Source organism: Procambarus clarkii, unplaced genomic scaffold (assembly GCF_040958095.1).
Source record: "Procambarus clarkii isolate CNS0578487 unplaced genomic scaffold, FALCON_Pclarkii_2.0 HiC_scaffold_140, whole genome shotgun sequence".
In the NCBI taxonomy this organism is placed as follows: Eukaryota; Metazoa; Arthropoda; class Malacostraca; order Decapoda; family Cambaridae; genus Procambarus; species Procambarus clarkii.
The window spans coordinates 20,486-92,574 of record NW_027189173.1 but is presented as its reverse complement, the minus strand read 5'-3'; the positions used below and the strand labels follow the sequence as shown (position 1 = coordinate 92,574).

The window sequence follows — 72,089 nt, the reverse complement described above, 5'->3', positions numbered from 1 at the left end:
ACGAACAAGCCACTGATTACTCCTCTTTCAAGTCTGGCAAAAAGATATCCAGAGACATTGCAGTAGCCATACACAGACTCAGACTTGGTTACAAGTGCTGCTGGGAGGTAATGAACCCAAAAATTAAAGTGTGTCACATCTGCGAAACTGAAGCAGAGGCGCCACTATTACACTACTTATTGGAATGTGAAGCTACTGAACCCCTGCGCATGGATTACTTACCTCACCAGTGATGAGGTCAAAAGGTGTCTGTTGGAGCTGAATGTGACAAAGGCTGTGGGGCCTGAAAGACTCTCACCATGGATACTAAAGGAAGGTGCAGAAGCACTAATTGTGCCACTCTCTATGGTCACTGGAAACAGGAGACCTACCAGAAAGTTGGTAGATAGCTAACATAGTCCCAATATAAAAGAAGGGTGACAGGTAAGAGGCACTGAACTACAGGCCAGTTTCCCTAACTTGTATACCATGCAAAGTGAAGGAGAAGATCGTGAGGAAAAGGCTCGTAGAGCATCTGGAGGGAAATAGCTTTGGAATGTGTAGAGTAATGAAATTAGGCGAAGGGAGCAGGAGGCTGATCACACGGTACCATCTGGGAGCTGAAATCCCGCAAGAATCAAATAGAGAGAAAGATCTGGGGATTAATATACACCGAACCTGTCCCTAGAGTATCACATCAAAAGAGTATCATCAGCGGCATATGCTAGGTTCGCCAACATAAGAACTGCCCTTAGAAACTTGAGTAAGGAATCGCTCATGACCCTGTATACGACTTATGTCAGACCAATCCTGGAGAATGCAGCTCCAGCCTGGAATCCATACCTAGTTAAACACAAGACAAAGTTAGAGAAGATTTAGCAGTATGAAACCTGGCTCGTCCCGGAACTGAGAGGAATGAGCTACGAGGAATGGCTAAAGGAATTGAACCTCACGTCCCTGGAAATCAGAAGAGTAAGGGGAGACATGATAACCACCTACAAAATTCTCAGGGGAATTGACAGGGTGGACAAAGACACACTCTTCAGCACGGCTGGAACACGAACACTGGGACACAGGTGGAAACTTAGTACCCAGATGAGCCACAGAGACGTTAGATTTTTTTTCAGTGTCAGAGTAGTTAATAAATGAAATGCACTAGGAAGTGATGTGGTGGAAGCTGACTCCATACACAGTTTCAAATATAGGTATAATAGAGCCCAGAAAGCTCAGGAATCTGTACACCAGTTGATTCACGGTTGAGATGCGGGACCAAAGAAACAAAACTCAACCCCCCACAAGCACACACACCGTTTCACAGTTTCAAATGTAGATATGACAGAGCCCAGAAGGTTCAGGAATCTGTACACAAGTTGACTGACAGTTAAGAGGCAGGACCAAAGAGCCAGACCTAAACCGCAAGCACAACTAGGTGAGTACACACACAAACACACACACACACACAGGAAGCTGCCCGTAATAGCTGTCTAACTCAAAGGTACCTATTTACTGCTAGGTAACAGGAGCATCAAAGTGAAAGAAACTCTGCCAATTGTTTCTCTCCGGCGCCCGGGATCGAACCCGGGACCACAGGATCACAAGTACAGTGTGCTGTCTGCTCGGCCGACCGGCTCCCTGCACGTCACGTGAATCCCCTGCATAGCAGTGGTGACTGCCTTTTCCCTTCACCTTCAATGCCTCTGCACTGGAAGTCTACATCTACACCAGCCCAGATGAGTCACCAGTCCTGCCACCTCTCCATACCCCCCCCCGGGCCTGGCACGGCCTGGTACGACTCAGGCAAGCCCGGCGCCTCTGCTAACCGGTAGTTTGTCCCCACAAACAAGCAGTTAGCCGCCTTCAAGTGACAGTGGTGCAGCTCAACACAAAGGCACCACCAGCCACAAGGAGCAGTGTGCTAGTTGACCAGAGGTCCACCTCGCGTTGACACTGGATGAGTCATCACTGCAGGACTATATAAAGGGCGCTGCCTCCCTGGAGAGCCAGTCTCTCCCCTAGTGCTCTAGGATCACCTTTGTGTCTCTCACCCGTCGTCCGCCTTCAGCCAACGTCGTGTGATTGATGCCATTGTGGTATGGTAGCTGTCTTATGGTGTATGGTAGTACACCAGTATATCTTTATGCTTTTCTTCATTGCTTATACTGTAGTTTATTTTTACATTTAAGATCATACTAACTTGTTCACTTTTGCATTACATGATAGCCAAGTATTTTCAGGGGCATTTATGTTCATTAATATTTCAGTAAATTGTTTAATTATTTATTTGATGATTTTTATTTGTTTCCACCTGCGACTTACACACTGCGGGCCAGAAGCAGCATTTTTTTATTATGTGCGGGAGAGCCATACCATCTTGGTTCAGTATAGCTGCGGTACCACAACCCGTCACAAACACATACCGTCACAAGGGAAAGTTTCCTTGTAACGGTATGCACACAAGGGAACTTTCCTTTCCCATCACAAGGGACAGTTCTAGTGATAATACTGTATTTTTTTCCTGTGCGGTTATACACTTTGTAATACCCTAGATCTGTGATCTTTCCCTGTAGCCTTAATAAGGCCAAGAATATTGACGATTATCGTGGAGCCGACCCTCCCTCGACGGCTGACTCCCCGTGTGTGTGTCTCCCTCTGGAAGAAACTGTGTTTGTGTGTGTGTGTGCTCACCAAGTTGTGCTTGCGGGGGTTGAACTCTGGCTCTTTGGTCCCGCCTCTCAACTGGCGGTGTGTGTGAGAGAAGGTGAGTAGGAGGCTGGTGGTGTGCGTGTGCGCGTCCTTCACCACAGAGCAAGGATGGAAAGCAACATGAAAGGGAGCTGGTTGACATTGTGAACGATGCTACGAATGAGAAATTTGCGGTTCCCTGTGCACCCGCCTTTGAGGAATTTGGACCAGTTTCCGACCACATTACGAGTCGTTCCTACAATTTCGTTGAGTGTGTATGTGTGTACTCACCTAATTGTGCTAGCGGGGTTGAGCTCTGGCTCTTTGGTCCCGCCTCTCAACCGTCAATCAACAGGTGTACAGGTTCCTGAGCCTCTTGGGCTGTATCATATCTACACATGAAACTGTGTATGGAGTCAGCCTACACCACTTCACTTCCTAATGCATTCCATTAGTCAACCACTCTGACACGAAAAAAGTTCTCTCTAATATCCCTGTGGCTCAATTGGGCACTCAGTTTCCACCTGTGTCCCCTAGTGCGTGTGCCCCTTGTGTTAAAAAGCCTGTCTTTATCTACCCTATGAATTCCCTTCAGAATCTTGAATGTGGTGATCATGTCCCACCTAACTCTTCTGTCTTCCAGCGAAATGAGGTTTAATTCCCGTAGTCTCTCCTCGTAGCTCATACCTCTCAGCTCAGATACTACCAAAGGTGGCAAACCTTTGAACCTTTTCCAGTTTAGTCTTATCCTTGACTAGATATGGACTGCATGCTGGGGCTGCATACTCCAGGATTGGCCTGACATATGTGGTATACAAAGTTCTAAATGATTCCTTACACAAGTTTCTGAATGCCGTTCTTATGTTGGCCAGCCTGGCATATGCCGTTGATGTTATCCTCTTGATATGGGCTGCAGGGGACAGGTCTGGCGTAATATCAACCCCAAGTCTTTTTCTTTCTCTGACTCTTGAACATTTCATCGTTCAGATGATACCTTGTATCTGGCCTCCTGCTCCCTACACCTATCTTCATTATATTACATTTGCTTGGGTTAAGCTCTAACAACCATTTGTTTGACCATTCCTTCAGCTTGTCTAGGTCTTCTTGAAGCCTCAAGCAGTCCTCCTCTGTCTTAATACTTCTTGTGCGTGTGTGTATGTGTGTGTGTGTGTGTACTCACCTAATTGTGCTTGCGGGGGTTGAGCTCTGGCTCTTTGGTCCCGCCTCTCAACCGTCAATCAACTGGTGTACAGATTCCTGAGCCTATTGGGCTCTATCATATCTACATTTGAAATTGTGTATGGAGTCAGCCTCCACCACATCACTTCCTAATGCATTCCATTTACTAACTACTCTGACACTGAAAAAGTTCTTTCTAACGTCTCTGTGTGTGTGTGTGTGTGTGTGTGTGTGTGTGTGTGTGTGTGTGTGTGTGTGTGTGTGTGTGTGTGTGTTGTGTGTGTGTGTGTGTGTGTGTGTGTGTGTGTGTGTGTGTGTGTGTGTGTGTGTGTGTGTGTGTGTGTGTGTGTGTGTGTGTGTGTGCGCGTGTGTGTGGGTCACTCGTCGTGTTTTTGGTTCTTACTCGTCGTGTGTGTATGATTGTCACCTCTCGTGTGTGGGCGCGAGTAGTCGCTTTCCTCTGGCGACAGTCTGGACAACAATCCACGACTCGTTTCCTCTCCCTACAAATCGTTTAAAGTACGACTGTGTGTATCCACCAGACTGGTTACCACCCATCGTTCTGTCGTCAATACCATGTGGTGGACGACGTGGGCCCCACACACACACACACACATGGCGTTAATGCCTCAACCATTCCGTTTCTACTGTACCCCGCTGATGGATGGCGGGAATGTGTTCTTTGTGAGCGCATCTGCTCGCCCTCACTGCTGTTTCTGCTGCCATCTCTCGTAATATCGAGATATGAGAAAACCTTGTCACGTTCTGTTTTGATAATATCGGTATCTATAGCTGTCTATATACACCCGTTGACTTTCGCGTCTATGTCACAAGAGGAAGTGGCTGGGTAAGGCTATGGATCCATAGCTAGGGAAGTGACAAGGGAATCATAGCTTGGCAACCATAATATAAATCAAGGGAAACCCCAAGTGACATTACGGGCCGCTGCCGTGATTACCTAACACCATAGTGGTCTCTTGGGGCTTACTAAATACATGCAGTTCCTGGCTGCGCCTGTCTCTTGCATCTGAATTTATACACTCTCTCTTATGGCGTTTTGACAGTGAATGTATTCACGGTTGGACCAGTTCTGTATTTATAGACGGTCCGAGATTCAATTGTGTTATATCTTAGAATGTATTACGATTTTACCGTATATTGTAAGATTCTAGTGCCACAGTTAAGGGCCTTACTAAATATTGTCAACTCCAGATTACGATATAATGTATACAAAAAAAACACCGGCGTACATTCCGGCTTTATATATATATACTTAACTCTCGTGTTTAGGAGAGTTGTGCCTTAAGCATAGACACTGTGTCTTCCCATATTAACAGGGACTTGATGAAATTAACGTCTAAATGACCCCTCACTTGCTCTAGTGCTCTTGGGAGGTGGTGATCTTTGGTGTATTTAAATACTCCGAAATTACCATCTCTTTTAAGGGTCTGAGCTGGTGGAGCGGGTTAAGGCGTACCTGTTATGCCAGTTGCTGGAAAGCTTCTGTGCTGGCTAGGGTTCGAGTCTCCTGGTGGGAAAGTGTTCTAAAGTTATATATATATATATATATATATATATATATATATATATATATATATATATATATATATATATATATATATATATATATATATATATATATATATATATATATATATATATATACCCATAGTTTCGTGTTCTGCCTTGTGTTGAAAGTTTGTTTTCACCTCATCCAAAACTATTGTATCACCTCACCCAAATGCAGGTATAAAAAATCGAAGATGTTTAAGCTCTATTCAGATATATATATATATATATATATATATATATATATATATATATATATATATATATATACATACATACATATATATATATACATACATACATACATATATATATATATATATATATATATATATATATATATATATATATATATATATATATATATATATATATATATATATATATATATATATATATATATATATATATATATATATATTTATATATATATATATATATATATATATATATATATATATATATATATATATATATTTATATATATATATATCGTACCTAATAGCCAGAACGCACTTCTCAGCCTACTATTCAAGGCCCGATTTGCCTAATAAGCCAAGTTTTCATGAATTAATGTTTTTTCGTCTACCTAACCTACCTAACCTAACCTAACCTAGCTTTTTTTGGCTACCTAACCTAACCTTACCTATAAATATAGGTTAGGTTAGGTTAGGTAGGGTTGGTTAGGTTCGGTCATATATCTACGTTAATTTTAACTCCAATAAAAAAAAATTGACCTCATACATAGAGAAAAGGGTTGCTTTATCATTTCATAAGAAAAAAATTATAGTAAATATATTAATTCAGGAAAATTTGGCTTATTAGGCAAATCGGGCCTTGAATAGTAGGCTGAGAAGTGAGTTCTGGCTACTAGGTACGACATATATATATATATATTTATATATATATATATATATATATATATATATGTCGTACCTAATAGCCAGAACGCACTTCTCAGCCTACTATTCAAGGCCCGATTTGCCTAATAAGCCAAGTTTTCATGAATTAATGTTTTTTCGTTTACCTAACCTACCTAACCTAACCTAACCTAGCTTTTTTTGGCTACCTAACCTAACCTTACCTATAAATATAGGTTAGGTTAGGTTAGGTAGGGTTGGTTAGGTTCGGTCATATATCTACGTTAATTTTAACTCCAATAAAAAAAAATTGACCTCATTCATAGAGAAAAGGGTTGCTTTATCATTTCATAAGAAAAAAATTATAGTAAATATATTAATTCAGGAAAACTTGGCTTATTAGGCAAATCGGGCCTTGAATAGTAGGCTGAGAAGTGAGTTCTGGCTACTAGGTACGACATATATATATATATATATATATATATATATATATATATATATATATATATATATATATATATATATATATATATATGTATGTATGTATATATATATATGTATGTATGTATGTATATATATATATATATATATATATATATATATATATATATATATATATATAAATATATATATAAATATATATATATGTATGTATGTATGTATATATATATATATATATATATATATATATATATATATATATGTATGTATGTATATATATATATGTATGTATGTATGTATATATATATATATATCTGAATAGAGCTTCAACATCTTCGATTTTTTATACCTGCATTTGGGTGAGGTGATACAATAGTTTTGGATGAGGTGAAAACAAACTTTCAACACAAGGCAGAACACGAAACTATGGGTATTGAAGGTAAGAATGGAAGTAATTGCAGAGGGCCTAGTGGCCCATATTTCTTGATGCTTCTATATTGGAGGGAGTCTAGAAGTGGGTAGAATATAGTTGAGCATTAATTGGCTGTTGATTGCTGGTATTGACTTCTTGATGTGTAGTGCCTCGCAGATGTCAAGCCGCCTGCTATCGCTGTATCTATCGATGATTTCTGTGTTTGCTAAGATTTCTCTGGTGATGGTTTGGTTGTGGGAAGAGATTATATGTTCCTTAATGGAGCCCTGTTGCTTATGCATCCTTAAACGCCTGGAAAGAGATGTTGTTGTCTTGCCTATATACTGAGTTTTTTTAGGCTTACAGTCCCCAAGAGGGCATTTGAAGGCATAGACGACGTTGGTCTCTTTTAAAGCGTTCTGTTTTGTGTCTGGAGAGTTTCTCATAAGTAGGCTGGCCGTTTTTTGGGTTTTATAGTAAATCGTCAGTTGTATCTTCTGATTTTTGTCTGTAGGGATAACGTTTCTATTAACAATATCTTTCAGGACCCATTCCTCCGTTTTATGAGCTGTGTAAAAGAAGTTCCTGTAAAATAGTCTAATAAGAACATAAGAACAAAGGCAACTGCAGAAGGCCTATTGGCCCATACGAGGCAGCTCCTATTTATAACCCCCCAATCCCACTCATATACATGTCCAACCCATGCTTGAAACAATCGAGGGACCCTACCTCCACAATGTTACGCGGCAATTGGTTCCACAAGTCAACAACCCTGTTACTGAACCAGTATTTATCCAAGTCTTTCCTAAATCTAAACTTATCCAATTTATACCCATTGTTTCGTGTTGTCTTGTGTTGATGCTTTTAATACCCTATTAATATCCCCTTTGTTATGTCCATTCACCCACTTGTAAACCTCTATCATGTCACCCCTAACTCTTTGCCTTTCCAGTGAATGCAACTTAAGCTTTGGTAATCTTTCTTCATATGAAAGATTTCTAATTTGGGGAATTAACTTAGTCATCCTACGCTGGACACGTTCAAGTGAATTTATATCCATTCTATAATATGGCGACCAAAACTGAACTGCATAATCTAAATGGGGCCTAACTAGAGCAATATATAGATTGAGAACCACACCAGGTGTCTTGTTACTAACGCTGCGATTATTAAATCCAAGTGTCCGATTTGCCTTATTACGAACATTTATGCATTGATCCTTTTGTTTTAAATTCTTACTAATCATAATTCCCAGATCCCTTTCGCAATCCGACTTCGCAATCTCAACACCATCTAGCTCGTATCTTGTAACCCTATCATCATTATCTAACCTCAGAACTTTACATTTATCAGCATTAAACTGCATCTGCCAATCCTTCGACCATTTCAAAACCCTATCTAGATCAACTTGAAGTGATAGTGAGTCCTCCTCCGAATTAATTTCCCTTCCGATTTTCGTATCATCGGCAAATTTGCAAATGTTGCTACTCAAACCTGAATCTAAATCATTTATATATATTATAAACAACAGAGGTGTCAGGAGACATATTTTCCCTGCTCTCTCGTGCACTGAATTGAGTACGAAATTGCACAGTGCACCAGTGATGTGCACCGTGATTCAACTTTCTGTATATAACTTTTCCACAGTCGTGTTGGGTGTCGTTGGACAGCCCGGGACATTTGCTAGCCATTGCTGTCATTCTGATCGCTGTATCAGGTCTGTGAAGGAAATTACAGGAGGGAGTTGATTTCAGGAAATTTTTGTACAAGTCAAGTGTCGAGAGGGAGGTATGGGGGGTTAACGGCCGTAGACCACCCCCCCCCCTATCACGTGTCCACCTCGTGTGTGAGTAGGGGTAGCGTCACGGGGCAGGTGCGCGATTGGTTGAGGGTCTGGGGCCTCAGAAATGCTGAACCGTGATTGGCCAAGACGCTGAGGGGTACTGCATGGTACCTCCAGGCATAGTATTGGCGGGAAACGACATTCTTACCTTGGACGTTGCACCCTGAGGACAGGACGTATTTCCCGTGCTAGGCCAAGCATCGGGAAATATCCGCCTGCAACGTTGCTGAAAGTCACGCCAACATCTTGCTATCTTTTCCGTGTGCTGTGCGTAAGAATCCGGTAGAGCGGAAAGGGGCCTGTATCGAGCCGTGTGAACTTGTCATCTAGCCGCGTAATTGTGGGACGCCATCTTAGAGGAGCTGGACTGAGTGAGGCGTTAATTATCGGGCTACAAAAGTGACATCCGCCGTCGATCGTATCTGTGCTTGAAGATACTGCTGGGAGACGTGCTAGAAAGGGTTTCAGTGTTATGAGAGAAACCTTAAATGTTATAATTCTGAGGAACAGTGAAGGACTCCATCTTGTGTACCGTGTAACACCGTGTACCGTCGTATCCTGGGTTACCGTGTCAAGTGGAAGGGCGTGGTACCGCATCCCTGTTGTTGTGCGCTCACCCTGGCCTGCCTGAGCCGGTGTCGCGCCACCCTGGTCTCTGTGTGTGTAGCTAACCCCGTGATCTAGGACCCTGTGCTCCACCTGACCACGTGTAGGAAGTGAGGACGCCTGCGTCATCATCCAGCAGCAGCAGTGGGAGTGTGATTGACGTGTATGTGTGAGTGAAAGAGGGGCCCCCACATCAATAATGTAAGTACACTGTTTCCGTTTGGGTAATAAAACTCTGAAGCTGGGTTCGCCCCCAGTGTTCCGTCTGTCCTCTGTCCCTGGGACCACCTGGGGAGGTGAATGGGAATTGGAGACGTGTGAGTCTACCCTGTTTGTCATCAAGTTGAGGATTGGGCCCAACTGTGATTTTTGACGTGTGTGAAGACACCTAGTGACACATTCAGAGGTAAAGTGAGTTATTTACTTCTATGTTTTTTTTTCTATGTGTCGTGTATGTATTCCCTGTAATTTGATTCCCTTTTTCAGCAGTGAAAAGTGGTAACAGGGAGATTTCCCTTGGTTATAAATTTTACTGTTGTGTTGAGGTAAAGTGTGGATTATTGGTGGATCATTTACTGGGGGAAAGTCATATACAAGTTTTGCCGTGAGTGGCAAGGATGTACTGTGTTGTACTGTGATGTACTGTGTTGTACCGTGTGTAAACCGTAGACAGGTTTGGCCTTGGTGGAAGGCGTTGTGTACTGTGAAGGATTTCGTGAGAATTAAAGTCAGTTAACGTCACCGGGGGTCACGATTTACTTAACGAGGTCACTTGTTCGTTGAACATTGTTGTGGTTAACGTAGGGACGTGTAAACGCAACAGTCACAGTGAAGTTCACGCAGTGGAGGAATTGTCAAGTGAAGACTAACGTAGTGTTAACGATTTAACGAGCTGTCGTTAATTGAGTAATTAACGTAAGGGATTGACGGTCTGCTATGATCGGAGTCAATTGTGCTGTAATTAAGCTGTTGTAATTCGTTGGACTGATCAGATCTGTCTGCGGACAGAGTGATTAAGCACTCGTAGCTAATTAAAGGTAATTAGTAACCGCCACTTAGTGAATTCACCAGGTGTTGATGTTGTTGTTTACACGGAGTGTTGTAACCTTGTGTGTGGTACAGTAGTCTACCCTCGTTAAGGTAATCTTGTCGTAAGACCGGAAGTGAACTGTCAGTTGAGAGACAGTAGGCTTTATCAATACTCGTTTGTATTAATAGGCTGTTGTATTCAGTAATTAATTGGGAATTACTCACCGAATGCTTGACTTTCAAGTTGATGTAATTAATTGATTTACGAGTTATTGATGCCATTTAAGTGTCGTTGAGACACGTGTTTGTTAACGTAATTGTTGAAATTCAATTAGAGTAACTTTTGTTTTGATTGTCCTGAGAGACAAGTGTTAACGTAAGATTTTTTTTATAAGGGGTTATCATTCTTGGATTAACCGCCTTGTTACTTGGTACCTCGTTGAGGGCAGCGAGCGCCAGTCAAGTTTTTGTGAATATAGTATTGGTCACCGTGAAGCCGTGACAATATTGATTGCGAGCTTGCGTCACCAGTAGGCACCACTTTGTTCAGTTAGTGTCATAAGTCAGTCAGCGACGACGGGATAAGGAGACCGTGGGTCCATCAGGCTGTTGATTAGCTGTACTTTAATGTGCCACTGGAGTGACAGTAAAGTAACGTAAAGTCACTGTGTAGTAGTTTTAGTTCTTGTTTTGTGAATAAATTGTTTTGTTATAGAAAACGGTCGTTTACGTCAAACCTTCCAAATATTGCTGCCCCACATTTTATGTTCTGCAACGCTTTGCCTGCTTATGTTCATATTAAGTCTGTATCTAAAGCTCGAGTCCATTGCACAGCACCACACTTCTATAAATAAGAAGTGAGAATCCGTCGGCTACCCTTTATTAGTTGTTAACTAGGAGGAGCCAGCGACCTAAGTGACAGGTGTTACCCGAGTGGTTTCGCCTGGCGGTTTGCTCCCGCGGTCCTATGATCTTAGGCTTTAAGATTAAATATCTGCCACTGGCAGCTCTTGCTGCTTAAGGTCTGCCTCTCTTGCGAGGTAGTTGCGATTAACGTAACATCCATAGGACTCAATTTCTTTGATAACCTGTCAAGAAAATAAAATTCTCACAAGAGGTCCCAGGACAGAGCCCTGACGCACCCCACTTACAACATTTTCCCACACTGACTTGACTCCATTTATACTAACTCTCTGTTTCCTTTGGTATAACCATGCCCTAATCCAGCTTAATATAGCACCCCCAATACCATGAGACTCTATCTTTTAATCAGTCTTTCATGTGGCACTGTATCAAAAGCTTTGCTAAAGTCAAGGTATACAACATCGCAATCCTTACCACTATCAACTGCCTCAACAATGCTAGAATAAAAAGATAACAAATTTGTTAAACATGAACGGCCATTTATAAAACCATGTTGCGACTCAATTATAAATTTATGTTTTTCAAGATGAAGACGAATTTTATTTGCTATTATAGATTCGAGTAACTTTCCCACAATAGACGTTAGGCTAATTGGTCGATAGTTAGACGCAAGTGATCTATCTCCTTTCTTAAAAACTGGTATCACATTAGCAACTTTCCAAAACTCTGGCACTCTGCCTGACTCTATTGATTTATTAAATATGGTTGACAGTGGGTCACAAAGCTCCTCTTTGCATTCTTTAAGCACCCTAGCAAACACTTCATCCGGCCCTGGGGATTTGTTTGGTTTGAGTTTTACTATTTGTTTAAGAACATCCTCCCTGGTAACTGTTAAACTCGTCAACCTGTCCTCGTCCCCACCCACATAGACTTGTTCAGCTGAAGGCATATTGTTAAGTTCCTCTTTAGTAAATACAGATACGAAATATTTATTAAAAATACTACTCATCTCTTCATCACTATCTGTATTTGACCTGTCTCAGTTTTTAATGGACCTATCCTTTCCCTAGTCTTAGTACGATATAACTGAAAAAAAACCTTTAGGATTTGTCTTTGCTTGCCCTGCTATGCGAACTTCATAGTTTCTTTTTGCTTTCCTTATCTCTTTTTTAACATTTCTAACCAGTTGTACGAATTCCTGTTCTAAAGTGACCTCCCCATTTTTAATCCTTTTGTACCAAGCTCTCTTTTTACCTATAAAGTTCTTCAAATTCTTTGTTATCCACTTTGCGTCATTAGTATTCGATCTATTCAATTTGTATGGTATACTACGTTCCTGTGCTTTGTTTAGAATATTCTTAAATAAGTTATATATTGAATCCACATCGAAATCCCCATTTACGTCACCTATCGCTGGGTTCATGTCTCGCACCAAGACCGGCCCTTACCCCATACCCAAGACTTCCTAATCAATTTGACCCAAAAAATTTCTTAGGCTATTAAAATCAGCTTTTCGAAAATCTGGCACTTTAACAGAATTTTCTCCTACAGGTCTATTCCATTCTATGCTAAATCTGATTTCTTTGTGATCACTGTTCCCTAGCTCACTCCCTATTTCGATGTCATTAATTTGTGTTTCCCTGTTAGTTAAAACTAAATCTAAAATATTATTTTCCCGTGTTGGTTCCTTAATGTGTTGCGTAAGAAAGCAATCGTCAATTAATTCTAGAAAATCTTCTGCTTCACTATTTCCTGTTTTGTTCAACTAGTTTATTCCACTAAAATTAAAGTCACCCATGACATAAATACTGTTAGATCTAGATGCCCTAGATATTTCATCCCATAGATGCTTTGCTTCCATTCTGTCTAAATTTGGTGGCCTATATATAACTCATATTATAATATTATTTGCTTTTTCGTATAATTCTATCCAAATAGTTTCTGTGTGTGGCTCAGTTTTGATTCCCTATTTGAGACTACATTTCAAATTGTCCCTATCATATATGGCTACTCCCCCTCCTCGTCTAATATATCTATCTGTGTGAAATAGTTTAAATCCATTTATTTGATATTCAGCTAATAGTTCTCTATTTTCTACATTCATCCACGTTTCGGTAAGTGCAATAATATCTATTTTTTCTGTGCAGACAAGAGCATTTAATTCGTTAATTTTATTTCTTAGACTTCTACTGTTAGTGTAATATACCCTAAGTGAATTGTTATTTTGAGGCCCTTCTCTTTCCCTGATCATTTTGCCAATTCTTTTCTCCCACAAACACATACTTTTATTATCTCCTTCCTCCAAATCAATTCCCATACCTCTATCTACTAACAGTTTAAACCCAAACAAACACCTTTAACCACTTCTTCCAACGAGTTCGCAACAGCAACAACCCCAGCTCTCGATAGATGCACCCCATCACGAGCATACATTTCATTTCTTCCATAGAAGTGTTATGTACACAACACCTATACCCCCTTCACGCCAATCTGAGGTCTCACCCCTAACCGTAACTCTGCTTCCTATTGCTTTGGTACTCCCCTTATCCACTGGAGCACCTTACCAGCTACACCTGCCTGTCTCTCCAGTTTATGTACCTGCCTCTTATGCGGTACTGTGTCAAAGGTTTTCCGGCAATCGAAGAAAATACAGTCCGCCCAGCCTTCTCTTTCTTGCTTAATCTTTATCACCTGGTCGTAGAATTCTCTGAAGCTAGTCAGGCAAGATTTACCCTCCCTAAATCTATGTTGGCGATTTGTCACGAAGTCCCTTCTCTCCAGATGTGTTACTAGGTTTTTCTCACGATCTTCTCCATCACCTTGCATGGTATACAAGTCAAGGACACTGGCCTGTAGTTCAGTGCCTCTTGCCTGTCGCTCTTTTTGTATATTGGGACCACATTCGCCGGCTTCCATATTTCTGGTAGGTCTCCCGTCTCCAGTGACCTACTATACACTATGGAGAGTAGTAAGCAAAGTGCCGCTGCACACTCTTTCAGTACCTATGGTGAGATCCCGTCTGAACCAACAGCCTTTCTAACATCCAGATCCAGCAGGTGTCTCTTGACCTCTTCACTTGTAATTTTGAACCCTTCCAAGGCCTCCTGGTTTACTTCCCATTCTCCTAGCACAGTGACCTCATCTTGTTCTGTTGTGAAGACCTCCTGGAACCTCTTGTTGAGTTCTTCACACACCTCTTTGTCATTCTCTGTGTACCTGTCCTCGCCTGTTCTAAGTTTCATTACCTGTTCTTTCACTGTTGTTTTCCTCCTGATGTGACTGTGTAGTAGCTTTGGTTCGGTCTTGGCTTTATTTGCTATATCATTTTCTTTCTATTTTTCTCTGCTTCTCTTCTCACTCTAACATACTCATTTCTGGTTCTCTGGTATCTCTCTCTGCTTACTGGTGTTCTGTTATTTCGGAAGTTCCTCCATGCCATTTTGTTCAGTCCCTTTGTTTCCATACATGCCCTATTATACCATGGGTTCTTCTTTTGCTTCTCGGATTTTTCTCGTTGGGCCAGGATGAACCTGTTTACTGCCTCCTGACACTTTTGGGTGACATAGTCATCATATCTTGTACAGACTTAGCTCTGAGGTCTGTGTTCCAAGGTATTTCCCTTAGGAAACTTCTCATCTCATAATTCCCCTTTCGATATACCAGCCATTTGTTTCCTAGTTCTTTTTTGGGGGGAGATAATTCTTAGCTCTAGCAGGTACTCAAAGTTCAATACACTCTGATCACTCATTCCCAAGGGTTCTTCCATTTTAACTTCCCTTATATCCCATTCATTTAGGGTAAATATCAGATCGAGCATTGCTGGTTCATCTTCCCTTCTCATTCTTGTAGGTTGCTTGATTTGCTGGCTTAGAAAGTGTCTTGTTGCCACGTCCAGCAGCTTAGTTCTCCTTTTTTTGTTCTCCCAGTCTATTTTCCTGTGGTTGAAGTCTCTCATGATTAGTAGCATTCCTGCTGGCAACAGAAGCTGCTCTGTCTATTATGTTAATGGTGGCCATGTTGTTTCTGTCATATTCCTGTCTGGATCTTCTGTCATTTGGTGGTGGATTATATATGACTACGACTATAATATTTTGTCCTCCAGTTGTTATGGTACCTGCTATGTAGTCACTGAAACCTTCACAGCCGTGAATAACCATCTCCTCAAAGTCCCAGTTCCTTCTTACCAGCAGAGCAACACCACCACCGCCTCTTCCTTCTCTCTCTTTCCTCATAACATGTTATTCCTGTGGGAACACTGCATTTGTTATGGTTTTCGTTGGCTTTGTTTCTGTGAGTGCTATTATGTCTGGGTTTTCCTCTAGTACCCATTCTCCAAGCTCATTTGCTTTATTTGTAAGTCCATCTATGCTAGTGTACATTGCCCTGAGGCTCACTTTTTTCTGTCACTTCTCAAATCGCCTCCTTGGTGAGTGTTCTGCTGGTGGGAGAAGCTGTTCCATGGGTGTGAGGATTTGTGAGGTGGATAACAGGGTCTCAGAGGACACTGAGGTGAGGGATGGGGGGTCAAGTGAAGGGGGGGACTGGAAGGAAAAGGGGGTAGGGGGGACATGGTGGGAGGAGGGGAGGGGTATCAGGGTGGGAATGGGTTGTGAGGGGGAGGGAGATTTGGCTGAGCATTTGAGTGGGGGTATGAGGGTTTTCTATGCAGAGGAGGGTGGTGTGGTTGCCCTCTCCTCTGGTGTTACTGGGTAGCTGGTTGTGGGTTCCCCCCCTCACCTCTGGGGATGATGTGTTGGGAGCTGTGAGTTCCTGGTTTATCCCTCTCGCCCTGCGCTTCTTCCTTGCTTCTGCCAGCATGGCTCTCTCCTCCTTTGTCATATCCCTCTGGAGGAATACTTTTTTTAATTCTCCCACATGCTACAGGTGGCTTTTCCTTGTTAGAATCATCTCCTTTGTGTTATCGTTTGCAAACACTATCTTTAGCACACGGTCTCGGTCTTTGTTGTACCAGCCTAGCCTGAAAACCATCTCAATTCTATGCTCGGCCCCTTCCATCTCTAGTACCTTCAGTATTTCATTCACTGCTGCATTGTCCTTTTCATTCCACTCTGTCCTGTTGGAGCCTTCCTGCTCTTTAATACCCACAGCTACCACTGATCTTTTTCTTTCCAGCAGCTGGCTAGTGGAGCGTGCCACTTCCTGTGAGGTGGCTGCTTTCATGGCCACCTCCATCGTTGTTGACATTACTTCAGTGTTATTTTTTTAGCATTTCTGCAAATGTTGCTTTTATAGTGGCATTATTTTCCAGTATACTCCTGGATGATTATCTGAGTCTCAGCATCAACATTGTTCTCCTTGAGGATTCTAATCTCCTCATTTGCTGCTGTCAGCTCTCTTTTCAGGTTACTTATTTCATTCTTCATTTCCTGCATCTCACTCTTGATATCCTCCAAAAACTGGGTGAACATTTCCTTCATTTCATCACCTTGACTTTTCCCTGTTTCCCTGGTTCCTCTGGCCATCATGCTTACCCCTGATCCTGTTATGCTGTGATAGGATTTGTCAGGAGGAGGGCAAGTGGAGTGAGAGAGAGAGAGAGAGAGAGAGAGAGAGAGAGAGAGAGAGAGAGAGAGAGAGAGAGAGAGAGAGAGAGAGAGAGAGAGAGAGAGAGAGAGAGAGAGAGTGGGTGGGAGAGAGGGGTGAGAGAGAGGGGTGGGAGAGTAGGGTGAGAGAGAGGGGTGAGAGAGAGGGGTGGGAGAGTAGGGTGAGAGAGAGGGGTGGGAGAGTAGGGTGAGAGAGAGGGGTGAGAGTGGTGAAGAGGGTCACTTCAGGTCAGGTGGTGGTAGACGGTGAGGGAGAAGGAGGGGGTCCCACTGTGAGGGAGGGTTTTGGGGGTAGGGGGGGGAATATCTGGTATGCTACTGAGGAAGTGAGGAGGGGGGGGGGAATAATGCCTCGGGAGTGTGTGTGTACTTGCGTGCGTGTAGTTGCTGGTGGGTGCCCAGTGAGCCCACACTGGTGGGTGGGGTGAGGTGTTGTCTTCAGATTACACCGGGGGGGGGGGGAGGGGCTGGGATTAGCGGCTTATCTGGGTTCCCAGTGAGCTCACAGTAGTTGTCCATGTTACCTGACTACGACTTACGATTGTATTATTGAATGGAATTCATTAGTGTTTATGATATGATATTATATAAACCTTGCACACTGTTGAAGACTTACAGAGAGACACTTACTAGCCAGCCCCCCGCAAGCACTCTAGGTGAATACACGGCGTGTCGTCGGTTATCCTGTGTGGTCTTCAGGTCTCCACGTGGGTCCCGGCTGGTGCAACTGATGCTGCCTCAAGGAATCGATCTTCACTTGCTATCTTCTCTAAATTCACTTAGATAATTCACCACGAGATTTGATCAATGTGTTGCATTACAATGCTACTGTTCGATTTATAGTCCCGATTCCCACTGCACAGTACACCCGCTCACTTGACCCTATTGAGCCCTCTGTATACGCGGACCGTTGCCTCTATATGTCTGCTCCCTATCAAGGCAGACCCAAGACTGTGTGTGTGTGTGTGTGTGAGGGTACCACCTTAGGTGCAATTGTAGGGACCCATAGCCTTGGAGAAGAAAATATAGAGTATTCGGAGAAGACCTTGAGGATTCTCACTGAGTACTCAAATATTTTCTTCTTCTACCACCCCTATACCTTATATATATATTCATGACCTTTTATTACAGTTTCTCTATATGTCAACAGGCAACAAAACATGAGCTCTAGCGATGATAATTTATAAGCAGGACAAGCATCAGCAGCTAAACAAAAGATCAAGGGTGTTGCGACCAGGTTAAGAGCCACGTTTAAGGGGAAAGGCAACACTGTGCCAGGGGCATAAAGATCCCGGAGACAAAGGTTAACATAAGCTACGCTGCTACACCGTCGAGATTATGTATTATAAATAATGTAAGCTGGAATAGCAGGCAGACAGGCTGGCACAAGGCACCAGGATGTGGAATTATTAGACACGTATGAAATGGAGTAAGAAGCACTAGTGGATGAAGTGGAGGAGTAGAAGTAGTAGTAGTAGGAGGGGAGGAGGAGAATGTAGTGGCGAAAGCGGTGGAAGAGGGATAAGAATGGGAAGGGGTAATGCCCGAAGTGGGAGAGGATGAAAAAGAGGAGGAGGAGGAGGGTGGGGGAAGATGTAGTACCAGATGAGGAAGAGAAACAAAAGGAGGAGGAGCAAGAGTAAGAGGAGGACGAAGATGAGGAAGGGAAAATGTAAGACGAAGAGGAGGAGGAGGACTATAAGAACTAGTTTAAGGGAAGAGTACAAGAAAAATGAAGGTGGACTCACCCATCCAGGTGCTGTTGGTGATGATCTGGAGGATGCTGGCGGGATCCATGATGAACAGTTGATGCTCCCAACTATATCTCACTCTCCTCAGCATTCATTAACCATCGTTTCAGGTGCAAAGGTCTAGTTGCATCACTAAGAACCTCCCGAGCTCACTATGCCTCAGCATGCTGGAGTTTGTTTACAAATCTCAATGTACAATGGATAAATCTGAGAGAATTCTATATAAATTATGTTTTCAAATCCAAGACTATTTTCTAATACTTGCTAAAATGTCGATCGCAAGAGTGTATGTATGGCTCATCTCCCTGTTGGATTAATTCAGATCTAACACTCCACCACTTACGATTTTTGAAAATGAATATAATGTTTTTTGTTCATCTTATTCAGTATTTTTTCCGTCTAATACACTATACACAAGTTATCTTCCAGTTGTTTTCTGCCTCAATCAATGTGTCGCGCGTAGAAATAATTTGCATTATGGTTTTCTGCTGAATAGTGAATGTCATTATGTTCATAAAACTTTAAGGATAAATTATATATATCTTCTTATATATTGAACACAGTTATATATCATCACTATTGCCCGTTATAACAAGTAAAATACAAAATATTTACACAGCTGTATCCGTGCAGGTTTTCTAATACAGTTTTGTTATTATTTGATAGTGCATAAATATATCATAATAACTTCTTGAAGGTGATCTAGCCAATGTCAGACCAGCACTGGGATATGAAACACCAGTGAGGAGTCCGCACCTTGTGAAGCACAAAATAAACACTGGAGAGTAGAGAGGTTAGCGACAAGAAGAGTGCCAGAGCTAAGAGAATTAAGCTACCAAGACAGTTTAATTGAACAAAATACCTCAACTATGGAGGAGAGACAGATCACAACATACAAGATAAGAGAATTAAGCTACCAAGATAGTTTAGGGGAACAAAATACCTCAACTATGGAGGAGCGACACAGATCACAACATACAAGATACCTAGAGTTAGGGACAAAGTAAACAAGAATAGGCTCTTTGAACTGAAATAAAAAAGTACGAGCGGGTAAAGGTGGACGCTGGAAACGCAAATTAGACGGAGATTTGCCCAGTGCGATGGCCAACATTTTGAAGGCACTAAAAGAAGAAGTTTTAGAAGTCACCTCCATTCATAACATTAAGACCAGATTCGACGAAGAATTTAACGGCAGGGAAGAATGCATTATAATGGGAAACGTTCACCAAGGTTTGTTCACCAAGCTATATAGAGTTTGACCTCACTTCTCTTAATCACTGTTAGGTAAGTAACAGTACAGATACACACACACACACACACACACACACACACACACACACACACACACACACACACACACACGATGGAAGTGATGTGGTGGAGGCTGACTCCATACACAGTTTCAAGTGTAGATATGACAGAGCCCGATAGGCTCAGGAATCTGTACACCTGTTGATTGACGGTTGAGAGGCGGGACCAAAGAGCCAGAGCTCAACCCCCGCAAACACAACTAGGTGAGTACAACTAGGTGAGTACACACACACACACACACACACACACACACACACACACACACACACATACACACACACACACACACACACACACACACACACACACACACACACACACACACACACACACACACACACACACACACACACACACCAATGGGAGGACCAAGAATAGTAGTAGCAGTAATATACAACCCTCCACCAAATGACAGGAGACCCAGTCAAGAGTATGAAAACAACAACAAGGCAGTTAACACTATAATTGAGAGGGCAGCCTCTGCTGCCTGTAGAAATAGATCCCACCTGCTCATCATGGGCGACTTCAATCACGGAAAGATTGACTGGGAGAACAAGGAACCGCATGGAGGCGAGGATACGTGGAGAGCCAAACTATTGGAGGTGGTGACAAGCAACTTTTTAACGCAGCATGTCGGAGAACCCACAAGGATGAGAGGCAATGACGAACCAGCGAGACTCGACCTAGTCTTCACTCTGAACGACTCCGACATAAGAGAAATCGGTTTTGAGGACCCAGTAGGAATGAGCGACCACAGTGTACTGGTGTTTGAGTACTTGATTGAAGAAGGGTTATTGAACTCGAGGAGGGATACCGAAACCAAAAGGTTAGCATACCGAAAGGGAAACTATGAGGGGATAAGAAAATTCCTAACAGATATAGCATGGGAAACAGAGCTCAGGGGAAAGACGGCCCAAGATATGATGGATTACATCACGCAGAAGTGCAAGGACGCAGCAAACAAGTTTGTCCCAGTCCAAAAGGAAAACAGAGAAATGAAGATGAGAAACCCATGGTTTAATCAAAGATGTAGGCTAGCTAAGCAGCAAAGTAAAAGGGCATGGAGAAACTATAGGAATAACAGGACACTGGAGAGCAGAGAAAGATACCAGAATGCCAGGAATGAATATGTCAGGATGAGAAGAGAGGCAGAAAGACAATACGAAAATGACATCGCAAGCAAGGCAAAGACTCAGCCTAAATTGTTGCATAGCCACATTAGGAGAAAAACAACAGTAAAGGAACAGGTTATGAGATTAAGGATAGGGGCGGAAGGATTCACTACAAATGACAAGGAAGTGTGTGAGGAATTGAATAAGAAATTCCAGGAGGTCTTCACCTTAGAACAAGGAGAAATTCCAGAGGTAAGTGAGGGAATAGCTAACCAGGAACCACTGGAAGAGTTTGAGATTACCAGTGGGGAAGTAAGGAAGTGTTTACTAGAGTTGGACGTGACGAAGGCTATAGGCCCAGATGGAATCTCCCCTTGGGTTCTAAAGGAAGGAGCAAGAGAACTGAGCCTACCACTCTCCATAGTGTATAACAAATCACTGGCAACAGGGGAACTGCCAGATACTTGGAAAGCAGCTAACGTAGTCCCGATATACAAGAAAGGGGATAGACAGGAGGCACTGAACTACAGGCCAGTGTCCCTAACCTGCATACCATGCAAGCTGATGGAGAAGATTGTGCGAAAAAAACTAGTGGAGCATCTGGAGCGAAGGAACTTTGTAACACAGCATCAACATGGGTTCAGGGATGGCAGGTCCTGCCTCACAGGGTTACTTGAATTCTACGACCAGGCAACAAGAATAAGGCAAGAAAGAGAAAGGTGGGCAGACTGCATATTTTTGGATTGTCAGAAAGCCTTTGATACAGTGCCACACAAGAGGCTAGTGCGAAAGTTGGAGATGCAGGCTGGAGTGAGAGGGAAGGTACTCCGGTGGATAGAGGAATACCTAAGCAACAGGAGACAACGAGTCTGTGTGAGGGGTGAAGTCTCAGATTGGCGAGACGTCACAAGTGGAGTCCCGCAGGGGTCAGTCCTCGGACCTATACTGTTTCTGGTATATGTAAATGATCTCCCAGAGGGTATAGATTCGTTCCTCTCAATGTTTGCCGACGATGCAAAAATTATGAGGAGGATTGAAACAGAGGATGATAGTAGGAGGCTACAAGATGACCTGGATAGACTGAGTGAATGGTCCAACAAATGGCTGTTGAAGTTCAACCCGAGTAAATGCAAAGTAATGAAACTAGGCAGTGGAAACAGGAGGCCAGGCACAGGATACAGAATAGGAGATGAAGTACTTAATGAAACAGACAGAGAGAAAGATCTAGGAGTTGATATCACACCAAACCTGTCTCCTGAAGCCCACATAAAGAGAATAACGTCTGCTGCATATGCGAGGCTGGCTAACATCAGAACGGCGTTCAGGAACCTGTGTAAGGAATCATTCAGAATCTTGTACACCACATATGTAAGACCAATCCTGGAGTATGCGGCCCCAGCATGGAGCCCGTACCTTGTCAAGCACAAGACGAAGCTGGAAAAAGTCCAAAGGTATGCTACTAGACTAGTCCCAGAACTAAGAGGCATGAGTTATGAGGAAAGGCTGCGGGAAATGCACCTCACGACACTGGAAGACAGAAGAGTAAGGGGGGACATGATCACAACCTACAAAATCCTCAGGGGAATCGACCGGGTAAACAAGGACGAACTTTTCAACACTGGTGGGACGCGAACAAGGGGACACAGGTGGAAGCTGAGTACCCAAATGAGCCACAGAGACGTTAGAAAGAACTTTTTCAGTGTCAGAGTAGTTAGCAAATGGAATGCATTAGGAAGTGATGTGGTGGAGGCTGACTCCATTCACAGTTTCAAATGTAGATATTATAGAGCCCAATAGGCTCAGGAATCTGTACACCAGTTGATTGACGGTTGAGAGGCGGGACCAAAGAGCCAGAGCTCAACCCCCGCAAGCACAATTAGGTGAGTACAATTAGGTGAGTACACAGCTGTTGTACACCTGTTGATTGACGGTTGAGAGGCAGGACCAAAGAGCCAGAGCTCAACTCCCGCAAGCACAATTAGGTGAGTACACAAACACTCACCAGTTGATTGACAGTTGAGAGGTGGGACCAAAGAGCCAGAGCTCAACCCCCGCAAGCACAGCTAGGTGAGTACAACACAGCTGAGGGGCCTGAATGGACAGCGATCCGGATTCGTAGTCCTGAGGTTCCGGGTTCGACCCGCGGTGGAGGCAGAAAACAAATGGGCAGAGTTTCTTTCACCCTGATGCCCCTGTTACCTAGCAGTAAATAGGTACCCGAGAGTTCGACAGCTGTTACGGGCTGCTTCTTGTGCGTGTGTGTGTGTGTGGACTCGCCTAGTTGTGCTTGCTGGGGTTGATCTTTGACTCTTTGGTCCCGCCTCTCAACCGTCAATCAACTGATGTACAGTGTGTGTGTGTGTGTGTGTGTGTGTGTGTGTGTGTGTGTGTGTGTGTGTGTGTGTGTGTGTGTGTGAAAAAATCAGTTGATTGATTAACAGTTGAGAGGCGGGCAAAAAAGAGCTGAGCTGAACCCCCGCAAGCTCCACTAGGTGAATGCAAATAGGTGAAAACACATGACATGGGGGGAGTCTGCTGTGGCTGAGTAGACAGCGTTTTGGACTCGTAATCCTAGGGTCCGGGTTTGATCCCCGGCGATGACAGGAACAAATGGGCAGTTTTTCTCCACCCCTGATAGGCAGTAAATAGGTACCTGGGAGTTAAACAGCTATTACGAGCTGCTTCCTGGCTGTGTGTTTGTGTGTGAAAAAAATCAATTGATTGACAATTGAGAGGCGGGCTGAAAAAGCAGAGTTCAACCCCCTGCAAGCACAACTAGGTGAATACACAGCGTTCATGATTTTCATTTCACGCCTTCGAGTTCGATATATATCCTTATATATCGAATATATTCCGATATTGTTCGCCGTATAACTTATAAGATTCTTATAGCCATTGACCAAGTGGATAGAAACGAAATTATTAGGATGCACAAGAGTAGGACGAGAGGACATGGGGGAGAAACTCAAAAATTAGACAATCTAAAGAAATTCAAGAAAGCCGCTTTTCAGTGTAAGAAATGTTATGAAAATTAGATGTAAAACGAGGGACTTTAAGCCTACTGTCTAATGGATTCAAGAGTAGATATGACGTAAAAGTCAAAGAGGGTTGGGAGCAAATGGATAATGGTCAATTATTATTATTAACATCCTTATTGACAAAGTTCACACACAATTTTGCCTAATCAGAGTAATTCAATTAGGTCTTATTGCAGTGATAATGTTACTTACATTGACTGCCACACAGACCAGACGATCATACACAAGACATAACATCCAAATTATAGATTTGAAAATATATATTTCATGAGGTTTAATATGTACTAGAACATAAGAACATAAGAACAAAGGTAACTGCAGAAGGCCTATTGGCCCATTCGAGGCAGCTCCTATTCTATAACCACCCAATCCCACTCATATACTTGTCCAATCCGCGCTTGAAACAATCGAGGGACCCCACCTCCACCACGTTACGCGGCAATTGGTTCCACAAATCAACAACCCTGTTACTGAACCAGTATTTACCCAAGTCTTTCCTAAATCTAAACTTATCCAATTTATACCCATTGTTTCGTGTTCTGTCCTGTGTTGATACTTTTAATACCCTATTAATATCCCCCTTGTTATGTCCATTCACCCACTTGTAAACCTCTATCATGTCGCCCCTAACTCTTCGCCTTTCCAGTGAATGCAACTTAAGCTTTGTTAATCTTTCTTCATATGAAAGATTTCTAATTTGGGGAATTAACTTAGTCATCCTACGCTGGACACGTTCAAGTGAATTTATATCCATTCTATAATATGGCGACCAAAACTGAACTGCATAATCTAAATGGGGCCTAACTAGAGCAAGATATAGCTTGAGAACCACACCAGGTGTCTTGTTACTAACGCTGCGATTAATAAATCCAAGTGTCCGATTTGCCTTATTACGAACATTTATGCATTGATCCTTTTGTTTTAAATTCTTACTAATCATAACTCCCAGATCCCTTTCGCAATCCGACTTCGCAATCAAAACACCATCTAGCTCGTATCTTGTAACTCTATCATCATTACCTAACCTCAGAACTTTACATTTATCAGCATTAAACTGCATCTGCCAATCCTTTGACCATTTCAAAACCCTATCTAGATCAACTTGAAGTGATAGTGAGTCCTCCTCCGAATTAATTTCCCTACCGATTTTCGTATCATCGGCAAATTTGCAAATGTTGCTACTCAAACCTGAATCTAAATCATTTATATATATTATAAACAACAGAGGTCCCAGGACAGAGCCTTGAGGCACTCCACTTACAACATTTTCCCACTCTGACTTGATTCCATTTATACTAACTCTCTGTTTCCTTTGGTATAGCCATGCCCTAATCCAGCTTAATATAGCACCCCCAATACCATGAGACTCTATCTTTTTAATCAGTCTTTCATGTGGCACTGTATCAAAAGCTTTGCTAAAGTCAAGGTATACAACATCGCAATCCTTACCACTATCAACTGCCTCAACAATGCTAGAATAAAAAGATAACAAATTTGTTAAACATGAACGGCCATTTATAAAACCATGTTGAGACTCAATTATTAATTTATGTTTTTCAAGATGAAGACGAATTTTATTTGCTATTATAGATTCGAGTAACTTTCCCACAATAGACGTTAGGCTAATTGGTCGATAGTTAGACGCAAGTGATCTATCTCCTTTCTTAAAAACTGGTATCACATTAGCAACTTTCCAAAACTCTGGCACTCTGCCTGACTCTATTGATTTATTAAATATGGTTGACAGTGGGTCACAAAGCTCCTCTTTGCATTCTTTAAGCACCCTGGCAAACACTTCATCCGGCCCTGGGGATTTGTTTGGTTTGAGTTTTACTATTTGTTTAAGAACATCCTCCCTGGTAACTGCTAAACTCGTCAACCTGTCCTCGTCCCCACCCACATAGACTTGTTCAGCTGAAGGCATATTGTTAAGTTCCTCTTTAGTAAATACAGATACAAAATATTTATTAAAAATACTACTCATCTCTTCATCACTATCTGTTATTTGACCTGTATCAGTTTTTAATGGACCTATCCTTTCCCTAGTCTTAGTACGATATAACTGAAAAAACCCTTTAGGATTTGTCTTTGCTTGCCCTGCTATGCGAACTTCATAGTTTCTTTTTGCTTTCCTTATCTCTTTTTTAACATTTCTAACCAGTTGTACGAATTCCTGTTCTAAAGTGACCTCCCCATTTTTAATCCTTTTGTACCAAGCTCTCTTTTTACCTATAAGGTTCTTCAAATTCTTTGTTATCCACTTTGGGTCATTAGTATTCGATCTATTCAATTTGTATGGTATACTACGTTCCTGTGCTTTGTTTAGAATATTCTTAAATAAGTTATATATTGAATCCACATCGAAATCCCCATTTAAGTCACCTATCGCTGGGTTCATGTCTCGCTCCAAGACCGGCCCACACCCCATACCCAAGACTTCTCCAATCAATTTGACCCAAAAAATTTCTTAGGCTATTAAAATCAGCTTTTCGAAAATCTGGCACTTTAACAGAATTTTCTCCTACTGGTCTATTCCATTCTATGCTAAATCTGATTTCTTTGTGATCACTGCTCCCTAGCTCACTCCCTATTTCGATGTCATTAATTTGCGTTTCCCTGTTAGTTAACACTAAATCTAAAATATTATTTTCCCGTGTTGGTTCCTTAATGTGTTGCGTAAGAAAGCAATCGTCAATTAATTCTAGAAAATCTTCTGCTTCACTATTCCCTGTTTTGTTCAACCAGTTTATTCCGCTAAAATTAAAGTCACCCATGACATAAATACTGTAAGATCTAGATGCTCTAGATATTTCATCCCATAGGTGCTTTGCTTCCATTCTGTCTAAATTTGGTGGCCTATATATTACTCCTATTATAATATTATTAGCTTTTTCGTTTAATTCTATCCAAATAGTTTCTGTGTGTGGCTCTGTTTTGATTCCCTCTTTGAGACTACATTTCAAATTGTCCCTAACATATATGGCTACTCCACCTCCTCGTCTAATATATCTATCTGTGTGAAATAGTTTAAATCCGTATATTTGATATTCAGCTAATAGTTCTCTATTTTCTACATTCATCCACGTTTCGGTAAGTGCAATATTATCTATTTTTTCTGTGCAGACAAGAGCATTTAATTCGTTAATTTTATTTCTTAGACTTCTACTGTTAGTGTAATATACCCTAAGTGAATTGTTATTTTGCGGACCTTCTCTTTCCCTGATCGTTTTGCCAATTCCTTTCTCCCACAAACACATACTTTTATTACCTCCTTCCTCCAAATCAATTCCCATACCTCTATCTACTAACAGTTTAAACCCAAACAAACACCTCTAACCACTTCTTCCAACGAGTTCGCAACAGCAACAACCCCAGCTCTCGATAGATGCACCCCATCACGAGCATACATTTCATTTCTTCCATAGAAGTGTTCCCAGTTGTCTATGAAAGATTTTGCATTTGATTTGCAATATCTTTCCAGCCGGCAATTGACACCAAGTGCCCTCGATATCCATTCATTTCCCACTCCCTTTCTTGGAAGAATGCCACATATGATCGGGATTCCTCCCTTGCTCCTAACTAATTCTATGGCTGTTTAATACCTCTGAATCAGTTCCTCACTCCTAACTCGACCAACATCATTTCCTCCCACGCTAATGCAAATAATGGGATTGTTCCCATTACCAGCCATAATATCATTCATGTTTTTTATATCACCAATGCCAGCTCCGGGATAGCAAACCCTTAACCTGTTCCCCCTATCTCTAGCACAAAACGCTCTATCCAAATACCTTATCTGGGAATCTCCCACAACTAATGTTTGCTTAGGTACCTTTACTTTCTGAGGGGCCTGCTCTTCCTTTCTCTTCGTTGCTTTCCCTTTTCTATATCAGATATTGTACATGCTTCAATATACGCATGAACCCAGCGATAGGTTACATGAACCCAGCGATAGGTGACTTAAATGGGGATTTCGATGTGGATTCAATATATAACTTATTTAAGAATATTCTAAACAAAGCACAGGAACGTAGTATACCATACAAATTGAATAGATCGTATACTAATGACCCAAAGTGGATAACAAAGAATTTGAAGAACCTTATAGGTAAAAAGAGAGCTTGGTACAAAAGGATTAAAAATGGGGAGGTCACTTTAGAACAGGAATTCGTACAACTGGTTAGAAATGTTAAAAAAGAGATAAGGAAAGCAAAAAGAAACTATGAAGTTCGCATAGCAGGGCAAGCAAAGACAAATCCTAAAGGGTTTTTTCAGTTATATCGTACTAAGACTAGGGAAAGGATAGGTCTATTAAAAACTGAGACAGGTCAAATAACAGATAGTGATGAAGAGATGAGTAGTATTTTTAATAAATATTTTGTATCTGTATTTACTAAAGAAGAACTTAACAATATGCCTTCAGCCGAACAAGTCTATGTGGGTGGGGACGAGGACAGGTTGACGAGTTTAGCAGTTACCAGGGAGGATGTTCTTAAACAAATAGTAAAACTCAAACCAAACAAATCCCCAGGGCCGGATGAAGTGTTTGCTAGGGTGCTTAAAGAATGCAAAGAGGAGCTTTGTGACCCACTGTCAACCATATTTAATAAATCAATAGAGTCAGGCAGAGTGCCAGAGTTTTGGAAAGTTGCTAATGTGATACCAGTTTTTAAGAAAGGAGATAGATCACTTGCGTCTAACTATCGACCAATTAGCCTAACGTCTATTGTGGGAAAGTTACTCGAATCTATAATAGCAAATAAAATTCGTCTTCATCTTGAAAAACATAAATTAATAATTGAGTCGCAACATGGTTTTATAAATGGCCGTTTAACAAATTTGTTATCTTTTTATTCTAGCATTGTTGAGGCAGTTGATAGTGGTAAGGATTGCGATGTTGTATACCTTGACTTTAGCAAAGCTTTTGATACAGTGCCACATGAAAGACTGATTAAAAAAATAGAGTCTCATGGTATTGGGGGTGCTATATTAAGCTGGATTAGGGCATGGCTATACCAAAGGAAACAGAGAGTTAGTATAAATGGAATCAAGTCAGAGTGGGAAAATGTTGTAAGTGGAGTGCCTCAAGGCTCTGTCCTGGGACCTCTGTTATTTATAATATATATAAATGATTTAGATTCAGGTTTGAGTAGCAACATTTGCAAATTTGCCGATGATACGAAAATCGGTAGGGAAATTAATTCGGAGGAGGACTCACTATCACTTCAAGTTGATCTAGATAGGGTTTTGAAATGGTCAAAGGATTGGCAGATGCAGTTTAATGCTGATAAATGTAAAGTTCTGAGGTTAGGTAATGATGATAGAGTTACAAGATACGAGCTAGATGGTGTTGTGATTGCGAAGTCGGATTGCGAAAGGGATCTGGGAGTTATGATTAGTAAGAATTTAAAACAAAAGGATCAATGCATAAATGTTCGTAATAAGGCAAATCGGACACTTGGATTTATTAATCGCAGCGTTAGTAACAAGACACCTTCAGCCGAACAAGTCTATGTGGGTGGGGACGAGGACAGGTTGACGAGTTTAGCAGTTACCAGGGAGGATGTTCTTAAACAAATAGTAAAACTCAAACCAAACAAATCCCCAGGGCCGGATGAAGTGTTTGCTAGGGTGCTTAAAGAATGCAAAGAGGAGCTTTGTGACCCACTGTCAACCATATTTAATAAATCAATAGAGTCAGGCAGAGTGCCAGAGTTTTGGAAAGTTGCTAATGTGATACCAGTTTTTAAGAAAGGAGATAGATCACTTGCGTCTAACTATCGACCAATTAGCCTAACGTCTATTGTGGGAAAGTTACTCGAATCTATAATAGCAAATAAAATTCGTCTTCATCTTGAAAAACATAAATTAATAATTGAGTCGCAACATGGTTTTATAAATGGCCGTTTAACAAATTTGTTATCTTTTTATTCTAGCATTGTTGAGGCAGTTGATAGTGGTAAGGATTGCGATGTTGTATACCTTGACTTTAGCAAAGCTTTTGATACAGTGCCACATGAAAGACTGATTAAAAAAATAGAGTCTCATGGTATTGGGGGTGCTATATTAAGCTGGATTAGGGCATGGCTATACCAAAGGAAACAGAGAGTTAGTATAAATGGAATCAAGTCAGAGTGGGAAAATGTTGTAAGTGGAGTGCCTCAAGGCTCTGTCCTGGGACCTCTGTTGTTTATAATATATATAAATGATTTAGATTCAGGTTTGAGTAGCAACATTTGCAAATTTGCCGATGATACGAAAATCGGTAGGGAAATTAATTCGGAGGAGGACTCACTATCACTTCAAGTTGATCTAGATAGGGTTTTGAAATGGTCAAAGGATTGGCAGATGCAGTTTAATGCTGATAAATGTAAAGTTCTGAGGTTAGGTAATGATGATAGAGTTACAAGATACGAGCTAGATGGTGTTGTGATTGCGAAGTCGGATTGCGAAAGGGATCTGGGAGTTATGATTAGTAAGAATTTAAAACAAAAGGATCAATGCATAAATGTTCGTAATAAGGCAAATCGGACACTTGGATTTATTAATCGCAGCGTTAGTAACAAGACACCTGGTGTGGTTCTCAAGCTATATCTTGCTCTAGTTAGGCCCCATTTAGATTATGCAGTTCAGTTTTGGTCGCCATATTATAGAATGGATATAAATTCACTTGAACGTGTCCAGCGTAGGATGACTAAGTTAATTCCCCAAATTAGAAATCTTTCATATGAAGAAAGATTAACAAAGCTTAAGTTGCATTCACTGGAAAGGCGAAGAGTTAGGGGTGACATGATAGAGGTTTACAAGTGGATGAATGGACATAACCGGGGGGATATTAATAGGGTATTAAAAGTATCAACACAGGACAGAACACGAAACAATGGATATAAATTGGATAAGTTTAGATTTAGGAAAGACTTGGGTAAATACTGGTTCAGTAACAGGGTTGTTGATTTGTGGAACCAATTGCCGCGTAACATTGTGGAGGTGGGGTCCCTCGATTGTTTCAAGCACGGGTTGGACAAGTATATGAGTGGGATTGGGTGGTTATAGAATAGGAGCTGCCTCGTATGGGCCAATAGGCCTTCTGCAGTTACCTTTGTTCTTATGTTCTTATGTTCTTACACCTGGTGTGGTTCTCAAGCTATATCTTGCTCTAGTTAGGCCCCATTTAGATTATGCAGTTCAGTTTTGGTCGCCATATTATAGAATGGATATAAATTCACTTGAACGTGTCCAGCGTAGGATGACTAAGTTAATTCCCCAAATTAGAAATCTTTCATATGAAGAAAGATTAATAAAGCTTAAGTTGCATTCACTGGAAAGGCGAAGAGTTAGGGGTGACATGATAGAGGTTTACAAGTGGATGAATGGACATAACCGGGGGGATATTAATAGGGTATTAAAAGTATCAACACAGGACAGAACACGAAACAATGGATATAAATTGGATAAGTTTAGATTTAGGAAAGACTTGGGTAAATACTGGTTCAGTAACAGGGTTGTTGATTTGTGGAACCAATTGCCGCGTAACATTGTGGAGGTGGGGTCCCTCGATTGTTTCAAGCACGGGTTGGACAAGTATATGAGTGGGATTGGGTGGTTATAGAATAGGAGCTGCCTCGTATGGGCCAATAGGCCTTCTGCAGTGACCTTCGTTCTTATGTTCTTATCTTCTTATCTTTTACGATTCTCCTTCAATACTGAAGTGTTCAAGTGAATGCCTTAACTGTAGTTCATAGAATTCACAAGGTGAATAATGTGTTAGGCGCTCAGTCTCACTAACTTGCCAGATGTTCTTATGTTCTTATGTAGGAGTTCTTATGTTCTTATGTATTGGGGGTGCTATATTAAGCTGGATTAGGGCATGGCTATACCAAAGGAAACAGAGAGTTAGTATAAATGGAATCAAGTCAGAGTGGGAAAATGTTGTAAGTGGAGTGCCTCAAGGCTCTGTCCTGGGACCTCTGTTGTTTATAATATATATAAATGATTTAGATTCAGGTTTGAGTAGCAACATTTGCAAATTTGCCGATGATACGAAAATCGGTAGGGAAATTAATTCGGAGGAGGACTCACTATCACTTCAAGTTGATCTAGATAGGGTTTTGAAATGGTCAAAGGATTGGCAGATGCAGTTTAATGCTGATAAATGTAAAGTTCTGAGGTTAGGTAATGATGATAGAGTTACAAGATACGAGCTAGATGGTGTTGTGATTGCGAAGTCGGATTGCGAAAGGGATCTGGGAGTTATGATTAGTAAGAATTTAAAACATAAGGATCAATGCATAAATGTTCGTAATAAGGCAAATCGGACACTTGGATTTATTAATCGCAGCGTTAGTAACAAGACACCTGGTGTGGTTCTCAAGCTATATCTTGCTCTAGTTAGGCCCCATTTAGATTATGCAGTTCAGTTTTGGTCGCCATATTATAGAATGGATATAAATTCACTTGAACGTGTCCAGCGTAGGATGACTAAGTTAATTCCCCAAATTAGAAATCTTTCATATGAAGAAAGATTAACAAAGCTTAAGTTGCATTCACTGGAAAGGCGAAGAGTTAGGGGCGACATGATAGAGGTTTACAAGTGGGTGAATGGACATAACAAGGGGGATATTAATAGGGTATTAAAAGTATCAACACAGGACAGAACACGAAACAATGGGTATAAATTGGATAAGTTTAGATTTAGGAAAGACTTGGGTAAATACTGGTTCAGTAACAGGGTTGTAGATTTGTGGAACCAATTGCCGCGTAACGTGGTGGAGGTGGGGTCCCTCGATTGTTTCAAGCGCGGGTTGGACAAGTATATGAGTGGGATTGGGTGGTTATAGAATCGGAGCTGCCTCGTATGGGCCAATAGGCCTTCTGCAGTTACCTTTGTTCTTATGTTCTTATGTTCTTAGATGTGCTTCTAGCCAAGGCGAGTGACCGCAATGAGTACATTACATTCTTTGGTGATGTAGTTTAGTGTTCCTTGGTGACCACAGTGTTTGTTGGCGACCAATTATATACCTGTTATTAAAAAAGTTGTCGTAGCTTTTAATACTGCAACTTTCAGTTCTTTGGTCATGTACTAATTCTTCTAAATCTGAAGTAATCTCTTTAATTGGCATGTTTTCAATAACTGCATTAGATGGATCAACGTCATAATGTACATCTCCGTGCTTCTTTAGAAGAAGACCAATCAATAGGATGATTATAATCCCTATTGATTGGTCTTCTTTCATGTCATCCCTCTCTTCTGTCATTTTAGGGATTCTAATCATCCTATTGATTGGTCTTCTAAAAAATCTTTCCTGCCTCTACTCTTCAGAGACGCCGTCTTGTACAATCGGCTCTGATACACAACCTACACAACATGAGCCTGAGTCCTGGCTTTGTTGTGGATACGCTTCCCTTTCACAGTACCTACTCTGATGCATGTAACTTTCTTACAAATGTGACATGACATAAGCCAAAGAGGGTTGGCTTTTCTTTCTTTTTCTTACTCCCATTCTTACACCCATTATTACTCTCATCTTACACCCCATTATTACACCAATTCCATTCGTACCCTTTTCTTGTTCTTACCTTCATCTAGGAATTACCTCCTCTTACTTGCTCCTCACCTCTCTCTTGCCTTACTAATGCCCGTGCCTCCCTCTCTCCCATTACGGGCTCACCATATCCCGAGCAACATGCACATTTGGTTTCGAGTAACTGAACCTAAAACAACAATAATCACGCTCCCACCACAATGGACTTGATAATGGTCCACGACAGACCGAAACGTCGTCGTCTCCTCATCTTCTAGTAAGTGACTTGCTCATCACAACTGGCAGAAAAATGTGTACTAAAACACCCTAACCTAACCGAGTGACCCACGCATATAAAACGCGAATATATATAAAGATATGATTTATAGTTCATATTTCTGTCCGTTGGAAATTTGACATCAAAATGCGATGTATTTTGGACAGATTGTTCACCTACCCGTAACTTCCCCTCAACCCCGAATCTAGCTTTCATTCAACATATTTCAGCCTTATTTCCCGCATTCACTCCGTCTGTCCTTTCCTCTCTCACGCCTCTGTCTCTTATACTTCCTTTCCTTTGTTACTGTGTTCATCCATCCACCAATGACATATTTCCATTTTCCACTTCCTTCGTTCTCCTATTCTTCTTCACCTCTTTATTATCCATTTATATATATTTATGATGCTTCAGTCTACCACGTCCCTCATTCTCTCGAAACCCCGCGTACTATTTCCATCATCTATCATGCTCCCATTGCCTTGTTCTATCTCCTCTCTTTCAATCATTAGGCACTCTTTCATTCCCACTAAAACCCATCATTCCTGTCGTCTATTTCCCATTTCACTCGAGCCCTCATTTCTTTAGTTGTTGTTTCCTACTTCCCTCCCTCCTCTACCCTTATTAGCCCTCCTATTACCTTCTCTTCCTTTGCCCAGCTTTCTATATTTCTCTACCCACCCACGCATCATTCCCTAGTTCTCCAGCCTTCTCCTTCATTCCTTCAGCACTGTGTCTCCTCGTTCGTTGAAGTTTGGGGCGTCCTTATTCCATACACTCCCTATCATATTCTCCAACAAATTTATTTTGCATTAAACCTGCCACCCATTTCCCGATTGCACCTACCACCCAACCCTAACTCATTCCTTCACCAATCCCTTTATATTTTCACAACACCTTCACTCATTCCATTCTCTTCCTCATCCATCCGTCCCTCAATCCACCCCCTCTCTCAATCCGCCCCCTCCCTCTCCACCCCCTCTCTCAATGCACCCCACCCACAATCCACCCACTCTCTTATTCACTCCACCAAAAATACATAGTTCCTCTCATTATTCCATTTTTCTCTCTCTCCTTCAATACTCTTGTTCGTTCATATACATTAGATCAAGAAGGAAATGGGCAGCTAATTACCGCACCTGAGGCACGTAAGCCACCCTCTCAACCCTTCCCTCCCTCCCTCACCCCTCCAATGAGACAAAGCTTCAGGCAGCAGAAATGATGCCCAAGAAAACCGCATTTGAACAAAATCGTTAACTGTTGAAGTTTCTGAAATACATAAAGTTTCCATATATTATGCACTTGGTCTAGCAGGTTGCTTAACAGGCCTAAGACACCAGCAGGTAACAGTAGAGCTACCTCCAGCCCTTGGAGATGCTGCAAAGAAGACCTCTGGTTAAAATTGACAAGATTCTCTAACATGTGCCTGGCTGCCTGCATCCCTGAGGCCATCAGACCTCTCTTTTTTTCGAAGCAGCCTTCAGTGCTCTAAAACAGAAAGATGGGGGGAATCAGGACCATTGCCTAATAGTCTCGTGTAGAATGCTGTTACGAGATCAGCCAGCCAGGTAGCTGCCACCATGTTGTAACCCAATTAGCTTGTGTTAGGGACCCATACAGGAAAACACACACAGGGGGAACACACAACACAAACACACGAATGTTTTATAAACTGATTAAACAAATTCGATTTAAATTATAAAATACGGCGTTTGTGAGAGCGGTGTGATGTATTGACCAGGTCATAACTCCCGCCGTCTGTGACCTTGTAGTGACGATCATGCTCGCTCACTACAGTGGGTCGACTGACCTCGTATTGGCCCTCGTGGCGCTGGCAAAAATTGTGTCGACTTTACCCACGTGTTGAGCGTAGGGCCGGCTCACTAAATAGGGTCGACTTTAACCACGTGTAGAGCATAAGGCCGACTCACTAAATAGGGTCGACTTTAACCACGTGTTTAGTGTAAGGCCGACTCACTAAATAGGGTCGACTTTAACCACGTGTGGAGCATAAGGCCGACTCACTAAATAGGGTCGACTTTAACCACGTGTTTAGTGTAAGGCCGACTCACTAAATAGGGTCGACTTTAACCACGTGTGGAGCATAAGGCCGACTCACTAAATAGGGTCGACTTTAACCACGTGCTGAGTGTAGGGCCGGCTCACTGAATAGGGTCGACTTTAACCACGTGCTGAGTGTAGGGCCGGCTCACTGAATAGGCTCGACTTTAATCATGTGTTGAGCGTAAGGCCGGCTCTCTAAATAGGATCGACTTTAACCGTGGTTGAGCGTAAACCCGGCCCATTAAATAGGGTCAACTTTAACCGCGTGTTGAGCGTAAGGCCGGCCCATTAAATAGGGTCAACTTTAACCACGTGTTGAGCGTAAGGCCGGCCCATTAAATAGGGTCAACTTTAACCACGTGTTGAGCGTAAGGCATGTTCACTAAATAGGATTGACTTAAACCACGTGTTGAGCGTAAGGCCGGTCCATTAAACAGGGTCGATTTTAACCACGTGTTGACCGTGAGGCCGGCTCACCAAATAGGATCCACTTGACCCACGTATGGAGCATAATTCCCGCTCACTAAATAGGGTCGACTTTACCCACGTATGGAGCATAAGGCCGACTCACTAAATAGGATCGATTTTAACCACGCGTTGAGCGTTGGGCCGTCTCATTAAATAGGGTCGACTTTACTTACGTGTGGAGCGTAGGGTCGACTCATTCAGCTGAATATTGGGAATTAGGTTGATATCACAGCGGCAACAAATCTCGTTGGCCACAGTGGACCTGACATTCCATTTGATCCCGCAATTTAATGCACTTTTTTGGTTGTGTGTAGCGTATAAATCTGTGTCAAAGGCTGGAGAGGTCACGCCTGTGTACCTGGTCTCGTGAGTGGCTGTGTTATGACCTGTGGTGATGAATGTTTAGTGAGTGATGACTTGTTGAGAAGGATGAGTTTTAGTGAGGCGTGAATGTTTAGTGAGTGTTGAGCTGTTGTGCGTTATTATGAGTTCTTGAATGAGGAGTTCTAGTTAGTGATGAATTGTGGGTGATGAGTTCTTGAGTAATGAGCTTCTGAGCGATGAGTTCTTAAGTGATGACTTTTGGTGTGATGATTTTTGGTGAGTGGTGAAGTTTTTGTTTATTGTTGTGATTGATGATCATTAAAGATTATTGAGTTGTTGAAAAGGAGTTGTTGTGCGTGATGATTTGTTGAGTGATGCGTTTTAGTGCGTAATGAGCTGGGAGTGATAAGCAGCTGAGTGGAGAGTTTCTGAGTGCTGGGTTCTTGTGCATGGTGAGTTGTAATGATGAGTTTCGAGAATGATGAGCTCCTAAAAGTGATGATTTACATAACAGTAGCTATAAAACATCGTAACTTTTAAATTATGTTATATTCGTCATGAAAGAACAATTATACTGAGTGATGAATTATATATCGCAAGAATAACTGAGGAGTGTCGAGCATTGTAGAGCATGAATAATTATAGAGCGCAGTGAACATGAATCAGCGGAGCATTCAACGATGAATCAGCTTATTCAAACATCAGGTCGCTGACAAGCTGCACAATACATACATACATATATATATATATATATATATATATATATATATATATATATATATATATATATATATATATATATATATATATATATATATATATATATATATATTCTTTCTTTGGACAACACCCACCAGTGGGACTCGAACCCAGAAAGCACAACTACCTTCCAGTAGCTGGCATAACTAGTATGCTTTAACCCACTACACCATCAGACCTTACAAAAGAAGTAGATAGTTCGAGATATATATCCCAAACATCTCCACTTCCCGAAGGCACCAGAAGCTTATAAGCTGGACACGAGTTCTCTCACATTGACAGTGGCTTGACGAAAAATGCAGACTGACCCCACACTCATCTGGTGCCTTCGGGAAGTGGAAGTGGAGATGAACACGAATTTTCTCAATGTTTCTTATATTTCTTTTCACTGTTGATGGTAATTGAAAAATCAATTCTCCAAAATTCATTTTTATTTCTAGTCTGACGCGACACTTGAGCGCGTTTCGTAAAACTTATTACATTTTCAAAGACTTTAGTTTACGCACACACAACTATAACTAAACAGAGTTTAAACAGCTTCGATTTTATACCTGCATTTGGGTGAGGTGATATGTTACAACAGTTTTGGATGAGGTGAAAACAAACTTTCAACACAAGATAGAACACGAAACAATGGGTATAATATATTGTAAGTTAAAGGGAAGAATGGAAGTAACTGCAAAGGGCCTGTTGGCCCATATTTCTTGATGCTTCTATATTTTTGCGGAGTCTTGAAGTGGGTAGAATATAGTTGTGCATTAATTGGCTGTTGATTGCTGGTGTCGACTTCTTAATGTGTAGTGCCTTGCAGATATCAAGCCGCCTGCTATCGCTGTATCTATCGATGATTTCCGTGTTTTTTGTTAAGACTTCTCTGGTGATGGTCTGGTTGTGGAAAGAGATTATATGTTCCTTAATGGAGCCCTGTTGCTTATGCATCGTTATGCTATAGTACGGCGACCAAAACTGAACTGCATAATCTAAATGGGGCCTAACCAGAACAAGATATAGCTGAAGAACCACACCAGGTGTCTTGTTACTAACGCTTCGATTAATAAATCCCAGTGTCCTATTCGCCTTATTACGAACAATCATGCATTGATCCTTTTGTTTTAAATTCTTACTAATCATAACTCCCAGATCCCTTTCGCAATCCGACTCCGCAATCTCAACACCATCTAGCTCGTATCTTGTAACTCTATCATCATTACCTAGCCTCAAAACTTTACATTTTTTAGCAATAAACTGCATCTACCAGTCTTTTGAACATTTTAAAACCCTATTTAGATCAACTTGAAGTAATAACGAGTCTTCTTTCGTGTTAATTTCCCTACCGATTTTTGTATCATCTGCAAATTTGCAGATGTTGCTACTCAAACCTGAATCTAAATCATTTATATATATTATAAACAACAGAGGTCCCAGGACAGAGCCCTGAGGTACTCCACTAACAACACTATCCCACTCTGACTTAACCCCATTTACACTAACTCTCTGTTTCCTTTGGAATAGCCATGCCCTAATCTAACTTAATATAGCACCCCCAATACCATGAGTTTCTATTTTTTTAATTAGTCTTTCATGTGGCACTGTATCAAAAGCTTTGCTAAAGTCAAGGTACACAATATCACAATTCTTACCACTATTAACTGCCTGGAATCAAAAGTTAGCAAATTTGTTAAACATGAACGGCTATTTGTAAAACCATGTTGCGACTCATTTATTAATTTATGTTTTTCAAGATGAAGATGAATTGTATTTGCAATTATCAATTCAAGTAACTTTCCCAAAATAGACGTTAGGCTAATTGGCCGATAGTTTGATGCAAGTGATCTATCTCCTTTCTTAAAAATTGGTACCACATTAGCTACCTTCCATGACTCTGGCACTCTGCCTGACTCTATTGATTTATTAAATATGGTAGACAGTGGCTCGGAAAGCTCCTCTTTGCATTTTTTAAGCACCCTGGCAAACACTTCATCCGGCCTTGGGGATTTGCTTGGTTTTAGTTTTACTAATTGTTTAATTACATCCGCCTTGGTAACTGCTAAACTAGTCAACCTGTCCTCATCCCCACCCACATAGACTTGTTCGGCTGAAGGCATATTGTTAAGTTTTTCTTTAGTAAATACAGATATAAAATATTTGTTAAAAATACTACTCATCTCCTTGTCATTATCCGTTATTTGACCTGTCTCAGATTTTAATGGGCCTATCCTTTCCCTAATCTTTGTCCGGTATAACTGGAAAAACACTTTAGGATTTGTCTTTGCTTGCTCTGCTATGCGAACTTCATAGTTTCTTTTTGCTTTCCTTATCTCTTTTTTAGTGTATCTAACCAGTTGTACGAATTCCTGTTCTAAACTGATTTCCCCATTCCTAATCCTTTTGTACCACGCTCTCTTTTTACCTATAAGGTTCTTCAAATCCTTTGTTATCCACTTTGGATGATTAGTATTCGATCTATTCAATTTATATGGTATACTACGTTCCTGGGCTTCGCTTAGAATATTTTTAAATAGGTTATATTTTGGGTCCACATCGAAAACCCCTTTTACGTCACCTATCGCTGGGTTCACGTCTAGCTCCAAGACCGGCCCACACCCCATACCCAAGACTTTCCAATCTATTTGACCCAATAATTTTTTTAGGTTATTGAAATTAGCTTTTCGAAAATCAGGTACTTTAACATAATTTTCTCCTACAGATCTATTCCAATCTATGCTAAATCTGATTTCTTTATGATCACTGTTCCCTAGCTCACTCCCTATTTCGATGTCCTTAATTTATGTTTCCCTGTTAGTTAACACTAGATCTAAAATAATATTTTCCCGCGTTGGTTCCTTTATGTGTTGCGTAAGAAAGCAATCGTCAATTAATTCTAGAAAATCTTCTGCTTCACTATTCCCTGTTTTGTTCAACCAGTTTATTCCACTAAAATTAAAGTCACCCATGACATAAATACTGTTAGATCTAGCTGCTCTAGATATTTCATCCCATAGATGCTTTGCTTCCATTCTGTCTAAATTTGGTGGCCTATATATAACTCCTATTATACTATTATTTGCTTTTTCGTTTAATTCTATCCAAATAGTTTCTGTGTGTGGCTCAGATTTGATTCCCTCTTTGAGACTACATTTCAAATTGTCCCTAACGTATATGGCTACTCCCCCTCCTCGTCTAATATATCTATCTGTGTGAAATAGTTTAAATCCATTTATCTGATATTCAGCTAATAGTTCTCTATTTTCCACATTCATCCACGTTTCGGTAAGCATGATAATATCTATTTTTTCTGTGCAGACAAGAGCATTTAATTCGTTTATTTTATTTCTTAGACTTCTACTGTTAGTGTAATATACCCTAAGTGAATTGTTATTTTGAGGCCCTTCAATTTCCCTGATCATTTTGCCAATTCCTTTCTCCCTCAAACACATACTTTTATTACGTCCTTCCTCCAAATCAATTCCCATACCACTATCTACTAACAGTTTAAACCCAAACAAACACCTCTAACCACTGGTTCAAATGAGTTCGCAACAGCGACAACCCCAGCCCTCGATAGATGCACCCCATCCCGAGCATACATTTCATTTCTTCCATAGAAGTGTCCCCAGTTGTCTATAAAAGATATTGCATTAGATTTGCAATATCTTTCCAGCCGGCAATTGACACCAAGTGCCATCGACATCCATTCATTTCCCACTCCCTTTCTTGGAAGAATGCCACATATGATCGGGATTCCTCCCTTGCTCCTAACTAATTCTATTGCTGTCTTGAATCTCTGTATTAGTTCCTCACTCCTAACTCGCCCAACATCATTACCTCCTGCACTGATACAAATAATGGGTTTGTTCCCAAATTCCCAAATTCTTGAAGCAATCCACATAAGAATAGAACAACCTACCATGAACACCCAAATCACGGAACTACTTACTCTACCCACCATGAGAGTAAGGACAAGACCAGAACATAACGATGCCAACACAGAAGACACTGTTCAACATAACAGGCCAATTACACTTGATTAATCTTTGTACGTAGATAGCAGCTGCCTCGTATGGGCCAATAGGCCTTCCGCAGTTACCTCTATTCTTATGTTCTTATGCGAACAAGCCATAAATGAATTATGTTCTTATGTATCCCCCATGTTTTTACCTTTATTGTCTTATCACCTGACCCAGTGCGGGTATAAAATCAACTAAACCTGAAAATTCTTATTTCAGGTTTGGTTGATTTTATACCCGCACTGTGTTAAAAATTCTTTTCAACACAGCCACTCTCCTGGTCAACAAAGGTGTTCAGCAGCTGGACACCCTCATAAAGACTGTGAAGCAGTATCCACCCCCGCTATAACAGCTTGATGGTTAAATGCAAACTCAGAATACTGAGAAAAAAATATTGTACCTCTTACGGGCTATTCATGCCCGTGCCACCTCTTGGGTGGCTTAATCTTCATCAATCAAAATTCTTTCACGAGGCTAACCATAGCCCGTGCTTCTTGCCCCGCTCCTGTGCCAGGTAAGTTACGGGCTCACCATAGCTCACCCAAAATTCTTTTCACTTAAGAATGAACCATGGAGGTTCGAAACGTTGGGCAAATTGTATAAATAAGTGTAATACATTCTATAGTAATTCAGTTCTTTTCTTCACCTAAAAAATTAGTTTTGGAGAACGCCTGTTTCAGCTAAGCCCTGATGCTAAGAAAATAGGTAGAGGGATAGAAGCCCTAAATCAGAAAATAGTAAATACAGAATATGCGGTTATATTCAATGAAACATATATATATATATATATATATATATATATATATATATATATATATATATATATATATATATATATATATATATGTCGTACCTAATAGCCAGAACGCACTTCTCAGCCTACTATTCAAGGCCAGATTTGCCTAATAAGCCAAGTTTTCATGAATTAATGTTTTTTCGTCTACCTAACCTACCTAACCTAACCTAACCTAGCTTTTTTTGGCTACCTAACCTAACCTTACCTATAAATATAGGTTAGGTTAGGTTAGGTAGGGTTGGTTAGGTTCGGTCATATATCTACGTTAATTTTAACTCCAATAAAACAAATTGACCTCATACATAGAGAAAAGGGTTGCTTTATCATTTCATAAGAAAAAAATTATAGTAAATATAATAATTCAGGAAAACTTGGCTTATTAGGCAAATCGGGCCTTGAATAGTAGGCTGAGAAGTGAGTTCTGGCTACTAGGTACGACATATATATATATATATATATATACATATATATATATATATATGTATATATATATATATATATATATATATATATATATATATATATATATATATATATATATATATACATACATATATATATATTATTAAATATGACCGAAAAGGTAAGATTAATAATTCTAACACGAATTTTCTCAATCTTTCGTACATTTCTTTTCACTGTTGGAGGTAATTCAAAAATCAATTCTCCAAAATTCATTCGGGATGATAGCCGACAGAGTGTATCGTGATCCAGCCTGTACTCCTCTTGACATACCAGAAAATATCCTAAGGAAACTACTCCAAGCTTGTACTAAAGAGGCACCCTTCTTGAGCCCGGATGGGCACATGTATAAACAAGTAGATGGGGTCGCCATGGGTTCTCCCTAGGTGTCCTGTTTGCAAACTTCTACATGGGTACCATCGAGCAAAAAGTCTTAGTCGACATGAACATGAAACCGGCCATATACTGCAGGTATGTTGACGACATTTTTACACAGGTACCTGATGTCAGACATCTGCAGGAGTTGAAGGAGGCATTTGAGCGGAGTTCCGTGCTGCGTTTCACTTACGAGATGGAAAAGGATGGGAAGCTGCCCTTTCTAGATGTAACAGTCATGGAAAAGAGCGGAGGTTTCCACACTGCAGTCTACACTAAGGAAACGAACACAGGAATGTGCCTAAATGCCAAAAGCGACTGCCCAGATAGGTACAAGAGGAGTGTTGTTAACGCCTATGTCGACCGTGCTCTCAGCCACAGCTCAGAATGGAAGCAAGTCGACGAAGAACTCTGTAGGGTAAGGCAGGTCCTAGTCAACAACGGCTTCTCCAATGGTTTCGTCGAAGACATCATAAGAAGGAAAGTGAAACGCCATGCAACCTCTGAAGAGACAACTAACACAACACCTATACCCCCTATTAGACTATTTTACAGGAACTTCTTTTCCACAGCTCATAAAACGGAGGAAAGGGTCCTGAAAGATATTGTTAATAGAAACGTTATCCCTACAGACAAAAATCAGAGGATACAACTGACGATTTACTATAAAACCAGAAAAACGGCCAGCCTACTCATGAGAAACTCTCCAGACACAAAACAGAACGCTTTAAAAGAGAGTAACGTCGTCTATGCCTTCAAATGCCCACTTGGGGACTGTAAGCTCCAAAAAAACAGTATATAGGCAAGACAACAACATCTCCTTCTAGGCGTTTAACGATGCATAAGCAACAGGGCTCCATTAAGGAACATATAATCTCTTCCCACAACCAAACCATCGCCAGAGAAATCCTAGTAAAAACACAGAAATCATTGATAGATACAGCGATAGCAGGCGGCTTGACGTTTGCGAGGCATTACACATCAAGAAGTCAACACCAGCAATCAACAGCCAATTAATGCACAACTATATTCTACCCACCTCAAGACTCCGCTCCAATATAGAAGCATCAAGAAATATGGACCAATAGGCTTTCTACAATCACTTCTATTCAATACCCATTGTTTCATGTTCTGGCTTGTGTTGATGAAATTAATACCTTATTAAATACCACCTCACCCCATCCACCTCACTCAAATGTAGATATAAACAAAATCGGAGATGTTCTATTCTATTCAGTAAGTTCTATTCAGTTGTGTATATGTTAACTAAAGTCTTTGAAAATGTAATAAGTTTTACGAAACGCGCTTAAGTGTCGCGTCAGACTAGAAATAAAAATGAATTTTGGAGAATTGATTTTTGAATTACCCCTCCAACAGTGAAAAGAAATGTACGAAAGATTGAGAAAATTCGTGTTAGAATTATTAATCTTACTTTTTCGGTCATATTTAATAATATATGTCTACAGGAAAGACTGCTACCAAAATATACATATATATATATATATATATATGTCGTACCTAGTAGCCAGAACTCACTTCTCAGCCTACTATTCAAGGCCCGATTTGCCTAATAAGCCAAGTTTTCCTGAATTAATATATTTACTATAGTTTTTTTCTTATGAAATGATAAAGCAACCCTTTTCTCTATGTATGAGGTCAATTTTTTTTTATAGGAGTTAAAATTAACGTAGATATATGACCGAACCTAACCAACCCTACCTAACCTAACCTAACCTATATTTATAGGTAAGGTTAGGTTAGGTAGCCAAAAAAAGCTAGGTTAGGTTAGGTTAGGTAGGTTAGGTAGACGAAAAAACATTAATTCATGAAAACTTGGCTTATTAGGCAAATCTGGCCTTGAATAGTAGGCTGAGAAGTGCGTTCTGGCTATTAGGTACGACATATATATATATATATATATATATATATATATATATATATATATATATATATATATATATATATATATATATATATATATATATATATGTCGTACCTAATAGCCAGAACGCACTTCTCAGCCAACTATGCATGGCCCAATTTGCCTAATAAGCCAAGTTTTCATGAATTAATGTTTTTTCGACTACCTAACCTACCTAACCTAACCTAACCTAACTTTTTCTGCTACCTAACCTAACCTAACCGATAGAGATAGGTTAGGTTAGGTTAGGTAGGGTTGGTTAGGTTCGGTCATATATCTACGTTAATTTTAACTCCAATAAAAAAAAATTGACCTCATACATAATGAAATGGGTAGCTTTATCACTTCATAAGAAAAAAATTAGAGAAATTATATTAATTCAGGAAAACTTGGCTTATTAGGCAAATCGGGCCTTGCATAGTAGGCTGAGAAGTGCGTTCTGGCTATTAGGTACGACATATATATATATATATATATATATATATATATATATATATATATATATATATATATATATATATATATATATATATATATATATGTTTCATTGAATATGACCGCATATTCTGTATTTATTATTTTCTGGTTTAGGGCTTCTATCCCTCTAACTATTTTCTTAGCATCAGGGCTTAATTGAAATAGGAGTTCTCCAAAACTCATTTTCGTACTTTTAAGGTGAAGAAAAGAAGTGATTTACTATAGAGTGTATTACACTTATTTGTATAATTTGCACGACGTTTCGAACCTCCATGGTTCATTCTCAAGTGAACAGATCTTACAATACTAGTTGATTTTATACCCGCATTAGGTCAGGTGATAATACAATGAAGGTGAAAACATGGGGGGATACATAACGGATAAACATAGGGGCTGCAGAAGGCTTATTGGCCCATACGAGGCATCTCCTATCTAAACACAAAGATTAATCCAGTGTAATTGGCCTGTTATGTTGGACATTGTCTTCTGTGTTGGCATCGATATGTTCTTGTCTTGTCCTTACTCTCATGGTGGGTAGAGTAAATAGTTCCGTGATTTGGGTGTTCATGGTAGGTCGCTCTATTCTTATGTGAATTGCCTTATGTATAGGCAATTATATATATATATATATATATATATATATATATATATATATATATATATATATATATATATATATATATATATATGTCGTACCTAGTAGCCAGAACTCACTTTTCAGCCTACAATGCAAGGCCCGATTTGCCTAATAAGCCAAGTTTTCATGAATTAATTTATTTTCTCTAATTTTTTCTAATGAAATGATAAAGCAACCCATTTCATTATGTAAGAGGTAAATTTGTTTTTATTTGAGTTAAAATTAACGTAGATATATGACCGAACCTAACCAACCCTACCTAACCTAACCTAACCTATCTCTATAGGTTAGGTTAGGTTAGGTAGCGGAAAAAGTTAGGTTAGGTTAGGCTAGGTAGGTTAGGTAGTCGAAAAGCAATTAATTCATGAAAACTTGGCTTATTAGGCAAATCGGGCCTTGCATAGTAGGCTCAGAAGTGAGTTCTGGCTACTAGGTACGACATATATATATATATAATAAAGAACGCTGCGTAGAGCATAACACAGACGTATAAATGAGTTAATGATAGTAAATGATCTGTTGTCCTGTAGCTTCTCCGTGTTGCTTGAGGATACTCTGGCTCTACACAGGACGCCTACACTCCCCCACCATAACGACCAAACTCCGTCACGACGACCACATTCCAACACTCTCTTCAATAGGACAGCCACATTCCAACACTCTCTTCAATAGGACGGCCACATTCCAACACTCTCTTCAATAGGACAGCCACATTCCAACACTCTCTTCAATAGGACGGCCACATTCCAACACTCTCTTCAATAGGACAGTCACATTCCAACACTCTCTTCAATAGGACAGCCACATTCCAACACTCTCTTCAATAGGACAGCCACATTCCAACACTCTCTTCAATAGGACGGCCACATTCCAACACTCTCTTCAATAGGACGATCACACTTCCTCATACATTCTTTGCATCATGGATAACATACCTCAAACCCTGTCCACAGAGGACAGAACAAATGTATATATGCTGGTTAGCATTGTATTAATGAATGATCGTGTCTGTGTTAGAAAATATTTGTGGTGTCCACCGGTAAACATTCATACATCCCTTGTCTGTGTGCTGCAACAATCACTGTTCAGTTTCCCAGTGTTTCATGTACACTTTCGGTCGCGATTTTACTATATACGTTAAGCACTTGAGTTACTAAAGAAATTCCCCTATAATTCTTGCTCCTGCTTCATTTTTCTTTATACAAAACAGTGTTACATTCAGTCATATAATCATAGGACACAGTTCCACATTCTCGTGCCTTCATAAACATTCTGCTCACCCACTCCATTCATTATTTTATGTACATTGAATAGCTTGAATATATATATTTCATCAAAACCTTCAGCTTTCCCACACTTCAGCTTCACTGATATACCTTCCGTCAACATATCAGCTAAGATAATCTGGTCCATATCGCTACTCTAAGTTGTATCTAAACAAGAGGATGGGCTGATGATTAATATGTCTAAAGGAATGCCTCTGTTCATTCGCTTTTCCTTATCATATGCACAATTTAAATTATAATGTGAACAAGATTTGTCTTCTTCTACATCATGTTCTTTCTATTTTTTTACAATTGTTACGAGGGATAAGATCTTTCTGCCATCTTTGTAACTCAAAGATGGCAGAAGCTTTGTAACCATCTTTGTAACTTTGTAGGTGTGAGTGAATGACTGGTACAGGGGGTGTTTTTAGGACTATGAGAGGGAGTGAGTGTATGACTGGGAGAGAGGGGATATGTGTATGTTTGGAGAGGGGTGAGTGTATGACTGGGAGAGTAAGCGAGTGTATATCTGGGAGAGTATGCGAGTGTATGACTAAGAGTGATATCGTGACCTTGGAAGCATGTGTAGCTCTACTTATCCATTCCTCTCATCCTCATTTTCAAATGACTCCCTTTCCTTCCCTCTCCCCACATGTCTTGTTCCTCCACTACACCCTCCTTCTCTCAATCCCCTTTATCTTTCCCTCTTAAACCTCCAAATACCTCCCTCCCCTCCATCCACTGACACAAGTCTTAAGAGAATCCGGAACTCATACATTTATCCTGCTCTTCATCTATCAGAATGAGGCATCTGCATGTTCCGTGATAAACTTGTCTTATTCAGCTGAGAAAAGGATAGAGAGCGAGCAGGTGAGGAGAGAAAGCTGAGATTCAAGTTTGGAGATTGAGTACACGCAAAGAGTGAGCTGAGATTAGGATGGTGGAGTGAGCAAAGTCTAAGACCCGAGACAAGAGTGTGAGTGTGAACACAATCAGAGTAGCAGCTGACACAAGCATATAGATCTGTATCTGCTCGTGATCCTCAGCCCTCCGCTGGTGTTATTTAGAAGAGATAGAGTAGGCTTATGGTTTTAGCCCGGACAAGTGGCTTATCAGAGGCGCAGTGAGGTTCAGGTAAGCTGCCTTAACAAGGTGCAGTAACACCTGAGGCTCACACACACACACAACCACTGTGAGTTACCGAGATTTGAACTGGATCTGTCGTTGGAAATTAGCCGACAAAACTTTTCTGGATCTTATATACAAAGTAGCGTACTGATCAATTATCAGAACGCATATACTTTTCGTAGTAAAAAAATTAGTGTAGGACTAAAGTATTTTCTCAGTGTTAATACACCCAGAACCTGGCTACACCTCACGGTGCATACATCCCTTGCTGCTGGGTCACCTCAGCCTCGGATTTCATACGATCTCTTATTAGCGTTATATATAATTTATATTTTTATTGTCAATAGGTGACGCCTGAGTGTTCTTGGTTGATAGAGAACCAGAGGAATTATAGTGAATCAGTCCATCAGTCAATCAATACCTGCAACGTGTCTGTCTGTTCCACACTGTCTCTCTCTCGTTTTTTGCCTCTTATTTTTTTTCTGTCTGTTATCTCTGCTCATTCTTCCTACTTATGTCACTTATTTCCCATTTCCTTCACTCAAAGTCTAGAAGAAACTGTGATTACCTAATAATATGACTTCTAGGATCTTGGAAATTCCCCTGAGCGAACCCCAGCAGTGAATGTTATTGGAAGGGTACAGAGGGATCACAGAGTGTCAGGGGTGAGGGGAGGAGCGCCAGGGGTGAGGGGTGCAGTACCAGGGGTGAGGGGTGGAGTGCCAGGGGTAAGGGGTGAGGGGAGGAGTGCCAGAGGAGAGGGGTGGAGTGAGTGCCAGGGGAAAATATAGGATGAAGGAACAGGGACGAGGTGAGCTTCCTTCGAGGGTATAGGGTGAGATGAGAACCACAATGAGCGAATGGTGAAAAAGATGAATGCCAGCGCGAGGAGAAAGGAGCCAGAGGAGTTCCAATGTCAGGGAATAGGGAGGAAGCGAGTGACAGGGTAATAAGGAATGCGAATGGCGTGAGTGCCAGGAGTGAAATGGACAGTGAAGGGGGGTGAGTGCCAGGGTGATGGGGATAGTGAAGAGGGGTGAGTGCCAACGTGAAGGGGATAGTGAAGGGGGCTGAGTGCTTGGCTGATGGGAAAAGTAAAGGGCGTGAGTGCCAGGGTGAGGGGGGATAGGGAAGGAGATGAGTGCCAGGGTGATGGGGATTGTGAAGGGGGGAGAATGCCAGGGTGAGGGGGATAGTTAAGAGGACGAGGGCCAGGGCGATGAGGATGGTGAAGGAGTGAGAACCCGGGTGATAGGGATAGTGAAAGGGGGTGAGCGCCAGGGTGATGGGGTGAGTGCCAGTATGAGGGGGGATAGTGAAGGGATGAGGGGGGATAGTGAAGGGGTGAGTGCTAGGGTCAGGGGGGACAGTGAAAAGGGGTGAGTGCCAGGATGAGGGGGGATAATGAAGGGGGCGAGTGCCAGGGTGAGGGGGGGGGATAGTGAAGGGGTGAGTGCCAGGGTGAGGGGGGATAGTGAAGGGGGTGAGTACCATTGAGAGGGGGATAGTGAAGGGGGAGAGTGCCAGAGTGAGCGGGGGATAGTGAAGTGGTTGAGTGCTATTGTGAGAGGGATAGTGAAGGTGTGAGGGCCAAGGTGATGGGGGATAGTGAAGTGGGGTGAGTGCCTTTGAGAGAGATATAATGAAGGGGTGAGTGACAGGGTGATTGGGATAGTGAAAGGGGAGAGTGCCAGGGTGAGGAGGGATAGTGAAGTGGTTGAGTACCATTGTGAGTGGGATAGTGAAGGGATGAGTGCCAGGGTGATGGGGATAGTGAAAGGGTTGATTGACATTGTGAAAGGGATAGTGAAGGGGTGAGTACCAGGGTGATGGGGATAGTGAAGGGGCGCGTGCCAAAGTTTTGAGGATAGTGAAGGGGTCAGTGCTAGGGTGAGGGGGATAGAGAAGTAGGGTGAGTGCAGTTATGAAGAGGGATAGTGAAGGGGCGAGTGCCAGGGTGATGAGGATAGTGAAGGGGGTCAGTGTAACACGGGGGGGGGGGGGGGTATCGGCTCTGTACTCCGTCCATTACCCCTTACCAGTTTCCCTATATGCTGTGAAGAACCCCAACATACGGCCATCATGGTGACGGACGTAGGGCCAGTTGAAGATCAGCTGGGACAACCGAATTCCACGGTCCTGTTCGCAGTGCAAGAAGTACAGTTTCCACGACGTTGTTGTGCGTCAACGACGTAGAGGCGACTGATGCAGTTGTGTTGATGAAAGGCGTCACAGGAATATCTACAAGACCAAGCAGTGATGTCGCCCAGCCAGAGACAACTGATGTCGGTCTACATATTTAATTTTTAGAGTAAGATGATTATAATTGTTTAGCTAGGATGTAATTTTTTTTTTAAGTTTTCGCACCCAGCTTATTGGCATTAGCAGTGTTGCAAAAACTTTATTAAGGGGGGAAGTGGAGATGTAAGTTGACCAGACCACACACTAGAAGTTGAAGGGACGACGACGTTTCAGTCCGTCCTGGACCATTCTCAAGTCGATTCCAGGACGGACCGAAACGTCGTCGTCCCTTCAACTTCTAGTGTGTGGTCTGGTCAACATACTTCAGCCACGTTATTGTGACTCATCGCCTGCAGTGAAGATGTAACACCGTAAAGGTGTTTCGTATTTAAAATATATATAGACCAGGAGTCACAGACAAGATTTCGAGAGGCGTCAGGTTGGCGGCCCCTAGTAATTAAGAAACTCTGACCTCTAAGTGTTAATGACCACCAAGTGACCAAGGTCAGGTCGTGTGAAATTGACCTTGTTTCCGCTAAGCTGATAAATGCAGGCAGCTAGCCGGTGGGTCCTTCAAACATGCAGCAAGTTTAAGGATTGGATTGGTAGAGGGCCTGAGGCTATTTACTTGTGGGCGGAGTTAGCTAGTTGGTCCCCAAATAAATACTCGAGGAGCTGTAGATTCAGAAGGAAACGAGACAGACAGAAAGAAACAGAAGACAGGAGAACAGCCAGCAGAGCAGAACCGAGAGGCTGTCAGCTGGACGGGGCGGGACAGTTTCTGTCAACTACAGTCCCTCCCCCCCCCTCTCTATCCAGCTATAGGCAGACACTGGGTGAGTTGAACATGAAAGGTGACGTAGTCGTGTTTACTAGTGGTGTGTGACTATCAGGGGCAGCCAGTCGTAATGGTCTCGAATTCTGGTGTAGTGACTCTTTTGGTACAGTAATAATGAACCTTCAGTTCGATTGCTTGAATTTTGATATTTATCATGCTAAATAAATATTTGATTCACTTACTTTTAGTTGACTTTAATTGTGTTCCCGAGTTCGTGGAATTTTGGATATATGCCAACTAAAAAAATCTTGCCTGGAACATGATTCCAGTTAACTCATGCTAATAATGACCTGTTTATACAGCTTTTGAGAATTTTGTGATACCGACAAGTTCCATTCCTCATCTTGTATGTAATGGTCTTGAATGGATGGTGGCAGTCTACCTTCTACATATAGTATCTGCTTTTCTACTTCTATCTATCTACCAGTCTACCTCCACTACTACTTCCTATTCATCTCCGTACCCTCTCTCCCACTCTCCCTTTACCTGACCACACTCCTCCATCCTACCTCACCACAAACCCTCACTAATTACTGTTTTTATTCATCTCTTTCCTTTCGTTTCTCTGATTCGTTCGTGGCAGTGAATTGCTCTAGAGTTCTCTTGAGTCGCGGGTAGCTGATCAGGTTAAAATGCCTTGTGGTCTTGGTATACTAGTGACCAATACCTAGGTCACCAGCTGTTAAATTATAGAGGCTGCGGTACGGACTCTGGGGGGGGGGAGGGGGAAGCTTTAGATTAGCTTACTGGGGGGTGGAATAATGGACAAGAGAGAGCCATTTCCCCCACCCTCCCGTTGGGCTAGTTAACTAGGGGTGGAATAATGGACTAGAAAGAGCTTCCCCCCCCCGTTACATCAGTACCAGGGTGAGGGGGATAGAGAAGTGGGGTGAGTGCAATTATGAAAGGGGACAGTGAAGGGGTGAGTGCCAGGGTGATGAGGATAGTGAAGGAGTGAGTTCCAGGGTGATAGGTATTTTGAAGCGGCGAGGGGGATAGTGAAAGGAGGGGAATGCCAGGGTGAAGAGGATAGAGAAGGGGACGAGTGCCAGGTTGATGGGAATTGTGAAGGGGTGAGGGCCAAGGTGATGAGGATAGTGAAGGGGATGAGTGCCAGAGTGAGGGAGGATAGTGAAAGGGGTGAATGCCAGGGTGGGGGGATTGTGTAGGGGGTGAGTGCCAGGGTGATGAAGATAGTGAAAGGGGTGAGTGCAAGGGTGATGGAGGTAGTGAATGGGTGAGTGCCAGGTTGATGGGGATAGTGAAGGAGGGTGAGGGGAAGGGTTGGGATGACTGCCTGGGCAATGAGAGCTATGCTAAGAACATCGTCTCTCAGGAAGTGAACCACAAAAGTTGACTGTTGGACTTGCCAAATTCTCAAACTTGTCCCTAAATTGTGAAGTTACCTTCCCGCTCGAGCTCAGACGTTGACGTGCGGGGAATGAGAGCATCACTAAGGTCCTCCCAGGAAAGTTACCTTGTTTGGCCTCTCTGGTAGACTCGTTTTCTTCGTCTGTTTTTATTTATTTTTGGTTAATTTTTGTTTCATTGTTTTAAATGTTGTTTCCTGTTGATCCTAGATACGATCAGACAACGGGTCGTCCACGAAGTCTCAAAGGTCACATTATCAAAGCAGAACTTTCTGTCGTACGACAAAGCACATGGAACTTTCCTGTCTATCTCCCACACAATCATCGTGCCATCGACCAGAGCAGCGTAATCTGTGGTACTCCTGCTTCACGCAAAGACTGTCGCAGCTGCACTATATGAGGCTTACGTGGGAGGCTTCAGTCAGGTGAAGTGTGCTCAGATGAGAGCAGAACAAGTAAGCTCCGGCCACCCAATCTCAAGCGGTTTCTCTGGTGCATGACGAGCTTGGTCTCCTCCCATTGGCTACATTAGGTTGCGTGACCTGTAAAGCGTCGTTGACAAATATCTTGCCTCTACAAGACGCCATTTTGTTTAAATACAAAATATATACAAAATAGGTAAAATCAAATATCTTCCACATTATATAGGTTTATGTAATTTAACCTAAATAAGACATTCCCTAGCAGTTCTTGCTGCTGGTTGAGGGTAAACATGGCTCTCAGATGTGTCTCTGCCAGCACCGTGGATTTGTGTAATCCAATAATTTATCCTCAGCGATTATGTAGCCAGAACAAATGTGTTGTGACAACACCCAGGAGTTGTAGTGCCAACACCGACGACTCGCTGAGACAATACCCAGGAGGGGGAGGGGGGGGGGGGTACAAGTCGCCATGAGTTAAGGGTCCAGTCAGTAATCAGGACTTGTAGCTGGACTTAATCAATACCCAGGTTGTAAGATACCAGGACTCAAACACTATCACAACCATTCCCCAGGACGCAGGGCGCCTGTTCCACCGAACATCTCTGCCTAGTTCTTCACAACATAAAAGATAAACGGAGATATTAGCAGCGCCATCAGTGCCGTAATATATATTGAGAATGCGTGTTTTTCTCATCTTCCTTCATAGGTGGGAACTAGGCAGAATGATAAGAGTGAGCGATGAATCCTATTTCTGTATATCCGAATTGTATAACATTCATTCCTGGTACAACTGTTGTGTTATGAAAGGTACCTTGTTGGTAGGTCATTGTGAGGTTTAATTATGATGGTCTGGGAATTATTTTGCCTGCTGTGATGGTTTATTCTGCTGTGTTGCAAGGCTGAAAGAAGAGCATTATATGTGAGGACGAGTTGGTTGGTATAAATGTTTCGTAATATAACAGATAAGCTTTGCAATGCAATGTTCGAGGCTCGTAACGAAATAAATGAGCTTCTTAATACCTTTTTAAGTGGATTTGTTACAGTGGTTTGCGTTTTATTTTTAACCATAAAACAGAAAGCTTTTCTCGTCTCCACCTCAACGAAGGACGCACACGAGCACAAGCAAAGGGGCGAATTCGCTAGAATTTAACAGTCAACTTGGTTGAAGGGTTAAGAAGAGAGCCAGAATGTGGCAGAAAATGGCTACATATACCACAGCGCAAGGTGCTTACGACATGCAGTAGGAAGTGACTATCCACCTCAGCGGAACATGATGGATGATGGGATAGGAAAGAGAAGCCACCATGGTAGCCCCCCCCCCCCCCCATCCACCTAATTCTTTTTCTCCCCTCCGCTTTCCTCCCTCCCGCGATGGGAAAAGAACGATGCCCAATTTGGTGTTTCTCATGTCGCGCCCATTTTCACAAAATTGTCTTTTGGACTTGCAGTAAAAGCCACATAACTGCCACTGTTCATTGTTGCTTTTGTCGTTGTTGTTGCTGCTGCTGTTTATCGCCGTCGTTGTCGCTGTCCACTCGCCGACACACTATAAAGAATGACAATAAAAAGCTAATCTGTAATAGACTACAAGTAGGTTTTCCGATATCGAATGTTAGCGAATGAGTTTATCGAAATATCCTCTTTCATAAATTGTTGGTTGGATGTTACAAAATGAAGTTGATGTCTATTGTGTGTGTACTCACCTAGTTGTACTCACCTAGTTGTGTTTGCGGGGGTTGAGCTCTGGCTCTTTGGTCCCGCCTCTCAACCGTCAATCAACAGGTGTACAGATTCCTGAGCCTATTGGGCTCTATCATATCTACACTTGAAACTGTGTATGGAGTCAGCCTCCACCACATCACTTCCTAATGCATTCCATTTGTCAACCACTCTGACACTAAAGAAGTTCTTTCTAATATCTCTGTGGCTCATTTGGGCACTCAGTTTCCACCTGTGTCCCCTTGTGCGTGTTCCCCTTGTGTTAAATAGACTGTCTTTATCTACCCTATCAATTCCCTTCAGAATCTTGAATGTGGTGATCATGTCCCCCCCCCCTAACTCTTCTGTCTTCCAGCGAAGTGAGGTTTAATTCCCGTAGTCTCTCCTCATAGCTCATACCTCTCAGCTCGGGTACTAGTCTGGTGGCAAACCTTTGAACCTTTTCCAGTTTAGTCCTATCCTTGACTAGATATGGACTCCATGCTGGGGCTGCATACTCCAGGATTGGCCTGACATATGTGGTATACAAAGTTCTGAATGATTCTTTACACAAGTTTCTGAATGCCGTTCGTATGTTGGCCAGCCTGGCATATGCCGCTGATGTTATCCGCTTGATATGTGCTGCAGGAGACAGGTCTGGCGTGATATCAACCCCCAAGTCTTTTTCCTTCTCTGACTCCTGAATAATTTCCTCTCCCAGATGATACCATGTATCTGGCCGCCTGCTCCCTACACCTATCATCATTACATTACATTTGGTTGGGTTAAACTCTAACAACCATTTGTTCGACCATTCCTTCAGCTTGTCTAGGTCTTCTTGAAGCCTCAAACAGTCCTCTTCTGTTTTAATCCTTCTCATAATTTTAGCATCGTCCGCAAACATTGAGAAAAATGAATCGATACCCTCTGGGAGATCATTTACATATATCAGAAACAAGATAGGACCGAGTACAGAGCCCTGTGGGACTCCACTGGTGACTTCACGCCAATCGGAGGTCTCACCCCTCACCGTAACTCTCTGCTTCCTATTGCTTAGATACTCCCTTATCCACTGGAGCACCTTACCAGCTACACCTGCCTGTCTCTCCAGCTTATGTACCAGCCTCTTATGCGGTACTGTGTCAAAGGCTTTCCGACAATCCAAGAAAATGCAGTCCGCCCAGCCCTCTCTTTCTTGCTTAATCTTTGTCACCTGATCGTAGAATTCTATCAAGCCTGTAAGGCAAGATTTACCCTCCCTGAACCCATGTTGGCGATTTGTCACGAAGTCCCTTCTCTCCAGATGTGTTACCAGGTTTCTTCTCACGATCTTCTCCATCACCTTGCATGGTATACAAGTCAAGGACACTGGCCTGTAGTTCAATGCCTCTTGCCTGTCGCCCTTTTTGTATATTGGGACCACATTCGCTGTCTTCCATATTTCTGGTAAGTCTCCCGTCTCCAGTGACTTACTATACACTATGGAGAGTGGCAAGCAAAGTGCCTCTGCACACTCTTTCAGTATCCATGGTGAGATCCCATCTGGACCAACAGCCTTTCTAACATCCAGATCCAGCAGGTGTCTCTTGACCTCCTCTCTCGTAATTTCGAACTCTTCCAAGGCCGCCTGGTTTACCTCCCTTTCTCCTAGCACAGTGACCTCACCTTGTTCTATTGTGAAGACCTCCTGGACCCTCTTGTTGAGTTCTTCACACACCTCCCTGTCATTCTCTGTATACCTGTCCTCGTCTGTTCTAAGTTTCAATACCTGTTCTTTCACTGTTGTTTTCCTTCTGATGTGACTGTGGAGTAGCTTTGGTTCGGTCTTGGCTTTGTTTGCTATATCATTTTCAAAACTTTTTTCTGCTTCTCTTCTCACCCTGACGTACTCATTCCTGGTTCTCTGGTATCTCTCTGCTTTCTGGTGTTCTGTTATTCCGGAAGTTCCTCCACGCCATTTTGTTCAGTTTCTTCGCTTCCATACATGTATGTGTTACATGTGTGTGTGTGTGTGTGTGTGGTCTTTTCAATGAACCATGGATGTAATTTGTGGCATATAAATAGGTGTGTTCTCATTTCGTTCGATATATTTAATCCTTGGCATTCGAATCAGTCTAAAATGATAAGGGTAGTTTATATGATAATGGTTATTATAATGATGCTAAAAGTTTTAACTGTGTTCCTTTGTTTAAGTAATAATTCACGTTAGAGCTGGTTGGGTCTTGTTGGTTACTTCCTATAGTTGTTTGCTAATAACAACCATCGACGCTACCATTACCACAATCACCACCACCGACGTCCTCAACACCACCACCACCACCAGTCCCGTTACATCCATCACAGACGCCACCACTACCAACATCACCACCATCTAGGCCACAACAATCATCACCACCGCCGCCTGCATCACCACTACTTAAAACCAGAAGTCTCTTTCCTTAAGACCTGTTATCCTCTTGGTATTGTCTGCCCCAGGCCCTACATCCCTCCCTCTCCGCTGCTCTCACTCATTACCTCTTATACATTACTGTTTCATTTCATCATTTCAACCTCTAGTCTCATCCAGTGAAATGAAACCCAAATAGCCAACTTCCATTCACCTGATGGGCCACAAAACCATTAAAATTCAGAGTCCGTTAATAAACCGTAACGAGACGCGGGAATTGCCGGCGAGAACGGAGCAGGCAAGTCAAGCTGCATCACCAGCAGACACACCAAGCAATGGCCCTCTCAATACCCTTCTCTGGCCTCTCTTCCCTTTCTTTATCATATATTTGTGAATAAGAAGACTGATTCTGGAGATTTGTGTGGTCTGCGCTGTTCGCTTTTTTATTTCTAGCGACCCCGACCAGCCTATGTTCATCCTGCACCCCAGACCATTCACTCTGTCAATTTGGGTGAAGCTATACCCAAGCGGCTGGCCTCGACCTTTGAACAGACAGACATTCTCTCTCTTATAGATATACATGTGATACTTCTCTCTTTACTGTCAATAGAGTCAATTTTGAGTTCCATGATACTTGCCCAGTAATTTAGGTGCTTTATCGTGTCCATACAATACTGTATATGTTGTCGGTGTTTCCTGTATTTTAGAAACTTGTGCTCTGAAAAGTGAAGTGAGCACCGAGCAGTAGACAATACTGGAAAGCAGAAGTGATTGGAATAGTAGGAACATTGTAATGGAATGTTTGGATTCGAAGTTTGTCATACTCTTTCCTACCATTTTTCTGGCTGATGCTTTATTTGCTTTGTTATGCTCAGTAAACATTAGGTCGTCTGAAATCATTATTCCCAGATACTTTACATGTTGCATGCCTCCTATGATGGCATCTGAAAATGTCTTGTACTCTGTATTTCGTTTACGTTTTGCATTTTTACGAAATCCAATAGTATGATATTTAACAATTCTTAAAATTTTAAAATTTCATACTATTTTCCGCTGCCCAGTCAAAGACTATTTATATCAACGTCTAGTTTTCCAATGTCTTCTGCAGCAGTGATATTCATGGTGACTTGTATATCATCCACAAAGAATGACACTCAGCGGTGACTTGTAGAATTGTCAACATCAATACTTTAAAAAGTGATTGGCCTCCATCCTCAGACAGAGGGACAGTTGCGGTTTAGCCTGAAGCAACTTCCTATGGTGAACTGTGATTGTATAGCGAATGACATAGGGCGTTTGCAGGTCAACCCCCCTTTTGTTCCTGTTTAAGTAGGATTGCTCCTATTACGCCAACCACAGATTCCAATGAAGTCTGAAATGTGGGTGTTTGAAATAGAGTGTTTATCAACAGATCTCGCAGCCGCCATCGACGTTGAATCAGCGTCGAGAACATTGATTCAACGTAATTGAACATCAATATGTCGATTAAACGTTGAATCAGCGTCGAGAACATTGATTCAACGTAATTGAACATCAATATGTCGATTAAACGTTGAATCAGCGTCGAGAACATTGATTCAACGTAATTGAACATCAATATGTCGATTAAACGTTGAATCAGCGTCGAGAACATTGATTCAACGTAATTGAACATCAATATGTCGATTAAACGTTGAATCAGCGTCGAGAACATAGATTCAACGTTATTGAACATCGACAATGTCGATTCAACGATGAATCAGCGTCGAGAACATTGATTCAACGTTATTGAATATCGATAATGTCGATTCAACATTGATTCAATGTTATTAGAGCATATTTTACCCACCAGGAGGGAGTATAAGTGAGGCATGAATGATGAGAAGGAGGGAGAATGGGAGGCAATGGGGGGCGGGGGAACTGGGAGCTATGGAGGGAAGGATGAAGGAGAATGTGAGGGAGGGAGGGAGAATGGAAGACGAGGAGAGGGGGGAGAGAAAGAGGGAGACAGAGACTCGAACACCGACGGGTTATACAGTAACCTATCGTATATACGGTATAGATTGGTAGTTTGTGAATGTGGGATGTGCAGTATGACTGGTGTAAGACGGGTGTGGGATGTGCTGTAAGACTGGTGTAAGACGGGTGTGGGATGTGCTGTGTGACTGGTGTAAGACGGCTGTATGACGGCTATATGACAGCTGTATGATTACCTCCTCGTCACTTGTTGGTGGGTGTAAATGAGTTATCAGTCCTCTATCTGATTTCACGATGTCTCGTCGTCAGTGTTCCATTACTATAATAGTAATATCCGTCTTCCAGTATTATGTAAATCACACCATTTAATAAACTCCAAGCACTGCGCCGATAGATCATCCCCCCCCCCTGCTCCCTAGGGATAACTCTATGCACTGTTTCTCCATGTTTCAGGGCCATTCCCCCCCCCCCCCACCTCTGTCAAACTATCTTGTGTTCATAATGCGTTCATATATGTTACGTTACACTATATGACGTCACGGGATGTTCACTCTCACCGTTGCTCTAGTAAATGTGCATATGTACACAGACAGAGACGCAGAGAAACAGTCAGAGACGCATAAAAAGAGTCAGAGATGCAAAGAAACAGTAAAAAAATTGCAGAGAAACAGTCAAAAAATTGCAGAGAAACAGAGATTTGGAGAAATAGAGACACAGACAAACAGAGACGCAGAGGAACAATCAGAGACGCAGAGAAAGAGAGACGCAGAAAAAGAGAGACGCAGAGAAACAGAGACGCAGAGAATACAGACGCAGAGAAACAGACGCAAAGAAACACAGACGCAGAAAAAAAATCAGAGACGCAGAGAAACAGTCAGAGACACCGGTAGAGGTTCTCGTGGGAAGAGAGAACTGGCATAGAGGGACCCACAGATCTCTCCGGAAGCAGCTATACGGACGAAAGAATGCCAACTTACACAGTTTCTTATGACTCGGCCAAACTGTCACACGACACAAATAAAAGAGAGAAAAATAAGTGGAAAAAGGCTAAACTTTGCTCGACAATGTTTAGTCTCAATCGCCCAGGGACTGAACAGGTTTTTACTTTTTGTTTTTGTGTCTGCTTCGTTGCAAAGAGGTCAAAGGTCTGGTTAGCGAGTGGCTCAACAGGTACATTGAAGTATGCTGCAAAAGCCTGCCTTTTAAACTTTGTATTTTCAATGTGAAAGTTTTCAGCATAGTATAAGGTTTAGAAAAACATTAAAAACACTTATATATATAGACACACACACACACACACACACACACACACACACACACACACACACACACACACAAACACACACACACAAACACACACACACACACAAACACACACACACACACACACACACACACACACACACACACACACACACACACACACACACACACACACACACACACACACACACACACACACACACAAACACACACAAACACACACACACACACACAAACACACACACACAAACACACACACACACACACAAACACACACACACAAACACACAACGTGTATAGTAGGTCACTGGAGACGGGAGACCTACCAGAAATATGGAAGACGGCGAATGTGGTCCCAATATACAAAAAGGGCGACAGACAAGAGGCATTGAACTACAGGCCAGTGTCCTTGACAAGTATACCATGCAAGGTGATGGAGAAGATCGTGAGAAAAAACCTGGTATCACATCTGGAGAGAAGGGACTTCGTGACAAATCGCCAACATGGGTTCAGGGAGGGTAAATCTTGCCTGTCTGGCTTAATAAAATTCTACGACCAGGTGACAAAGATTAAGCAAGAAAGAGAGGGCTGGGCGGACTGCATTTTCTTGGATTGTCGGATAGCCTTTGACACAGTACCGCATAAGAGGCTGGTACATAAGCTGGAGAGACAGGCAGGTGTAGCTGGTAAGGTGCTCCAGTGGATAAGGGAGTACCTAAGCAATAGGAAGCAGAGAGTTACGGTGAGGGGTGAGACCTCCGATTAGCGTGAAGTCAGCAGTGGAGTCCCACAGGGCTCTGTACTCGGTCCTATCTTGTTTCTGATACATGTAAATGATCTCCCGGAGGGTATCGATTCATTGCTCTCAATGTTTGCGAACGATGCTAAAATTATGAGAAGGATTAACACAGAAGAGGACAGTTTGAGGCTTCAAGAAGACCTAGACAAGCTGAAGGAATAGTCGAACAAATGGTTGTTAGAGTTTAACCCAACCAAATGTAATGTAATGAAGATAGGTGTAGGGAGCAGGCGGCCGGATACAAGGTATCATCTGGGAGAGGAAATTCTCCCGGAGTCAGAGAAAGGAAAAGACTTGGGGGTTGATATCACGCCAGACCTGTCTCCTGCAGCCCATATCAAGTGGATAATATCAGCGGCATATGCCAGGCTGGCCAACATAAGAACGGCATTCAGAAACTTGTGTAAATAATCATTCAGAACTTTGTATACCACATATGTTAGGCCAATCCTGGAGTATGCAGCCCCAGCATGGAGTCCATATCTAGTTAAGGATAAGACTAAACTGGAAAAGGTTCAAAGGTTTGCCACCAGACAAGTACCCGAGCTGAGAAGTATGAGCTACGAGGAGAGACTACGGGAATTAAACCTCACTTCGCTGGAAGACAGAAGAGTTAGGGGGGGACATGATCACCACATTCAAGATTCTCAAGGGCATTGATAGGGTAGATAAAGACTGGCTATTTAACACAAGGGGCACACGCACAAGGGGAGACACGTGGAAACTGAGTGCCCAAATGAGCCACAGAGATATTAGAAAGAACTTTTTTAGTTTCAGAGTGGTTGACAAATGGAATGCATTAGGAAGTGATGTGGTGTAGGCTGACTCCATACACAGTTTGAAGTGTAGATATGATAGAGCCCAATAGGCTCAGGAACCTGTACACCTGTTGATTGAAGGTTGAGAGGCGGGACCAAAGAGCCAGATCTCAACCCCCGCAAACACAACTAGGTGAGTACACACACACACACGCGCACGCACGCACGCACGCGCGCACACACACACCCACACACACACACGCACACACACACACACACACACACACACACACACACACACACACACACACACACACACACACACACACACACACACACACACACACACACACACACACAAACACATATACACATACACACAAACACACACAGGCACACACAAATAAAACACAGTCCTTGGACCTATACTGTTTCTGATATATGCAAATGATCTCAGAGAGGGTATAGAGTCGTTCCTCTCATTGGTTGCTGATGATGCAAAAATTATGAGGATTAAAACAGAGAATGATAGTAGGAGGCTACAAGATGACCTAGAGAGACTGGATGAATGGTCCAACAAGTGACTACTAAAGTTCAACCCGAGAAAATGCAAGGTAATGAAAAAAGGTGGTGGAAACAGGAAGCCAAACACAGGATACCGAATGGAAAATGAAGTACTTCATGAAACGGACAGAGAGAAAGATCTAGGACTTGGTATCACACCAAACCTGCCTTCTGAAGCCCACATAGTGAATTACATCTGCGGCATACACGAGGCTGGCTAACATCAGAACCGGAATCAGGAACCTGTGTAAGGATTCCTTCAGAACCTTGTATACTACATATGTAAGGCCAATCTTGAAGTCTGCAGCCCCAGTATGGAGCCCGTACCTAGTCAAGCACAAGACGAAGCTTGAGAAAAGTTCATAGGTATGCCACTAAAGGCTACTCCCAGAACTATGAGGCATGAGTTATGAGGACTGGCTGCATGAACTGCACCTCAAGTCGCTAGAAGACAGAAGAGCTCGGGGAGACATGATCACCACATACAAAACTCTCAGGGGAATTGACATAGTAGAATTCCCGCAATAAGATAAGAAACTTAAATGATTGTCATGCCCTTCAAGATAACCTGGACGAAATAAGTATTTGGAGCACCACTTGGCAAATGGAATTTAATGTTAATAAATGCCATGTTATGGAATGTGGAATAGGAGAACATAGACCCCACACAACCTATATATTATGTGAGAATTATTTAAAACGGGTGGTAGACGCACAAGGGGACACAGGTGGAAGCTGAGTACCTAAATGAGCCACAGAGTCCTTAGAAATAACTTTTTCAGTGTCAGAATAGTTAGTAAATGGAATGCACTAGGAAGTGATGTGGTGGAGGCTGACTCCATTCACAGTTTCAAATTCGGGTATAATAGAGTAAAGAAGGCTCAGGAATCTGTACATCAGTTGATTGACGGTTGAGAAAGACGGTTGAGAAAGACCTGGGGGTTGATATCAAGCCAGACCTGTCCCCTGAAGCTCATATCAAGAGGATAACATCAGCAGCATATGCCAGGTTGGCTACCATAAGAACGGCCATTAGAAACTTGTGTAAGGAATCTTTCAGAACATTATATATCACATATGTCAGACCAATCCTGGAGTATGCGGCTCCAGCATTGAGTCCATATCTAGTCAAGCATAAGACTAAACTGGAAAAGGTTCAAAGGTTTGCCACCAGACTAGTACCCGAGCTGAGAGGTATGAGCTACGAGGAGAGACTACGGGAATTAAACCTCACTTCGTTGGAAGACAGAAGATTTAGGGGGGACATGATCACCACATTCAAGATTCTCAAGGGAATCGACAGGGTTGATAAAGACAGGCTATTTAACACAAGGGGCACACGCACAAGGGGACACAGGTGGAAACTGAGTGCCCAAATGAGCCACAGAGATATTAGAAAGAACTTTTTTAGTGTCAGAGTGGTTGACAAATGGAATGCATTATGAAGTAATGTGGTGGAGGCTGACTCCATACACAGTTTCAAGTGTAGATATGATAGAGCCCAATAGGCCCAGGAACCCGAACACCTGTTGACTGACGGTTGAGAGGCGGGACCAAAGAGCCAGAGCTCAACCCCTGCAAGCACAACTAGGAGAGTACACACACACACCTTATCCCAAGTTCTTTCCCAAGAGGCAGACAAGAGGAGCTCCAGCATATTTCAACAATCATAAGTATTTTATTACAGGATGATGATAGTGAGTGGTGTCCCAGAGAACATAAAGGTATAGTGCTTTTGAAAAATAGGTGAGATAACAGGAATGTGCCAAGGGAAGAGAAAAATTGGATGAGAAAAAGTTGCCCCTAGTGTTTCCAGTGCAGAGAGGAACATTCAAGATGGCCGCCGGCAAGAGGAAATACAAAACAGAGTTTGATTTTGCTGGATTCATTGAAGAAAGCATTGATATAACCAGTCTATACAACAAGTTGGTAAAATTAGATACTATAGTGACCTCTTATGTAGAAATAATTAGTAAATTGAAAGAAAGTAATTACCATTTAAATAGCAAAGTTGTATGTCTTGAGGGTTTAGTGAAAGACTTGCGCAAGGATAAGAATCAATTGGAAACGAATTGCAAAGCCATGGAAGAAGAAAATAAACTGTTAAAAATATCTATGGAAGAAGTTAAAGTAAATTTAAACATAAATGACTACAATAGGTTAGGTAAGGAAATTCAACAGGAGAAACAGCTTTGGTCAGCACAGATGGAGGAAGTTACACAGGGAATAGAACAGTGCAAGAAAGATATGCAACTCACCTATACACAAGTGGCCAAGGAGAAGGAAAAAATAGAAGAAGCAGTAAAGGAAGTCAAACACTGCAGCAACCAAGATAAAACAAACATTAGGCTGGAAGTGAGAAGATAATTGGCATCTAACCCGAAGTTGGTGCAAAACACAGTTGATCGGAGTAAGTCCCTGATAATTTTTGGCTGCCAAGAAAAGGCGATAACATCTAGGTCAGAAAGAGCTGTAGAAGAAGCAAAAGTAGTAGATAAAATTGTTGGCCTCGTGGAAGGTCTTACAACCATAGAGAATGTGGGCGACTACAGGAGAATAGGCAGATATGTAAAAAGGAAAGATCGACCTTTGAGGATCACCCTAAATGGTTCCAAACAAGTGGAAGAAGTACTAAGGAATGCTAGAAAATTACAAAGTGATGAGGATGGAAGAGTGTGGTCGTTAAGACGAGATCTTTCAAAAGAAGATAGAGAGAAGCTGAAACTGAACCTCACCGAGGCAAAACGTATAAATGAGAGCATGAATGAAGAAGAAATCAATTCCTTTTTCTACAAAGTGATAGGGGTAGGCAGACCAGTAAAGTGGTACGTAAAGGCAAACCAACAAAATCATTAGAGAGAGAGGGAATGAAAAATAAGAAGAGGGGGAACAAGTTCCTGAAGATTGCATACACCAACATTGATGGAGTAAGATCGAAGATACTGGAGTTAAGTGATGTAATACAGCTGCAGACACCAGACATTGTTGCACTCACGGAGACAAAACTTGAAGATGTTATTTTAAATGAAGTCATATTCCCAAGGGGCTACTCAATTTGGAGACGGGACAGAAAAATTAGGAAAGGCGGTGGCGTTGCTGTGCTGGTGAAAGAACACCTAAAGGTGAACGAAATAATGACTTCCAATCCACAAGAAGTTGACATAATAGCACTAGAGATCTGCCATGAGGATGATAAACTAATGATCATAAATGCATATAGTCCACCGCCAAGCAGCACATGGTCAAAGGAGGAGCTAGATAGTAAACGAGAAGGTCTTATAACAATAATGAGAGAGATCATAGTGAGAGCGGATAACGACAGATCACGACTCTTGATGGTCGGCGACTTCAACTTGAAATCCATAGACTGGGAAGCATATGAAGCTAAAAGAGAAGATTTTTGGACCTGTAAATTTGTAGACCTCATCCTGGAAACATTCTTGTATCACCACAAGCTACGAGGATGAGAGAAGGCGACGTTTCCTCCATGCTAGATTTGATATTTACCAGGAAGGAGGAAGAAATATTTGACATTCAGTACCTTCCTCCCTTGGGTAAAAGTGACCATGTCTTTTTGGGAATAAAGTATGCAATGCGTTATAATCTGGAAGAAACTAAGAAGGTTGATTCAATTGAAAAACCTGACTTTAGGAGAGGACATTATGGCAACCTAAGAAAAAATGTTAGTGAGTATAATTGGACCGACTTGTTGCTAGGCAAGGAAGTGAATGCGATGTACGTCAAGTTTTGTGAAATATATGATAAAGGCACAAAAAAAATTATACCAAAACAGAGATGCAGAATTAGGAAACAGAATGGGTTCAACAGAAATTGCGAGAGGGCCAGAGACCAAAAGTCACTAAAATGGAATCAATACAGGAAGAGGCCAAACCCCCAAACATACCAGCGATACAAAGATACCAGAAACAACTACACGACAGTGAGGAGAGAGGCAGAAAGAAATTTGAAAAAGGGATTGCAGACAAATGTAAAACAGAACCAGGTCTATTTTATCAATTCATAAACAACAAATTGCAGGTAAAGGATAATATTCAGAGGTTGAAAATGGAAAATAGATTCACGGAAAATGAAAAGGAAATGTGTGAAACATTAAACGAAAAGTTCCAAAGTGTGTTTGTACAAAAGGAAATCTTCAGGGAACCAGACACAATTAGAATTCCAAAGAACAACATAGAGCACATAGAGGTGTCTAGAGACGAAGTGGAAAAAAATGCTAAAGGAGCTAAATAAGAACAAAGCAGTTGGTCCAGATGGTGTTTCACCATGGGTTCTGAGAGAATGTGCACCTGAGCTCAGCATTCCACTTCAACTGATTTTTCAGGCATCCCTGTTTACAAAAGTTGTAGCTGATGTGTGGAAAATTGCTAACATAGTTCCAATCTACAAAAGTGGAAGCAGGGAAGACCCCTTAATTATAGACCGGTATCATTGACAAGTGTAATAGTCAAAATATTGGAAAAAATAATTAAAACTAAATGGTTAGAACACCTGGAAAGAAATGATATAATATAAGACAGACAGTATGGTTTTCGATCTGGAAGATCCTGTGAATCCAATTTACTCAGTTTCTATGATCGAGCAACAGAGATATTACAGGAAAGAGATAGTTGGGTTGACTGCATCTATCTGGACCTAAAAATGGCTTTCGACAGAGTTCCCCATAAGAGGTTGTTCTGGAAACTGGAAAATATTGGAGGGGTGACAGGTAAGCTTCTAACATGGATGAAAATTTTCTGACTGATAGAAAAATGAGGGCAGTGATCAGAGGCAATGTATCGGACTGGAGAAATGTCACAAGTGGAGTACCACAGGGTTCAGTTCTTGCACCAGTGATGTTTATTGTCTACATAAATGATCTACCAGTTGGTATACAGAATTATATGAACATGTTTGCTGATGATGCTAAGATAATAGGAAGGATAAGAAACTTAGATGATTGCCATGCCCTTCAAGATGACCTGGACGAAATAAGTATTTGGAGCACCACTTGGCAAATGGAATTTAATGTTAATAAATGCCATGTTATGGAATGTGGAATAGGAGAACATAGACCCCACACAACCTATATATTATGTGAGAAATCTATAAAGAATTCTGATAAAGAAAGAGATCTATGGGTGGTTCTAGATAGAAAACTATCACCTGAGGACCACATTAAGAATATTGTGTGAGGAGCCTATGCTATGCTTTCTAACTTCAGAATTGCTTTTAAATACATGGATGGCGATATACTAAAGAAATTGTTCATGACTTTTTTGAGGCCAAAGCTCGAATATGCAGCGGTTGCGTAGTGCCCATATCTTAAGATGCACATCAACAAACTGGAAAAGGTGCAAAGACATGCTACTAAGTGGCTCCCAGAACTGAAGGGCAAGAGCTACGAGGAGAGGTTAGAGCCATTATATATGCCAAAACTAGAAGACAGAAGAAAAGAGGTGATATGATCACTACAAACAAAATAGTAACAGGAATTGATATAATCGATAGGGAAGATTTCCTGAGACCTGGAACTTTAAGAACAAGAGGTCATAGATTTAAACTAGCTAAACACAGATGCCGAAGAAATATAAGAAAATTTACTTTCGCAAACAGAGTGGTAGATGGTTGGAACAAGTTAGATGAGAAGGTGGTGGAGGCCAAGACCTTCAGTAGTTTCAAAGCGTTATATGACAAAGAGTGCTGGGAAGACGGGACACCATGAGCGTAGCTCTCATACTGTAACTACACTTAGGTAATTACACACACACGCGCACACACACTCACACAAATATTCACACACACATTCACACACATATTCACACACATACACACACACACACACACACACACACACACACACACACACACACACACACACACACACACACACACACACACACACACACACACACACATACACCTTGCAAGCTGATGGAGAAGTTTGTGCGAAGAAAGCTAGCGGAACATCTGGAGCGAAAGAACTTTGTAACTCCGCATCAACATGGGTTCATGGATGGCAAATCCTGCCTCAGAGGGCTAATTGAATTCTACGACCAGGCAACAAAAATCAGGCTAAAAAGAGACGGGTGGGCAGACTGCATATTTTTGGATTGTCAGAAAGCCTTAGATACAGTGCCACACAAGAGACTAGTGAAAAACCTGAAGATGCAGGCTGGAGTGAAAGGGAAGGTACTCCGGTGGATAAGGGAGTACCTAAGTAATAGAAGAACACGAGTCACTGTGAGGGGTAAGGTCTCGGATTGGCGTGACGTCACAAGCAGAGCCCCGAAGGAGTCAGTCCTTGGACCTATACTGTTTCTGATATATGTAAATGATCTCCCAGAGGGTATAGACTCGCTTCTCTCAATGATTGCTGATGATGCAAAAATTATGAGGAGGATTGAAACAGAGGAGGACAGGAGGAGGCTACAGGATGAACTAGACTGACTGAATGAATGATCCAACAAATGGCTGCTAAAGTTTAACCCGAGTAAATGCAAAGTAATGAAAATAGGTGGTGGAAACAGGAGGCCAGACACAGGATACAATAGAGGAGATGAAGTACAGAAGATGAAGTTCATAAAAAGAAACGTAGAGAGAGAAAGATCTAGGAATTGATATCACACCAAAACTGTCTCCTGAAGCCCACATAAAAAAATTACGTCTGCGGCATATGCGAGGCTGGCTAACATCAGAACAGCGTTCAGGAATCTGTGTAAGGAATCGTTCACAATCTTGTATACCCCATACGTACGACCAATCCTGGAGTATGCGGACCCAGCATGGATCCCGTAACTTGTCAAGCACAAGACGAAGCTGGAAAATGTTCTGAGATATGCCACTTGACTAGTCCCAAAACTAAGAGGCATGAGTTACGAGGAAAGGCTGCGGGAAATGCACCTTACGACACTTGAAGACAGAAGAGTGAGGGGATACATGATCACTACCTTACAAAATCCTCAGAGGAATTGACAAGGTAGACAAGGATAAACTTTTCAACACTAGTGTTACGCGAACAAGGGGACATAGATGAAAACTGAGTACTTAAATGAGCCACAGGGACGTTAGCAAGAACGTTTTCAGTGTCAGAGTAGTTAACAGGTGGAATGCATTAGGCAGAGATGTGAAGGAGGCTGACTCCATATACAGTTTTATATGTAGATGTGATAGAGCCCAGTAGGCTCAGGAATCTGTACACCAGTTGATTGACAGTTGAGAGGCGGGACCAGAGAGCCAAAGCTCAACCCCCGCAAGTACAAATAAGTGAGTACAAATAGGTAAGTACACACACACACACACACACACACCTGTTGATTGACGGTTGAGAGGCGGGACCAAAGAGTCAGAGCTCAACCCCCGCAAGCACAACTAGGAGAGTACACACACACACACACACACACACACACACACACACACACACACACACACACACACACACACACACACACACACACACACACACACTATTCAGGGCTGTGAGGATTTCAGTGCCTACATAACAGGAACCACAGCAAAAAAAATGATTGTAGTAATCATATATAACCCGCCACCAAACGACAGGAGACCCAGACAGGAATATAATAGAAACAACATGGCCACCATCAGTATAATAGGGAGAGCAGCTTCTGTGGCTAGCAGGAATGGATCCAGACTACTAATCATGGGACACTTCAACCACGGAAAGATAGATTGGGAGAACAGAGGCCCACATGGAGGACCAGACACATGGAGAGCTAACCTGCTGGACGTGGCCACAAGAAACTTTCTAAGCAAACAAATCAAGGTACCGACACGAATGAGAGGAGGGGATGAACCAACGATTCTTGATCTCATATTTACCCTAAATGAGTCGGATATAAGAGAAGTTAAGTTGGAAGCCCCCTTGGGAATGAATGCTCACAGTTTATTGATCTTTGAGTACCTGGTAGAACTAGGATTTATCGCCCCCCCCCCCCTCCCGAAAAAAAGAACCAGGAAACAAAGGGCTGGTGTACCGAAAGGGAAATTATGAGATGAAAATACAAATGAAGATATACACCATGGGACACAGAACTCATGACAAAGTCCGTACAAGGCATGATGGAGTATGTCACCAAAAAGTGTCAGGAGGCAGAACACAGGTTTATCACGGCCCGAAAGAAAAATAACGAGAAGCAAAAGAATAATCCGTGGGTTAATAGTGGATGTATGAAAGCAAAGGAACTGAACAAAAGGGCGTGGAGGAACTTCCGAAATAACAGAACACCAGAAAGTAAAGAGAGATACCAGAGAACCAGGAACGAATATGTCAGTGTGAGAGGAGAAGCTGAGAAAAAGTATGAAAATGACATAGCTAATAAAGCCAAGACCGAACCAAAGCAACTGCACAGTCACATCAGGAGGAAAACAACAGTGAAGAAACAGGTGATGAAACTTAGAACGGATGAGGACAGGTACACAGAAAGTGACAGAGAGGTGTGTGAAGCACTCAATAAGAGGTTCCAGGTATTCACAATAGAACGAGGAGAGGTCACTGTGCTAGGAGAAAGGGAGGTAAACCAGGCGGCCTTGGAAGGGTTCAAAATTATGAGAGATGAGGTCACGAGGCACCTGTTGGGTCTGGACGTGAGAATGGCTGTTGGTCCAGACGGAATCTCACCATGGGTATTGAAAGAGTGTGCAGAAGCACTTTGCTTGCGAACTCTCCATAGTGTATAGAAGGTCACTGGAGACGGGAGACCGACCAGAAATATGAAAGACGGCTAATGTAGTACCAATATACAAAAAGGATGACAGACAAGAGGCACTGAACTACAGGCCAGTGTCGTTAACTTGTATAACATGCAAGATGATGGAGAAGATCGTGAGAAAAACCTAGTAACATCTGAAGAGAAGGTACTTCGTGACAACCCATCAACAAGGGTTCAGGGAGGGAAAATCTTGCCCTACAGGCTTAATAGAATTCTACGCTCAGGTGACAAATATTAGGCAAGAATGAGAAGGATGGGCAGATTGCATTTTCTTTAACTGTCAGGAAGACTTTGACACAACACCCCATAAGAGGATGATGCATAAGCTGGAGAAACAGGCAGGA

The 72,089-nt window shown here is 41.8% G+C and overlaps 1 protein-coding gene across 1 annotated transcript; it reads left to right on the top strand.

Annotated features, from left to right (window-relative positions):
* The first annotated feature begins 19,879 nt into the window (after positions 1-19,879).
* On the top strand, positions 19,880-60,553 carry LOC138360996 (octapeptide-repeat protein T2-like). Its single transcript, XM_069320478.1, has 2 exons — positions 19,880-20,009; positions 60,222-60,553. The coding sequence occupies exons 1-2, from the start codon at positions 19,880-19,882 to the stop codon at positions 60,551-60,553; spliced, it is 462 nt and encodes a 153-aa protein (XP_069176579.1).
* The last annotated feature ends 11,536 nt before the right edge of the window (positions 60,554-72,089 follow it).

Excerpts from the sequence above, each read along its gene's own strand:
- LOC138360996 (XM_069320478.1), top strand. The coding sequence starts at position 19,880 with ATGGCCAACATTTTGAAGGCACTAAAAGAAGAAGTTTTAGAAGTCACC. Across the intron at positions 20,010-60,221 it reads AATGGGAAACGTTCACCAAG|ACAGAGACGCAGAGAAACAG; the intron begins GTTTGTTCACCA and ends ATATGTACACAG.